This window comes from Bos indicus, chromosome X, assembly GCF_029378745.1.
Source record: "Bos indicus isolate NIAB-ARS_2022 breed Sahiwal x Tharparkar chromosome X, NIAB-ARS_B.indTharparkar_mat_pri_1.0, whole genome shotgun sequence".
NCBI lineage: Eukaryota > Metazoa > Chordata > Mammalia > Artiodactyla > Bovidae > Bos > Bos indicus.
Window position 1 is genome coordinate 20,658,417 of NC_091789.1, and position 72,089 is coordinate 20,730,505.

Genomic DNA, 72,089 nt, shown 5'->3' on the forward strand with positions numbered 1-72,089 from the left:
CTTTTGCTCACTTGAGGAACTGAACTAGCTCTTAGGTGGATTGTGTAGAACTATCAGCTTAAAAGATGCCTGTTGAGCTTCGCTTGTGGCTCAGTGGTAAAGAATCTGCCTGCCAATGCAGGAGACATGAGTTCAATCTCTGACCCGGGAAGATCCCACATACTTCAGAGCAACTAAGCCCATGCATCACAACTATTGAGCCTGTGCTCTAGAATCTCTGAGCTGCAACTGCTGAGACCAGGTGCCACAACTACGGAAGCCTATGTGCCCTATAGCCGGTGCTCCACAACAAGAGAATCCCATGCAGCACAACTGGAGAGTAGCCCCCACTTGCCGCAAGCCCGCACAGCAACGAAGACCCAGCACAGCCAAAAATAAATAAACGAATTAATTTTTTCCAAAAAGTTCCTATTGAGCAGCAGTGAAGATCAGGCACAGCAGGGGTGAGCAGCCGTCCTGATCAACTCTGGCACATTTGTGAACACACCCTAGGGACTCCCAGAAATATTTGGGGGGAATGGGGGCAGACCTGGAAAGGATTTGAGAGTCCCGCAAATGTGGGTGGCCAAGGGAGCTAGTGTCATTTGGGCAGTGATGTCAGTGTGACTTCATTTGTACCCAGAGATTGATGAGGTTCTGGTCAAGTACCCCTAGGTCAGTGCTTCTTAAACTTTAATATGCAAAACCTGAAAAACTAGTCAAAACACTGGACCCCACCCCCAGAGAGTGTGATTCCCGAAGTCTGGAGTAGAGCCTGAGATTCTGCATTTCTAACAAGCTCCCGGTGCTGCTGCTGCAGCCAGTCTTAATACAAGGCTGGCCTGGAAGCAGTGGGGCCACAAAGAAACACTGATCCTGTCTCCATGGTCGGGGAGGGGGCAGGAGTCAGGAGAAGCTTCGTAAGGAAAGCATGTGAGCTGCAAAGATGCGTTAAGTCAGGCACACCAAGAATAGAAGGAGAGGGAGGGCACTTCTGGTGATGGTGTCGGGAGAAACTAAATAGGTCACGTGGCGATCGACATTGATTGTTAACACACCTGTAATGAACATATCCACTGTGCTGCCAAGCATTACAATGAAACACTGATTTTAGATAATGCAGTCTTCATGAGGTGTTAGCTTTACTAAATAAATATGGTAGGAAACTACTTGAATAACACTTGACCATTTCTAAACTGTGTATTTAGATTATGGGAAGCAATTCACTTATAAAAGAGGAAAAGAGGGGCGACACAAATGTGTTTCATTTCCTACCATAAACTATAATAAATTTTTAAGAAATACTTTAGGTAAATATCCACTGTCTCCCCTCCCCCACACCCGCAGAATACCGTTGCTTATCTAATAGCTGCAGGCTCTACCCATCTGATAAAAAGGGAATTTTTACTGTACCTCTCTGTAGATTGACATTCTTTAGTTCGCTTTAGTTTTGTTTTGTTTTTAAATTAAGCAAAGACCAACGGTTATTATCAGTCTCTCCCGAGGTTTACACAGATGAACAGTGTTCGCGTTCAAACGATCACAGTTGACCTGTAGTTATCTTGTTATAAATCAGAACACTGTGTGAAATTCCAGTTGAGTTTTAAATGCCTTTTAGTATTTCTTTAAAATATATTTCGTAAAGGAGGGATGCTGCATCATAAATCATGTACATATTTAAAATTTTGCCAAATTGCTCTCCAAAAATGTTGAGCTCACACTACCACTCAGTACAATGGTGTGTGAAAGTGTGCGGTTTCCCCATATTTTTGTTAATTACTAAGTGTTGTTAATCTTTAAAATGTTTGCCAATCTGATAGTTGAAAGTGGGATCTCATTTTAATCTCTATTTCCCTAATTACTAGGGAACTGAAACATCTGTTCTCTTTTGTTGGCTCTTGATGTTTCTTCCTCTTGTATTTGCTTCTTCATATCCTTTGTCAAGTTTTCTATTGACTTACTTGGCTTTTCTCAAAGATTTGTAGTTCTTTTTCTATTCTAAATTGTAGCCATTTGTGATAAGTGCTGCAAGAAGTTTCTCTCTGTCCTTGGTCTTGTAACTCTATGTTGGTTTTAGGTATGCAGGAGTTTTCTGTGTGTCAATGGAAAAATCTTTCCCTTTATACCTCCTGAGCTTTGTGGCATGCTTGAAAGACCTCCCCCATCTCAAATGATACTTACTGTAATATATTTCCCCTATATACGTTTCTACATATTCTTTTTGTAGTTTAATAGTTTAATTTTTATGTATCTATCTTTAACTCTTCTAGTATTTACTTTTCATAAAACATAAGAAACATTTGGAGCACAAGGAAGCTCAGTTTTCAACATAATGATGTTTGAAGTGCATATTAGAGGAGAGGTCTGGGCTAGGGATGTAAATTTGTGTCAGTTCAGTTCAGTTCAGCCGCTCAGTCATGTCCGACTCTGCGACCCCATGGACTGCAGCATGCCAGGCTTCCCTGTCCATCACCAACTCCTGGAATTTACTCAAACTCATGTCCATTGAGTCAGTGATGCCGTCCAACCATCTCATCCTCTGTTGTCCCCTCTCCTCCCGCCTTCAATCTTTCCCAGCATCAGGGTCTTTTCCAATGAGTCAGCTCTTCGCATCAGGTGGCCAAAGTATTGGAGTTTCAGCTTCAGCATCAGTCCTTCCAATGAATATTCAGGACTGATTTCCTTTAGGATGGACTGATTTGATCTCCTTACAGTCCAAGGGACTCTCAAGAGTCTTTTCCAACACCACACTTAAAAAGCATCAATTCTTCTGTGCTTAGCTTTCTTTGTAGTCCAATTCTCACATCCATACATGATCACTGGAAAAACCATAGCCTTAACTAGACAGACCTTTGTTGGCAAAGCAATGTAATGTCATTGTTACATAGAAGATATTTATGACTCTGGAGGTGGGATTATCAAACAAGAGATTATAGAATCAAAGGAGAGAGCCCCAAACTAAGCAATCCCGTTGAACAAAGGAGATTGGGAAAAAAGAGGCAGTGAAGTCAGAGGAAAACAAGAAAGAGTGGTGCCATGGAAACCCAGAGGAGGATGTTTGAAGAACGCAAGTGATCAACCCTGCTAAACCCCTGTAAGAGATCAAGTAGGACAAGGACAGAGAGATGTCTCTGAATTTAGTAATGTTGAGATGATTGGTGACCTCAAGAAGAGCAGATATGTTGGAGCAGTAAGAATGGACACCCCCCTGGACTGAGTTTAGGAGGGAAAGGAAAGGTAAGAAGTAGAGATAGTGACTAATCATGGACCACAAGTCTAAGAAATGTTGCTTCGAAGGAGAACAAAAGAATGGAAATGGAGATGGGTGCGGTGTTAAAAATGGGAGATACATGGGCATATCTGAATAATGATGGAAATGATCCAATAGAGATTGAGAAACTCAATGGGAGAGAAAGGGGATAACTGAACTTTAAGATAGGCCTCTAAGTTAATTTGTTTCCAAATGAGTAACCCGTTGTCTTGATACCATCAACTGATTCATCCATTTGTTCCCTGCTGATTTGGAACCTTAAAAAATATGAAGTACTCCTTTGTATTCCATAGTCTGTCCTACTGTTCTTCCATGATTTGGCTTCCATACTAAGACCATTTTCAAGTTACGCCCATTGTGATTGACCTGTTTTACCTCAGCAGTTGTTCTTAGCAGACTAATTTTGTTCTAGCAATGCAGTATTCTCTTGGACATCTCTCAGGATGCAAGGTAGAATTTTTAAAACATTTTCCACATGAACTTTCCCCTCAGAAGTCAATTATTTTCTTGTTCATTCTAGTGTTTCTCCATTGTGCTGTTGGTTTTCCTGAAACGTCTACTTACAGGCATTCGTATGAAGGACTGAGATGGCTGCATTTTGGTAAGCTGATTTGTAGTCTTCAGCAGTTGTGAATCACTCTTCACCGGACAGGTTTTCTCTGGAAATGTGACGGATCTGTGCAGGTGAACAGTTAGGATGTGCCGACAGGAGGATTCCTGTTTATGAGGCATGCGTGGGGAACAGGTGGCAGTCAGAGGTGGGGAAAGTGTCTCAGTGGATGTATCATGGTTTAGAGGATTTAACTGCTATTCCAACATGTCCTTTGTTCTCTATAGCCTTATGGTGGTCTACAAATTAGCTGGACAATCCCCACTTATCTCTCCAACCACAGAGTCAATGCTGGGCTCCCTTTCTGTGCACAAGAAGGGCTTTATTTAGAAAGCTGCTCTCACTGGACATGGCCAGGGCTAAACACTACAGCAAGACACTGTGCAGAGTTGGAGAATGGCCCAGCCACTTTGGCAGACCTTTACCTATCTTCTCTACTTTCTGTTTCATGACTCACTCTAGCTCCTAAGCCCTGCGAATTCGGAGCTTTTCAGGGGCTCTATTTGGAAGCTTCATAATCATTTCTCCAATATCCTTCTTCCATTCCTGTGTGAGCAGGATGTGGGTTCCAGAGTATAATTTCCAGAAATTTCCTATTGTTTCTGAAAGGTCAGATAACAGTGGTTTAGTGTACAGTCCTATAGAATCGGAAGGCCTGGCTCCAACAAGCTCTTAACCTCTCTGTGGCTCTGTTTACTCGTTTTTAAGTTGGATAATAATAGTGCCAACCTTGCAGAATTATTTAAGTGGTTTAATACACATGAATTGTTTAGTGCGGTAGCTGGCCCACTGGAAGTGCTGAATGTATGTGTGTGTGCTGTGCTCAGTCCTGTCTCTTTGTGACCCCATGGACTGTCACCTGCCAGGTTCCTCTGTCTATCGGATTTCCTAGGGAAGAATACTGGAGTGGGTTGCCATTTCCTTCCCCAAGGGATCTTCCTGACCCCCATCTCTTGTGTCTCCTGCCTTAGCAGGTGGATTCTTTACCACTGTGCTATTTGAATTTCACATTCCCTTGATTTACTTAGAGTAAGTATAGTTGTAAGAAATCCTAGAGATCATCTAATAGAGCACTCTCCTTTTAAAAATGGGCAAAGAAATGAGAAAGAACTTCTCCAAGGCTATAAGTCTATTTAGGGGAAGAACTTGTACAAAAGTCAAGATCTCTCGCATCTTAGTCCAATTCTTCTCTTACTGAAAATAAGTAGATAAATACTTACCATAGGTACCAAAGTTATAAACTATGTATGTCTGGGACCATGCTATGTCCCTTTTCTCCTCTGAAAACAGAACAGTCCTTCCTTGTATTTAAAGCCCATCTTTCCACCTGGATTTTGATCCCATTCTCTCCTCCTGCTTTCTCTAATATTTTCTTATTATTAACAATACCTTCTTTTGTGGTAGATTCAATCTCTTGCTCTGAACTGGATCCTTTCCACTGGTCTTTAATCATGTTGAAATCTATCCCAAGTTATCCAAGCCCTGATGCTCCCACTCCTGGATTCTGCTCTATCTTTCCACTCTCTTTCACCTCCAAACTCCTGCAAACTCCTCTTCACATTGTGGGTACTTTCTTCTTCTCCCATCCCACTGGAGCCTGCCTCTGGCCTTATCACTCCAGCAAGCATCTCTCACTAAAATCACTTGTGACTTCCATGCTACTAAATCCAATTTTCAGGCATCAGATTCTCCCACATCTCAGCAGATGGGACCCAGGTGATGGGTTCCACCATCTTGAAACATGGTCCTCTTTGGGCTGTAGGGTCCCGACACTCATGATGTTTATCCTCTCTCCTTTGCCATTCTTTCTCTGTAATGTCTGTTGGCTCGTCACTTCCACCTGACTGGTAAAGGTTGCGGTTACATGAACATGTCTTGCTTCTTTTATTTTCCCTTATTTTTTTTAGAGTGCTTTAGTTCTTTTCTGTGTTTGAGTCTCTACTCTCCCTGGGTAAGTTAGAGTCTAAGGCTTTAATGACGGTTTATATAACATTAGCTTCCATGTTTCTGTCCCCAACTCAGACCTATCTGCCTATGGACTACTGTCATCCTTTCTTAGACAGCTCAAAAATTCCTCAAAATCAACATGTTCAAATAGAAATCTTTGATTTCCTCTCCTAAAGAAGACACATTAGCGATATTTCATAGCTCTGAAAGGCACACTAATCAATGAAGTTATGCACCCTCCAAACCTAGGAGTTATCATCGTTGAGACCCTGTATCCAATCCAGTATCAAATTTGTTTTCTAAATACATCTTGAATCCATCCACTTCTCTCTGCTTTCACCTCAACTCCCACATGCAGCTACCATCCTCTCTACCCTAGACTACAAAGTGATCTCTTCACGGCCACGTGCTCCCTCCATTCTTTCTTGATATTGCAGTCAGACCAAGGTTTTCAAAATGCGTGTCTGGGGACGTCCCTGGCAGTCTAGTGGTTAGGACTCTGTGCTTTCACTATCAGGGGCATGGGTTTGATTCACTTCTGACTCCCTCCCCTTCCCGATTTTCAACACACATCTCCATAAAACCATTTAATAGCTTCTTCTTCTTCTTGGGAAAGAGATAGAGTTATTCCATAGGGCTCAAAAAGCCCTGCTGGCTCTGGCCTCTGCTTTTCCAGCTCACCTTGCAAGGCACTCCCTGCCACTGTCTCCCTACCTTTTTCCCTGTGACTCATATTTGCCAGGCCCCTCCCACCACAGGGCTGCTGAACATACTGTTTCCTCTGCATGGACCAGTCATCTCTCCCTCTTCACGTAGTTAACTCCTTCTCAGCCTCTGGGATCTCAGCTCGAGCCTTATTTGCACAGGGAAGACGACTTGGCCTTCGCTGATGAATTCAGGCATCCTTATCACAGCCTCACCTGGCACCAGATACTGATTCATTACCTTTGCGGTCATCTATTTATTTGTGTGAATACCTGAATAATTTCTCTCCCCCCTCACTACTCACTCATTCACTTAGCAAATATTTACTGAAATCCTAGTAATACATATACCAGGCATGATTTTAGAAGGGGCGACCAACTATAAACAAAGAGCTCTGCAATATGACATCCAGAGGTGAAAAGTACCCTGAAGAAATAGGAAGTAGGAGAAGAGGACAGAGAGTATGAGAGGCTGCTGGCTTGGATAGGATGGTGAGGGAGGGCTTCTCGGAGGCAGTGACGGAGCCCAGGTTTCATTGAAGAGGAGGGCAAGTCAGGAGGTGGTCTGGAGGATAAGCATCCCGGGTCAAGGACCGGTCAGCAGTGAGTGGGGCTGGAGTGAAGCAAGGTTGGGGCAAGGTCAGGAAAAAACCACCAATAGAAGCTTTTCAACAAGGAATGACAGTGTTTAATGCACATCCTCAAATGATCACTGTGGCTGTCTTGGGGTGAAGAATTAGAAAGGTGAAAGCTGGAAGTACTGAGTTCTGAAGCTGTGGTCCTGCAGAGAAATGATGGGGGTTTGCAGGAGAGTGAGCAGGGCCGAGGTGGTGACAAAGGACGGAGGTGACCGAGAAAAGGACGGGATTGGAATGTGTTTTGATGCTCTGTGTGTCAAGATTTGTTGATGGTTTCCTCCAACCTCTTCAGCGGTTTCCTTCTCACTTACAGGAAGAGTCCGCAGCCTAAGTATGGCCAAGGAGGCTTTCTGTGCTATGGCCCCATCTCTCCTCTCCCCTCCTCTCCAGCCATGCTGGCCTCCTCACCCTTCTGTGAACAGGTTGGGTGTGATCCCATCTTTTGTATTAGATGTTCCCCCAGATATCAGGCAAGCAGGTATTGACATGCTTCCACCCACTACCTGGGGTTCTGATCAAATGTCACCTCATCAGAAAATTTTTTCGTGAACATTCTAGATAAATGAGACACTTCTATTCCCTGGCTGATTAATTTCTCTTTATAGTACTTACTGACACCTGACAAATCCATATACTATAGGCAAACATAAAACATGTTACGTATTTATTATTCCCCAAAGGCAGGGATTTGGTCTGTTTTGTTCACTATGGAACAAAACTCCCAGAATGGTGCCTGGCATATAGTAAGTGTATAATAAATATGTGTTAAATTAATATGGTTGAAACAGAGAATGGGAGAAGCAAAGAATGGCTCCAGGCTTTGGGGTCTGAATGATGGTGCTATTGAAGATTTTTCAGAATGTGGACTGGGACTCCTTTGCTATGAGCCTGAAGCTGGAGTCCTGAACGGCTTCATCTATTGCAGGTTTGGAGAAGTCCTCGATCCCTCTGGGCCCATGGAAGCCTGAGAAAGTCCAGAATCCTAGAGGGCTGGGCTCCCTTTCTCTTCCCATGGGAAAAGAGGAAGAAACTAGTGACCAGCCAAGCTTTCTCTCGGTTCCGGAGACTGAAAGTCCCATCTGTTGGATCCCAGCCCCAGCACTGATGCTGGAGACGCTACTACTCTGTGTGTGGTTTCCGGGCAAACAATTGGCTGCCCACTTTAAGAGACAATATCGCTAAGCACTTTTTTTTTAATGCAAAAAGAAAGAAATAAAAAAAGAACTACCTATTTTCCTCATTCCTGCAGGTGCCCAACCCGATTGACTTGTTGGAGTACATTTTCTGCATTCTTAATAGATAGCTAGCAGGAAATGCTTCGTATAGGCTCAGCTAGAGGGGTAGAAAGTTAGCGAGGGGAGGGCACAAGATCGCCAGGCCCTGCTCGGACCAGTACTGAGCTGCTCTAAAGCAGGCCAGGCAGCTCCGGCCAGCAAAACACACCTTCGCCCGGCCATAGCATCTTGCTGTGTCTCTGCGGCCGATGGTTGAGAAATAAGGTGAGAGAAGGTAGGAACTCTGGGGGAGGCAGGAGGGATGGGAATTCAACTGAGAAGGAACTGGGGCTGGGGGGGAGGTGGTGGTGGTAGGGGGCATCACATGCTTTGCTTAAGGAGATGCCTTCCGGTGCCTCTGAGGCTTTGTTCCAAGTGATCACTGTGACAACCTCTTAGACTCCCCATCCCAAGCCCAGGGGTGCTGGGTACCATTTCTCAGAAGGGTGGTAAGCATGTGCAGGTAGGCATCCTGGTAGAATGGAGACCAAACTGTTGCTCTTGCATTCCTCTTGGCCCAAAATATTTGGGCCGAAAACCAGGCAGTATTTCGGTATGCCTACTTGGTGTCTTAAATTTCTGAGCACTGGAGAATATTGTAATTACACTATTTGAACTACACAGCTGGCAAAGCTTGGCCAAGGCCAAGGGTTTTGTCTGCAAGAGGCTTTCACTACAAAGCCAGGCGCCAATACAGCAGCATCTTGGCCAGGAAAGTCCCATCCATGGTTCCAGGTTTGCGGCACCTAAGCCAGACCCACCCCACCAATTCACTTCCCGAAGAAAGAGACCCTTCAAGGAGGGTTCGTGTGGGGATGAAACCGCTCAAGTCACTGCAGAGGTCCAGTGGGATGCGATTCTATAAAGAGTTAAACCAGGTAACAGCTCACAGATTTGAATAGCCCTTGAATACAGACCCTCATCCCCTGAGGTCTGACTACAGCCGGGGAACTGCTCGTGAGATGTGATCCAGAGACGTACTCCAGGGCTTTCCTTTAGAGTATGTGTCTATGTGTTTGGCAAGGAAAAGAGGGGCATGCGTAGGACTTTAAGATTTATTGAGGATCCGCAGTTGTGTGAGGTCTGAGCTCCCCAGGTGAGGGGGACCGAGACGGTGTTTGCAGATCTGCTCAATTTCTATGGAACTAGCCTGTGGTCTTTGCCCAGGGAGGCTAGGAGCATGCTTCACAGCATTGATGTCTCCGGGGTCCGGCCAGCTGCTTCTCATGGCTTCAGGGAGACTTAGCAAGGAGAGGTGGCAGGCTGGGTCATACCTGAGCTAGAGCACAGGCCACTGGCAAGAGGGTAAGAGGGCAAGACCCACAAAGGTGCTAAGCTGCCCTTGTAGGTGAAGGCTTCCAGGAGACGCCATGAGAATGCACGCACAGACCGTCTGCCGGCCTGACTGGGAGCCAGAGGACTGGATCAGGATGAGGGTCCCATGGAGGGGAAGGGACTGTTTGCCCGACAGGTAGAAAGGGATGGTGCGAAAAGGCCAGACACCGAAGCCAGGGAGATTTTGGGTTCAAACCTCAGCTCAGCCACCACCTAGCTGCATGGCCTGGGCCCTTGATTTCCTCTTTCTCTAAGCCCAGATTTGCTCATCTTTAAAATGGGGATAATAGCACCTAATTTGAGGGTTGTAAAGATTGGAGAAAGTATATTTGGAGCCTCTGGGACAGAATAGGTCTTCCGTGAACTGCAGCTTTAGCAAAAAGGCTGCGTCCATGCTTATCATTACTTGGTCATTCATAATACCATCGCTTTATTATTCATTTGGTTTGCTATTTTTTGGAAATATATTTGATAGATAACACTGTAGATTTAACATGTACAACATGTTAATGTGATACATTTATATATTGTCGTACAATTACCACCGTGGCCATAATTAACACCTCTATCATGATGCATCATTACCCTTTCTTTTTATTGGTTCAAATAATTAAATTCTAGTCTTTTAGCAAGTTTGATGATTAGAATGCAGTATTGTCTAGATTCACTGCACTGTGTGGTAGATTTCTAGGGCTTGTTCACTGCTTGTTGCACATTTATTCCCTTAAACAACATTGGTTCTGTCCCCCCAGCCCTGGAAATGACCATTTTATTCTGTAGTTTGGCTCTTGAAAATTCCACAGATAGGTGAGATTATACTTTGACTTATGCCATAACACTCTCAAGGATTACACCTTTGTTTTATTGCTCAAAGTCCCAAATATCTGAAGATATCATGTGCTTTTTCACTGAGGAATAATTTGCCTTCAGTGAAACTTGCAGATCTGAACTGCACAGTCTGATGAGTTTTGACACATCTGCATCCATATGTAACCCTCACCCACTTCAGGATGTAAGACATTTCCAGCACCCCCTGTGAGTCCACGCTCACCCTTTTCCAAGCTCTACCTCAAGGCAACTGCTGTCCTGATTTTTATCACCATAGATTATTTGTGCCTGTTTCACGTAAGTGAAGTCATACATATGCAGTCTTTCGCGTCTGGCTTTTGTCACTCAGGTTAATGTTTTTGTGATTCATCTATGCTGTTGGGTGGATGTAGTTTGTGCCTTTTTATGGCTGAAGAACATTCCATTGTATGAAAATGTCACAGTTCGTTTATTTGTTCTCCTGGTGATGGACATTTGGGCTGTTTTCACTTTTATAAACAAAGCCACTACGAACACTCATGTAGAAGTCTTTGTGCACACATCTGTTTTCGTTTCTCTTGGTTATATGTGCCTAGAAGCGGGATTGCTGGGTCTTATGGTAAGCGTACAGTAAACTTTAGAAGACACCGCTGGATGGTTTTTCAGCATGGTGGTTCCCATGTTTTTTGAAATAAGGATACAGTGGATTCATTTTTTTTAGGATAGTGCCTGGTGATGCTTAACGTGTCTATCACCCAGGGGGAAACAGATTGACGTGCTCAGTCAAAGGCTTCTAGAGACAACAGAATCCAGCTGTGACTGGGGCTAAGATTCTGAAAGGAGAACTTTTAAATAAGGGTCCTCTGCTTACTCCCAGATTCCCTCCTAATGTTCCCATGATAATCGACTGACACTTCTGGCAGAAAAATAAAATAGGCTGCAGAATTCACGTACCCCAACCTCTTCATTTTACCCTAGAGGAATCTGAAGGCCAGAGAGGCCCTGTGCTTTCCCCAAAGGCACACACCCAGTCAAGGGCAAGCCCAGGTCCTCTGAGCCCTAATTGGTGTGATTTCCTTGCATTGTGCTTTCTCTGCACGAAATGGCATTTCATCACTCAGCCTTTGTTTACTTAGTGTTAGGTGCTAGAGATAGAGAAAGGAATAAGAAATGGCCCCCATCCTCCTCGATCTCAGAGACTAGACCCGGAGAAGGGCTATTCAACTCTAGTCATTTGCATTATATGCATCAGAATGACTAGATTCAAAATGTCTTTAGCCAGAACTCTGGGCAAGTTGCATTGGATGGCCAGAGGTGACGAAGCACCCAAAACTATTATTTCCCTGGTAAAGGAAGGCCGCGGCTTCTCTCTGCAGTGCCGTCTGCGTGCCTGGTCCCTGCCTGGGTGCAAAAAAGGACAGCCTCTGCCCTCAAGGAGTTCACAGGTAGGACCCATTGAGGCCAAGTTGAAGGCAATTCAGCAAATGACTGTTGGGGCATTTGCTCAACATTGAGCTAGGTGGCAGGCACTGCTCTAGGGGCACAGGAAGCCTGGTGAACAGAGTGCTCTTTCCCAACAGAGTATCAGTGTGAAAAATGTTAGCTGCATTGGGTGCCCAGTATATCTGTCTGGGGATTCCCTGGTGGCCTGGTAATTAGGATTCCAGGCTTTCACTGCCGTGGTCCGGGTTCAGTCCCTCACTGGGGAACTGAGGTCCGGCAAGCCACACTGTGCAGCCAAAAAAAAAAAAAAAAAACAGAATATGGACCTGGATTTAAAGCTCTGACATTTTCTAAGTGATTCTGGGCAGAGTATGTCTGTCTGGAGGCCTTGATTGTAATTGCTAATTCTAAGATGGGGTGGGGGTGGGTGCAGGACCCCATCCCACAGGAATCACCATGTCAGGGAGAGCAGGAGAATTTGGTGTGTTTGGTGCTCCTGCACAGAAGTGGGCAAGGTAGAAATCAAGGCTTGCTAGGGAAACAAATTGTCAGTATCCACTGACTGCTTGTGCCCTTGTTCAGAGGAATCTAGTGGGAGGCAGGCACTTCCCCAGCTGGCAAATTACTGCAGTCTTTGGCTTCAGTGTCCTTTTTCTTTCCCTTTTTTTCTTCCATTTCCTGATGCTCTTCTAATCATGTTCCCAGGCACTCTTTCGCATTTATAAGAGACGACCCCTTCAGCACTCTATCTTATTTCCTGATGACTGCTCAGCAGCTGCGCAGCTCCTGGGAGCCCCAGTGAGAGAACCTGAACCTTAGGCACAAACTGCTTGTCCTCAAGGAAGCCACTTCTGCCAACTTAGCCAAACCGCTTGGGAAAAGGGTGCCAGTAACATTTTGCATTTTGCTCTGCAGCCCTCCCCTGAGTCACCATGGAAGACGTGACGAAGACCACCGTCCACACACAGAGCCCTATTAAAACTGAATGGAATTCCCGCTGTGTCCTTTTCACCTATTTCCAAGGGGACATTAGCAGTGTGGTGGATGAACACTTCTCCAGAGCTCTGGGCAATGTCAAGAGCCCCCAGGGACAGAACCCTTCCAGCCCGAGTGGAGATGTGCTGCTGAGGAATGGTGAGCATGTCGGGAGGGAGGGGCTGGAATTCCCTATCGGGCTATCATCAAAGGACAGTTCTGATGTTCTGACATGTGTGTATATTTGCTAAAGGCACATCATTCTGTTTAGTGAGAAGCCACACCCATTTCTCAGAAGTTTCGCTTGAAAATGGACACTGTTTATGGAATTCCCTAGTGGGCTAGTGGTTAAGACTCCATGCTTCCACAGCAGGGGGCACGGGTTCCATTCCTGGTTGGGGAACTAAGATTCCACAAGCCACATGGCGTGGGCAAAAAAAGGAAAAAAAAGGACACTTTAATCAAATTAATATATGGATTTCATTGTGTCCTCAATTATGTTAAATTCTGGGTTCACACTCAGTATGCGATGAGAGCACCATTATTATTATTATTGCTACCTTGGCCTGACAGGGAAAGAACACCAAAGGACTTGGACATATGTGTTCCCTGTAGAAACATCCAGCCTTCTCTCAGGTTATAGTGGGTAGGGTGGGGCCAGAGGGAGGCGGATAAAATGATTGTTTCTCCATATCCCTCTTCCCACCCTTAACAGTACTGGGGGTGTCTATTGCACACACTATTGGGTGATTTTTTTTTTAAAGCATTGTCTCATCCCAAAACACTTAGCTATGCCAAAAGGTGCCGAGCTTATGCGTTGAATGCCCTGCTCCCGTTGGAGGATGGACATGCCTCCCAGGACGGGGCCTCTGCCTTGTGGGTGAAGCGCTCACCAGTTTTCTGAAGCCATCACTCTGACTGGCCAGACTCTGGGTCTGGATAGGGAATTGGTGTATTAGCCTCTTTAGCCTTTGAGAATTTTCTTCTCTCTTAGAAATAACTTTTCCAGTCAGGTGAGATGGTTTTCTCCGAGACTCTTTGGAGTTCAGGAAACATGTGGAAGGGGGGGAGCATAGTAGGAGCAGGTACTAAAGCTAACACTGGGGATCAGGGGCTGGGTGGAGAGCACGGAGGTGCTGTCTAAGGGTATGCTGAGTACTTCAGAGCAGCTGCAGGAATGGCTGCTCTTGAGTCGTTTGGGGAATTGATGTGTGGGTAAAAGCCCATCCATGTGGGCAATGGGATTCAGAGGCTCTATCTGGCTCCTAGGAAAGGTCAAAACCCTAGGCTCTTCATGCATAGCTAAGTCTGTCCACTTTGGCTATTTGACTCTGAGTTAATTCTAAACACATTGTGTTGAATATATGACAGTCTTTTCCTTGTCAGCACCAGCAATTCGTCATCCCTCATTTTCTCTCTCCTGCTTGCCTGGTAAATCCAACCTGCTGCTGCTGCTGCTGCTAAATCGCTTCAGTCGTGTCCAACTCTGTGCGACCCCACAGACGGGATATAACCAATTCTTGGTTGCTTATTGTCCCATTTCTTGGTTTCATTTCGCAGCCAGGCTCCTAAGAGGTGTCCATGCATGCTCTTTCCTCTTCCTCTCCTGCTCTCGGATCTGCTCCACTCAGGATGTCATCCTCATCACTCTTTGAAACCAGTCTTAGCCAGGCTCGTGGGAGACTTCCACTTTCCAAAGCAAGTGATCTTTCTCTGTCCTCATCTTAGCTGACTCATCAGCAGCATTTGCTGCAGATGATTGCTCCCTCCTCTTGGAAGTAACCTCCTTCACTTGGATTCCATAATATCACGCTCTCATGGTTTTCCACCTGTCTCCCTGGTTACCCCTCCTTCTCAGTCTCCTTTGCTGAATGTCCTCTTCTCTTCAAGGCTTCATCTCTTAAACATTTGAGGGCCCTAGGACTTTGATCTCAATTTCTCTCTCTACATTCACGCCCTGGGGGATCAATTCTAGTCTCTTTGTCTTAAATACCATCTACATAAACACCACCTATGTGCTGATGAAATATCATATCTTTACCCAGACTGGATTTCAGACTTATCTACGCAGCTGCCTAGTTGATATCTTCACTTCACATAGCTACTAGGAATCTAAACCAAACAGGTCCCAAGCTGAATTTTTTTTTTAAGATTTTTTTTGATGTGGACCAAAAATCTATTGAATGTGTTACAGTATTGCTTCTGTTTATGTTTTGGTTTTTTGACTGAGAAGCATGTGGGATCTGAGCTCCCCTTCCAGGGATCAAACCTGCACTCCCTGCACTGGAAGGCTAAGTGTTAACCACCGGACCACCAGGGATGTCCCCCAAGCTGAACTCTTGATCTTCCCCTCACCCTGCTCCGTCCACAGTCTCAATAAATGGCAGCTGCATCCTTCCAATTAATTGCAGTCATCTTTAACTCCTCTCTTTATCTCATACCCCGCATCCAACCCTTTGAACAATTCTGTAAGTTCTACCTTCAAAGTTTGTCGGAGCTCTGAACATATCTCTCCACCTCCACTCCTGTCCCCTTAGTCTGAAAAGCCACCCTCTCCCCACTGGATTTTTGCCTCCTCATCAGTCTCTCTGCTTCTTCCATTGCTCCCCTTCAGTCTGTTCTCAAAGTAGCAGTCAGAAAGTTGTACCATGTTACTTTTCTGTTCGAAATCCTCCAGTAACTTCTCATCTTACTTGGAATCAAATCCAAGGTCTTCCGGGAGCCCTCACTTGCCTGAGCCCCTGTCATCTTTCTGATCTCATTATCCTCTCAGTCCAGCATAGCCTCCTTGCTCTTTGTAGCTGTGACAGGTACAGTACTGCCTCAGGCCTTTTGCACTTCCTCTCTCCCCTCTTCCTGAAACGCTCTTTCCCAGGTAACTGCAAGACTTCCCCTTCATTGAAATCTCTGTTAGAATGTCGTCTTTCAGACAGGCCTTCCTGAACAATCTATTTAAAACATAGACGTCCCCACCCTGTCACTGTCTTACCCTGTTTTATTTCTCTTAGCATGCGTCACCATGGGGCATATTGTGTATTTTATGGGTTTCTTATCTCTTCCTACCCTCTAGACGCTGTCGGTCTGTTAAGTGCTGTTTTCCAAGTACCCACCCTAATGTCCAACGCATGGAACGTACTCAATAAATATTTAGTGAATGAATGAAATTGTGATTTGGATCACAGGGTGCTGATGTCTGTCGTTGATGGGGGTTGATGGGGTTGCTGGAGAGACAGTATCGTTTGGTATATGGCTTTAGACCCAGGCACCCTGGGGCCGGGTCAGCTTTACTGTTGTTTAACCATGGGACCTCGGGCATATCACTTCATCTCTCTGGGCCCGTTTCCTCATCTGTAAAACTGAGTATCATTGAACTAAAGGAGGAATCAGTGAGATTACTCATGTCAAGTGGCACGTAGTAAGTGCCATGTAGGTGGTAGTTAATATTTGTGGTGTGTAAAGGCTCGAGGCAGGTTTTTTGAATGTCTACAGTGGATGTGAGGGCCCACCTTCAAACCATCAGGATTGCAAGACAGCAGGACCCTCCCCTCAGCCTCCAAGTTGTCCACTGGCTTCTGGGTGGCCGCTGCCCTGTTTCTTAACTCTCCTGACTTCACTTTGTATTCTATGAAGCCCCTGCCCACCAAGGGAGCTTGGACGTGGTCTTTTATCTGGCCCAAGACAGCCTTCTCTGGCCAAACAGAGGCGGCTTTCTTCTCTACCTACCTTCTGTGTTGTCACATTTCCGTGTGATAGTCTCACAGATCCCCTGACTGTGACGAGATCTCCCTTGCAGCACGTGTTGTGGGTTAGGCTTCTGTTTGTCCAGTTGACTGAACAAATGAAGGAGAAAGCCTCTTTTCTTCAAGGCTTCTCTTATCACAGTTAGGAGTCAAATTTCTCATAAGCTCTGTTGCCTCCAGGGAGGGTCCCCTGAAAGAAGACGTGTCCCCAGTGGTTCTCACTGGAGGTGTTCTATGAGCTGCACGCAGCTTAGCTCTTCATCACCGACACTTAGCATCCTCTAAGCCCCTGCAGGCCTGCCCCAGGCTGCCTGGCCTCAGCGAGGCCCCGGCTAAGCTGAGAACAGGCTCCCATTCATGGGCTCCCATGGCGGGCTCACCCAGGGTGCTCTGACAGGCCCATATGCCTAGGAAATGCCATTGAATTTCCTGGCTGCTTTTTTCAAATCCAAGTTGTTTTTTTTTTTACTTGGGTATAATTTATACTGGCCCTATTGGTAGGAAAGAAAACACATGCTGAAAGTAGCTGAATTATTTCCCTTTTAAAAGGACATGGGTGATTTCAGAGTAGGTAACTTGGAGAAGCTTCATAAATGTCCATTTCTGGGGGCTTGTCTTGGTGCACAACCCACCCTGTATTCTTCCTGTCCCAGCCACGAGCCCAGCCGCAGGGCTGGCTCCCTTCACTCAAGGGCTGCTGAGAGAAGGTATTCGTACAGCCTGAGCCCTCTGAGGTCTTTTATAGCCAGTCTCTCCTCTCCTCTCCTCCAGAATCCAGTGGGATTGGGGAAGAAATGCTGGGTTTCTTTCTTTAGTATTTATTTTTTCAATTTTAAAAATTGAAGTATAGTTGATTTACAGTGTTGAGTTAGTTTCAGGTGTACAGCAAAATGATTCAGTTATACGTAAATATATAATATGTATCTATTCTTTTTAGATTCTTTTCCCTTCCAGATTCTTCCAAGATACTGAATATAGTTCCCTGTGAGAGTGTATCTGTTAATCCCAAACTCATAATTTATATTCCCTCTTCCCCCTTTGGTAACTATAACTTTGTTTTCTGTGTCTGTGAGTCTGTGTTTTATAAATAAGTTCTTTTTAGTTTCCACATATAAGCAATATCATAATGATATTTGTCTTTCTCTGGCTTACTTCACTCAGTAAGACAATCTCTAGGTCATCCACACTGTTGCCCATTAGCACTCTCACTAATAATGTTTCTAATGGCCAACATTTATTGAGTGCTTCCTATGTTCCAGGCCCTTTCCCAGGGGCTGGCACATGAATTATCTTAGTGAATCTTCACAGTAACCTTTTGGTTAACTCTCACCTTGCCCATTTCCTGATAAGAAAACTGAAGCTCAGAGAATCAAGTGACTTGTTCAAGATCCCACAGCTCATAAGGGGCAGCTGTTCATAACCAGATCATTCGATTCTAGATACTGAGCTCTTACTGGGCTTTCCAGGTGGCTCAGTGGGAAAGAATCCACCTGCCAAGGCAGGAGATCTGGGTTCGGTCCCTGGGTCAGAAAGATCCCTTGGAGGGGGAAATGTCAACCCACTCCAGTATTCTTACCTGGAAAATCCCACGAACAGGGGAGCCTGACGAGCTACATACAACCCAAAGAACTCTTAGCCATTTTCAAAATACAAGCACATGTTCTGTATTTCATCTCCATTTTTAGTTGGGAAAGGGAACCTGGCTAATCAGCAAAGGACCTAGACAGGTGGTTGTGAAGGAGGGAGTGAGACTGAATAGGAAACTCTCCCCCCCAACACACACACACGGGATGCCCTGAAACAGAGCTGTCCCCCACAAGCTGTCTCTCTGTCTCTAGTGTTATTTCAACCCCAGCTAATACAAATAATATTTTCTTTGTTTCTGGAGTACATCGGAGACAAGTGCCACCAGCCAAAATGGCAGAGAGGGGAATGTCAGTGTGTGCACATTGGTCAGGCCAAAGTTGGGAACTTCATGGGGCAAGATGTGTGTGTGTGTGTTAAGAGGGTTCTCGGCTTCCACTTCATCGTAAAGCAGCATTTATATTAAAGGTGGAGGCAGGGGACAAAGAAGGAAGGAAGGAAAGATAGATGGAAGGCAACCAGGCAGTTATGCACTGGCCTTTCACAGCTGTGACTCAGGTTCACTGAGTCAAGTGGGTTCTTAAGTTTTTACTTTAAAACTAATTTTTTCGGGGGGGAAAAAAGGAAAACTAACTTTTTCTAATCACAAAGATACTGTGTTAAGTTTTGAAACTTTACAAAACACAGGAGAAGCATTCAGGACACAAAACCACATGCACATCTAGGCGCCCATACTAAGTTTTACAACCTAATGTCACTTGGCTTTTTAACGGGTAATAAACCATATATATCTTTACTGCCATTTCATATCCTACTAAGACATCATTTCATGCCTCAAGAGTATCCTTTTTTATAGCTGTTTCAAATCTGTTGAAATTTTTGGACATTTAGATTGTTGCCAATCTTTCACTATATGTAAGTATCACATTGAATATCCTTGCAGCTCAACTTTTGCATGCATCATTGATTATATTCTTAAAATATATTGTTGTGGGTAGAATGACTACATCAAAAAGTCCGGTCAGATTTTAGGGTTTTGATATCTGCTGATAAATTGCTGCCAGAAATGTTATGCCCGTTATGCTCATCTGCCAACTTTCCAGCTGCGGGAGTAGGTGCATTCTGAAGATAATAGGAGGCAGAGCTGGCCAAGCATGAAGCTGAGACTCAGCCAGCTCTCCACCTGCCAGTTCTGTGGCCTTAGGCGAGTTACATTAACCACTTTGAGTCTCTATTTTCTCATCTGGACCCTTGTGAAGCTCACCTGAGATGCATCCAGAATGCTATAGTAAGTGCATAGTAAATGAAAGCTCCTCTAGATTTACAATCTTTCTTGCCCACCTTTGATGGATTATTTCTGGGAATTGACACACGGAGCAAAGGCTTCTGAAATCTCCCTTAATTTTTATTTTATTTGTTTGGCTCCACCAGGTCTTAGTTGACACACAGATCTTTGATCTTTGTTGCAGCAGGCAAGATCTTTAGTTGTGGCATGTGGGATCTAGTTCCCTGACCAGGGATGGAACCCTGGACCCCTGCATTGGGAACGCGGGTCTTAGCCACTGGACCACCAGGGAAATCCCGGAAATCTCTCTTTTATAGCCAGTATCTACTTCATCCTCCATATCAGCCCTGCAGCACCGCTGCTTCCCAGGCTCCTTGGCTCTGGCCTTTCCTCCTCTCCCTTCTGTGATGAGTGAGGGCAGAGAGACTTCCTCAGGCCCCCTGCGTTACCATTTGGCTTTTTCCTGGTTGGTCCTGTAGAGTGTTGCAAGCCAGGAGAGAAACCCGTGAATGTGAGCCTACGCTGCATTTCTAAACTAAAATAATAATTAATAATATTAACCACAGCAGCAGCTCTCACTTCTTGAGTGCCTGCCTATAAGGTCCTGGGCACCATGCTAAACCTTTCACATGGATTGTCCCCTTCCATCCATGGGAAGGGACATGCTCGGTGTCATTGGCTGTTAAGGGGAAGCTTCTCTGAGGGGTTGACGTTGAAGTTGGTGTGTCCAGAAGCCAGCCTGGAACAGGGTGTCAGGGCCACCATGCAAAGACAGAGTGTAGGGAGGGTCCTCTGGGGTAGAAGCAAACTCCTTGATGCCTAGAAGTGCTTTCTAGAAGGTTCTGGGGCTCTCAAGCATCTATGGGTGGGCATGGGTGATGTCTCTGGGTTTGCTTAACAGGTGGGAGAGTAGCTTGACATTTTCATCCTAAAGGGATAGGGAGGAAATGGGGACTTGTGCTCTCTGAACAGGACCTGGTCTTACAACCAGGGGTTTCGTGAATGCTAGAGGCATGGATGGAACAAAGAGGCAGGGGCTAGATGCTCAGAGTAGGAGTCCAGGGGTTGGAAGCCTTTTGTATTCCTACTGAAAGAAAGATCCAGCCTGGGGCGGGGAAGGGAGGAGCAAAATAGGGGAAGGGGATTAAGAAGTACAAGCTACTATGGACAGAAGTTACAAGGATGTAATGTGTAGTTCAGGGACTATAGTTAATATTTTAGAATAACTATAAATGGAGTATAATCTCTAAAAATACTGAGTTACTCTGTTGTATACCTGAAACTAAAATAATATTGTAAGCCAACTATATTTCAATTTTAAAAAAGACTAAAGCTGCATCCACTGTAAGACATCATAAGATACGGGGTGGTTAATATTTCATAAACACTGCCTAGTATGGACTCACATCTGAAGGAAAAAAATAGAATATGAAAAACCTAGCCTTCCCTAAATGTCCCCAAAGTGTTCCTTGCTTGCTCTCCATTCATTAATGTAGGCTGGGGTTTGAGAAGGCAGTGGAGTCTTGCCTGGGGCTCTAAGAGGGGGAACTCGGTTAAGGAAGTGTCACCAGGGCCACTTATTTTCACCGGTCACCATGAGCCAGTCCAGTGGTTCTCCGACTAGATGGGTGTGGTTACTGGAGCAGTTTGTCCAAGAAGCCTGAGAAAGAGACCACCAAAGTTCAGGGTGTCCATTCCATGGGACACCACACCCAAGCCTGCCCTGGAAAGGTGACTTTTCTGGGCCCCCGAAGGCCTACAGTTGGGTTACTGTGAATTCAGGATTGGAACTCTATGTCTTCCCACATACTCCCATCCAAACTGTGCTCTGGTGCACTCAGTGACCGACCAAGTGGGCCCTTGGACAGGCACATCCATCCACTCCCCTTAACCTTTCAGTCAGACAATTCTGGAAGGGAAGCAGTTAAAGAAAATATTCAAAACACGCTGGGGCCCTGCCTTCCACATTTCAAGCCTTCCAAACCTTGGTCCTATGTATGAGATCTGGAAGGCCAGTTCAGATGGAAACTGCCCAGTTGTCAGAGGCTAAACATTGTTTCTCATTTGTGCTTAGGACATGCAGTACCCTCATTCAATATGAAGCAGGAACAGTGATTAGCCTAAGTCAGCTTAATCATTCTATTTGTGCTACACAGTGGCCCTGAATTGCTACTACCCCACATAGATAACTGCCTCCAATTGCTACTACCCAGCAGATATCAGTTTTCAAAAGTAGCAGTCATCCTCAGGAACAAATCTTGCTAATTGTTTCATTGCCCTTGACCTCATTAAAAGAAGCCAACCGTTGCCCATCGCTCATGAACAATATGAGAAGTTGAGCAGAATATCTGTGCTATGTAGGTTAGGGCTTGTTTTGCCCTTACCATCTATATTACGTGAAAAGCTGTGCTGGTGGGTGAGACACTCCAGCATCACTGGGCAGACCTATCAGAAAAGATCTAGGCAAACTGAACATTCAGGAGTGCTGGGTGAGGTGCACGAGGAAGGGAAGGGGGCCAGACAGCCTCTCCAGCCCTCCAGTCTCCCTTTATCTCCACATCCAGGCCCCCTTCATTATCTTGGATAGATGAGAACCTCCAGGCTTTAAGCACCATCTGCCAGGGCTCTCTCCCGCCTCCCTTCTTGTCTGAGTGGGTGTTGAGAATGGGGAAAACATCCGTCCATGTCAAGCTGCCCAAGACTCTTTGAGAACTCCAATTCAGCTGCTGTTCGAGGCACAGTTTGAATAGTGTCTCTGAGACCACAGGAGACTCCATTCCCATTAGCTAGTCCACAAGAATTTTACAAGAAGAACCTGAGTCACCACTTGACCTTGAACATTTTGCTTTTATAGGAAGAATTCCAAGAAACTGGGCTTCCCTGGTGGCTCAGATGGTAAAGAATCAGCCTGCAATGTGGGAAACCTGGGTTCGATTCCTGGGTTGGGAAGATCCCCTGGAGGAGGGCATGGCAAACCACTCCAGTATTCTTGCCTGGAGAATCCCCATGGATAGAGGAGCCTGGTGGGCCACAGTCCACAGGGTCACAAAGAGTCAGACATGACTGAGCACATGAAGCAACCACTTTCCTACCCATCACTGACCCCCTCCAGCTCCGATCTCTACTTGGCTAATCTGCTTTGCTAACTTGGTCCAGTCTCTTAACATCCCCATGGCACAGACCTTTCTTGAAAATGAGATTTCAACCCCATACTTGTATGATACCGGCAAACCAGTGTTTGGAATACATTGAAGAGGAAAGGCTTCACAAAACTTTATGGAGGGTTCTTCTCTTCAGTGTATTCAAAACACCAGCTATAAAATAAAAGTCAAACAATGGCAACAAACAACATAAATCACCTTTAATCAAGTAATTCTACTTCTAAAAAAGTTTCCTTGAGGGGCTAGTTGGACAAGTATATAGAGAGGTATATATGAAGATGCTTATCCCAATGTTGTTAATTGAAAAAATGGAATAACTGAGCTGCCCAACTATTGTGTTTGGTAGTCATGTTACTACCTTCTGATGGCATGCCATGCAGTGATTTGAAAAGCTGCTGTTGGTTCTGTGTGTTGCTATAGCAGGAAGTTTGTGATATTTTAATAACATGAGAGCAAACAATGTGTACATATATAGAAACATCCTGGAAAGAAGTACACCTAAAGATAGACACTGATAGTCTCTGATATTATGCTTAGAGTGATTTTTTTAACCTTCTGTACATTTTTCACAGTAAAAAATACATTCAATTAACCATACATAGTAGGTATGTGCATGCTCAGTGGCTCAGTCATGTCTGACTCTTTGCAACCCTTTGGACTGTAAGTCCATGGGATTTTTCAGGCAAGAATACTGGAGTGGGTTGCCATTTCCTCCTTCAGGGGACTTCCCAACCCAGAGATCTATCAAACTGGCATCTCCTGAATCTCCTGCATTGGCAGATGGATTCTTTACAACTGAGCCACCTGGGAAGCCCCTGTGTTAACCATAAAAAAAGCTAATTCCATTTTGAAAACAATAAACAAATCTGTCTTCTAAATCTTTCCTTCCCAGATAGTGACATGCCTCCAAATCAGTGGCGTTTCTCTGCTCCGTGGACAAAGCCACAGCCGGAAGTATCTTTTGCAAATGGCGCCGCCAGCTGCAGCTTGAATGGATCTGGTGTCATGCCTATGGATCAATACCCACTGTCCCTGACTGGGGGCCCCTCCGTTCAGCCTGGCGAGCTGTGGCATTTCTCCTCCCTTGCCAGTCCCAGCTTCCCAGAGCCTGGCTACCCTCATGCTTTTTCCACTGGGCACTTGGTTCCAGAGCCCCAGCCTGAGGGGAAGTATGAGCCCCTCCTAAGTCTCCTCCAGCCAGAGAGATGCCTAACCCATCCTCAGGAATCTGCCTCGTGGGAGGATGGCAACTCTGCCGGAAGCACAGGATTGCTCTTCAACCTGCCTCCCAGCTCAGCCCACTGTAAGGAAATGCCTCCAAGTACGGTTGGAGGGGTTGCTTCTGATTGGTTGTGGTTGAGAGTGCGTTGGCATGAGATGGGATGGGAAGACTAATTGCTGCCTCTCCAGCTGTGGGGCTTCTGAGGGACAAAACATCTACCTTCACTAGGCTGTATCGATAGTCACTATTTAATGACTAAAGGGTTGCATAGATAGCCAGCCAGATGCAGTTGGCCCAGAATATTCACCCTGGTCTGCTGACTCGGACTTGGCCTAGAAAAATGATGGGCTGCTGCCTAAAATCTTAGGGTCTTGCATTCACCTCACTGTGAACTGCCAGATAACCCATGTGTAAAACAGAACTCAGTGATACACCTACAGGCTCAAAACTATCCTCCAAAATGCAATAATGCCAGACTCCTGGGTAGAAACAAGGGCCGTCTATACCAACCATCTGCTCCACACATTAAAATTCAAAGCGACAGTGGAGGCCGCCCCCTTGCTGCCTGGAGACCGTCATGGTGCCTGGCTGTCTGGGGCTTTTGCTCCCTGACCCCTACTCCTCCCTGAAGCAAAAACCTCCTTAACGCTCATTCACTGTTTTATTCCATTTACTCACTCATCTGACATTTAATCAGCACCTACTAGATGCAAAATCTTGCCTGGAGAATCCCAGGGACGGGGGAGCCTGGTGGGCTGCTGTCTCTGGGGTCACACAGAGTCGAACACGACTGAAGCGACTTAGCAGCAGCAGCAGCAGCAGATGCAAAATACTCATCGAGAAACAAGACTCCCTTCTTTGTAAAAGGATGGGAAAGGATTGGCCTAAAGTGTACTTTGACCAAAAAAAACAAGTGACTCTCCTGCAAGATTTGCCCTTCACATGAAATATTGGTAATAGTAGATGCTTCATAGTTTCTTGGGGCTGAGTCTCCATCTTTGGCTTTCTGCACCTTGGATGAGTTTTCTTTTACAGCTCCCTGGTCTGTGCCTGAAAGAAATTGCCAGAAGCTGCTTTTACTTCTGAACTAAGTATATTTATGTTACACCGAGGCCTAAAGTCAGATGCTGTGTTCCATGCTAAAGTCAAAAACAAATTTTCTGTTAAAATACCATTCCATCATTTGCAGAGTTTGATTAGCAATATACTTAAAGAGTAAATCATAAAAATGTCAAGCTTGGGAAACCTATGAGAATTCCCATCCTTGTACTCCTTTTCAAAAATCTGTTCCTGCTGGATTCAGAGGGGAAAATGAGGCCAACTGTGTGTATATGCTTGTGCACACACACAGTGGAACCCTGTCTCGATGGATGGTTAGAACACAGCTCAAATCATCGCGTCCCAAACAAAACAAGCCATGCAGTTCAAATCAAATTTAGCAAAGATTTAGCAAGCATCTAGTATATGCCAGGCACATCATAGCAAAGCCACAATGCAGGTGTTATCATAGTCCCGAAAGTTCTAGATGCATTTTCAAACAAATATTCATCACCAAAGTCTCAACTGTTGCCAACTGTTTACACTCCTATTAATGCTGATATCTACTGGATAAATCAGTGGCTGACAGTCCAGGATCTGTTGAGGAAGTTAGCAACCCTTGATCAGAAACAACTGCCCATAAATGGGAACAAAACCCCAAGGGCATACAAAACAGAAGTGTGTCTGTTTTTGTAGCATCTGATAAAAGAAAACATGTCAAATGTCAAAATTGAGGAGCACATGATTTGGGGTTCCTTGAGGGGGTACTGTGTGCACTTTCTAACCCAGTCCCTGATTTCATTCCCAATCATATTTTTTTCTTTCCTAGTTAAGAAAATCTATTTCCCCCCTGATGGTGGACCTGCCGGTGCCAGCTTTGCAGTTGAAAGTGAGTGTCTGCTTCTGTCTTTGATATCTTATCTCTGCATCCTGAGAACAAACTTATAGCAGAAAAATCAGGATTTCCAGCAATTGAAATGACCCTCATTTCTGTTATTTAGTGTTTTTACCCTTAGAATTGGTTACCTTTAAGTCTCAAAGAGCCCATGCACTTAGTATCTTGTAAAATGTTTTGCCCGTTTTCTAATTTGGCTGTAAAAGCAATTCTATTAAGTTCTTTTATCTGAGCTGGATTTAGCAAGGTAACCAAGGTGATGCAGGAAAATGAACAAATTCATGAAGGTTAGCCTGCTCTTTCCCGGATGTTCAGTTTTCAGCCTAGAACATAGGGCCACCCCAGGACTCTGCAGTCAGAAAATGCCACCTGATACCAAAGCCTAGGACTCTGGGCTCCACATTCAATTTGAAAGTGGTGTCAGTAAGAACCGCCCAATGAGGACAATCTCTGGTTTGACATGAGGACCTTCATGGCTCAGGTTTGAATCCACCTTCATTAGCTACTAGCTTCAGGAACTTTAACCACATTTGTTCACCTCTCCATACCTCAGTAGCTTTATTTATAAAAGGAGGATTAAAATAATGCCCACCTCATCAGATTTCTGATAAGGATTAATTTACATATATGTATTGACATGTAAATTCTAATGGAAATGAGACTCTAGTAAGTCAGCACCCAGTAAGGGAGCAAAAAGTGCCTTTAGGGAGGGCATCCGTGTGCCTGCAGCTGTTCTCACTCTGTGTGTCTGAGAGGCATCAAGGGAAGAGTTGCCACCGCAGCCTCCGATCTCTGGCACTGTACAGTTTGGTGTGGAATGGGGGTGAACAAAATATATAGACCTCCCTAAAATGTCCACTCCTTGAGGGCCAAGTCTTTGAGAGGTGTACTAACCCATCCTGGCACCTGTGGCAGTGCCTGGCATGGAGGTCAGAACATACATGTCTAATGAAAGAGTGAGCAAATGCTGGAAACAATAAGAGAACGTCAGAAAAGGAAATGGTAAAAATCTATCTTCCGATAGAGTATAAATTAAATTTTTTTGATACTGTTGTGTGAAACAAGCAAGTCACAAATCACCCTCCGTGAGGAATTGGTTGTGCCCAAGTGATAAGATAGATTTAGGGCTGATCCAAGAGCCTTAGCAATTTCATCAGGCTTCATGGAAGTCTTCCTGAAGGGATGAGCTCTGCTCACTTTCTAATATATGAAATCAGGATTATCAAGTCTCCTAAGTACTTGTTAGCTTATACATTTAAAAAATTGTAAGCCTCAGAATTACCAAAAGCCTGATGCTTTCAATTGCTCATAGGCCCAAATTAACAGCAACACCATGTATCGGTGGTGGCTATGAGCTCAGTCTCCACAATGACCTTATGATTCATGTATGAAGACATCTTAGGTGCCTTACATGAGGCATGCAGTAAATAGAGGTTGAATGAGTGAAGAAATGAATATACCCATTTAATAGATGAGTAAACTGAGTCTCAAACAGGTGAAAGGACTTGGCTTAAGATCAAATAGCAAGTGGCAGGGGTACAATTATTTCTCTGCTCTCACAGTGTCATAATCATCAATATCATAAATTACATTAAACATAAATCATCAAAAACAATTCCAACTTAAATCAAGTGTACAGCAGTGAAGACTAGCAACCGGTATGATTGCTTCACTGTATATGGGCTCACTGTCCATCTGTGGACCAGGACAGTATCCTGAGTAAGATGAGGGGGTGCAGAAACTTGGAAAGCATGCAAAGGAGCAGTATTATCCTGAGAAAGGGCCATGTGGAGAATAGCTGACAGGAAGTGTGGAATGGGTACCTGGCTATGCCAACAGCCCCCTGTTGGCTATTCTGCCACTGTGGCTCTGGGCAGAGGGAGGCAGCAGGACACGGAGAGTGGGAAGAGGGTGACTTCCTATGTGAAAAAAGGACCAGGAACACCCCTCAAAGCCCACATTCTTAAGAGAGCACAGCACCCATTTCCCCATCTTGCCTGATGCTGAAACCAGAGGGGAGCTTGTGAAACGCCCAGATTCTGCGCCATCACTTCCTGGTTGAGTGGTTCTGGCGTGGAACTCAGTAGCCTCTTTTTATGTTTGATATATTTTATATTAACCTGATTTGGGATTTTTGTTTTGTTTTGGCCATGCCAAATGGCTTGCAGGATCTTAGTTCCCCAACCAGGGATTGAACCTGGGCCCTTGCAGGGAAAACGCTGAATCCTAACCATGGGGCCACCAGGGAGTTACCATATGTTGACCTGATTTTGAAGTGAGCTAGATGAAACTGTCAGGAAGATTTTGGTAGTCTGAAAGATTTCCTCTGTTAGGCCCCAGATAAATATTTGTTGAAGGAAGACAGACCCCCTCCTGCGCCTCCAATATGGTCTAGTCCTCTCTAGTGGGTACCACACACCCACATGAGCCAGAGATCATGTTGAGAGAAGAGCAATCTGCTGGAAGCATAGTTGGAGGGACTCCCCAAACTGGTGCCAAAATATTTAGTGAATTTGATTTTTTTAATCTGTAGAAATAGACAGTGGTTCATTGTACATTCCTTCAATGTCTACAGAAAATATTGCCAGACATGGTGCGCTTTTATATATATATATATAATAGTGTATAAAACTCTTGGTCCCTGCTCTCACAGTTATTAGTCTAGTGGGGAAGGTAGATTCCACCAAAAAAAAAAAAGGACAAAATAAAATGTTTGCAAGTTATGGTAAGTCTGAAGGAAGCATACCAAGTGTTGAAACAGAGCAAAACAGAGGTCAGCTTTGGATAAAGGGGGTCAAGGGTGGCTTCTATGCTGAAGTGATGTGTGAGCAGGGGCCCACATGGACTGAGGGATGCTGGGAGCTTTAGGAAGAGCTGGGATGGAGATGGGGGAGGCTGCCCTGCCCAGACCAGAAGTGAGTGAGGACCGGGAGAAACCTGAGTGTGGGCAGAGGGAGCCCTGGAAAGGTCAACTGGCCGGCTGACACAGCACCTTCTGGATCATGGTGGGGGTTGATTTTCTCTTCTAAGTGACTCAGTGAGGCATGGCAGGGTTTGAAGTGTGATCCGATTTGCATTTAATAAGGCCACAGAACCATTGTGCAGAGGATGCATTGGAGAAAGAACTGGTTAGCAGGCCAGAAGCACAAGATGGTGGCCCGAATCAGATGGCAGTCGTGGATGCTGGATGAAGTGAATGTGTTTGAGATCTATTAATATGTGGGGTGTTTAGGTTTTCATTTGCGTGCATGAGCAACTCTGTGGATACTGGTACATGTGTGGAAATGAGGCAGATTGTAGGAGAACACAACTTTGCCTTGGCCACATTCACTGTAGGTGATGATAAGACATGCAAGCGGATGGCCTTCTCCAACAGTTGTATGTAAGTGTGGAGTTCAGAAGCGAGGGGAGAGCCTGAGTAAAGTTTTGAGATTGTTCGGTATGAAAATGACACTGCAAGCCACTGAATGATCACCCAGGCAGAGAAAAGGGCAGAGGACAAAGTCCTGGAGTGCGCCAATATTTAGAAGTTGGGGGATGTGAGAACTGAGCAGACGATACAGAGAAGGAGCAGGCCCTGGGTGGGAGAAGCGCCAGAGAATGTGGTGTTACAGGAACTTAGAAGACAAAGTTTCCAAACACAGAGAGTGATCACCTGTGTCAAAGGCTTCCGAGGGATCAGATAAGAGAAGGCCAGAGAAATTGGATGTGGCATCAGAGATTTTGATAACGTAGTTAACAGCAGTTTTCGTTAATAGCATGCGGACGAAAGCTGGATGGGGTGGGTTGAGGAGGGAATGGCAGCTGAGAAAGTGGAGATAGTAAATGGCAGCAGCTTCTTGGAGAAGTTTAGCCTTGAGGGAGGTGAATAAAAGTAAGCTAGTAGCTATAGAGATTAGTGGGGTGGAGAGGGTCTTTTATTTATTTTTTAAAGAAGGCAAATATTAGAGCCTATACAGAAAAGTAATTAGCCTCCCCCCCCAAAAAAAAAAAATAAACAAACAAACTCAGGTGACCAGAAAGAAAAAAAAAATAGAGCCTATACAGAGATGAAGAGATGGATGACAAGATGATGACAATAACTTCATGGCTGGAGACAGTTGCAAGGTTGTGGGGAAGCATTGGCATTTTTTAGGAGGAGGGGACATTCTACCATTGAAAGCAGACAAAAGATGGGGAATAAGGACACAGATGCCACTAGATTTGCAGGCTTGTTTGTGGGGAGTTGGAAACATAGTAATCAAATGATTTTGAATCAGCTATAAAGGCGGACATCATGAGTTTAAGTGGAAACAGTTGGCTGACTTGTGTGATTTTTTTTTTTTTTTTCACCAGGGCTGTTGGGTTAATGTAATGCACAGAGAAGCCAAACTCTGGCTCATCCAGGGTTGAGGTTTTGACAAGTGATCATGATGAATGAGGGACCATAACACAGGATCATGGTATCTAAGCTGCTCACAGAAGGAAATGGAGGCAGATGGAAGGTGCCGGGTAGTAGAGGTTGATGGATTGGAGGATGAGATTATGTAAAAATGTGGTGATAAGACTGCTTAAGCTGATGACATCGGGAGATGGTGGTTTGAAACTGAGATGGTGGGGTGACAGCTGTGTACGTGATGACAAGGTCTAGTGTGTGACCATGGTGAATGGCTGACTGAGGCGCCGTGAGCCAAAGGTGCAGGGAATGGCAAGAATCACAGAAATGAGGTAAAAGAAGAACCCATAGCTCGCTACCCCACGGGTGTGGTTTTATCCTCATTCACAGATGGGAACATGGAGTTTTAGGGAGGTTAAGTAACTTACCCAGAGTCAAGGTAAGTGCCAGGGTCAGTTTCCTGTCCTTAGTCTTACCCAGTAAGCTAGCTGCAGCGTGACCACACGATAATTCTACTCTACTCCATATAAGGACACTACCTCTTGAACAAATATTCCTGAGCCTATCTGTGCCAGGCACTGTTCTAAGGGCTTTACATGTGTTTAACTCATGTAGGCAATAGATATCATTAGTCTTCCCATTTACCAGATGAGGAAAGGGGAACTCAGATAGGCTAGGTAACTTGCCTGAGGTCACACAGCTAAGAGTGGTGAGGTCAAGACTCAAACCTGGGTTCCTTGGGCACCAAGCCAGCTGCTACCTCATCAAGCTTATTCTATTTTTCAGGAAGCCAGTCTCCAGAGAGAAGAAGAGATCTGTTCTTTTACTGAACGTGGGTTTAAAGAAGAGAATTCCTTTTTCCGAACCTGCTTCTGGTTTTCTGCTGTGAATCCAGAGGGTCTGGAGACATCACCGTCCTTTTTTCTTGTTGCCACCAAAGAGCACTGGGTTCAAAGCAAGTTTCTGCTCTCCCTGAAATTCTATACTTTTTCTTGGCACCTATGCCCCGCAGCAGGTTTTTGTTTTTTTTTTTTTTAACTTGTTAAGTGAATCTCGAGCATATAAGATGGTTAAAAGAGCTGTTTAGTGGTGGGGAGCAACCCTGTAGATTGTCCCCAATAAAATGACAAATTTCACCCTCTGTGTTCACTGCCCGCCTTCTTAGCAATTGGCCAACTTGCCCTCCATCAGCACGGTTGCCCGCATCAACACTGACCACATGGTACCCAATGGGGTTGTCCCACTCTGCCAACTGAATAGAGAGATTCCAGAAACAGCCTGACACTTTCTAGCCTTAACCAGATGATGCCCAGCTTCCCTGTTAATGGCATTGGCAAGACCCACAGAGAGTGGCTGGGAGGCAGGACGGTTCCTGCATTCCTGAAGTTTGAAGGGAAGCTGAAGAGGTCTCAGGCTGGCCTTGATGAATGAGATATTGTCACTTGGAAAATATGATCACTTAATTCCAAAAAAGTGATTCTAATCACTGAGCAATCTGACAAATAACTCGCAAATTAGTAAGCAAACTGTCCCATCCCAAGCCAGGCCTAGAGTAAGTTCTGTATCCAGAGCATTCTTAGATGAGCTCCATGACTTCTTGGCTGCCCTCCCTCCGAGGAGGACCTTGGGTCTCCACACCCCACGTGTGCTTGTCTGCACCTTACAACCTTGCACAGGGGCCCGCCTGACTGCCATCACCACAGGATCTTTCCTGTAGCTCTTCCCCTGTCAGTGACATTGAGAAAACAGTAACTTTCTTTTCAGCAGAGAACCACTGGAGCTACGTGGGTGGATACCCACATGGGTCCAAGACCAGTCAGTGGGACCTCCTTGCTGATTGTTCTGGATGAAATGACCAATTTCTCCAAATTCTTCCATCTCTCCAATCTGGTAGACAGCTCACAGTCCAGCATGAGCTTGGTACTTAGCTCTGACAATCCCGGTATCCCTGCCCTCAGCATTCCCCACACATACACCCCCTGTTCCCATAGCTCAAAGGGTTAACAATAAAGGGACAATTCTGGATTAAGCTATTCTTAATTCTAAATTCTTTCACATCCATGATCTCATGCAAACTTGACAGCAACTCTGCTATTGACATGATTACCTTTACGTAATACATGTGGGTACCAAGGCTCAGAGTTGGCCAATGACCTGCCCAAGGTCACGTAGCCCAGGCTGGATCCCAGGTCTGATCTCAGGGCTCTTTTCTCTCCATAATACTTATCAAGGGTTACCATCAAGGTGGCTCTTAGATATTTAGTTCTCTCATCTGCCATGTAAATAAAGACCACAGCTTTTACATGAGTGAATCGGTAACCTTGGTAGTAATAGAGTAATTCTCTTGTCTCAATCAGTTTTTCCAACGTGTTACATGTGTTTCTGAGATTTACTAAGAGAAAAAAAAAAAAGCCAGTACATTTTCCTTCAAAGTTATTTTCCTTCGAAAGTGCTGTTCTTTTTTAGGTGATGGTTGGGAAAATTCTGGGTGGAGGCTGACTCTAGTACTTGTGATGCATCATTATACAAGGGTGTTTATCTTGGCTCACTGTAGAAAGATTCGTCTGTGTTAGAAGGTAACATGTACCATCAGAATTGAACTCTTAATTATGCTATTTAGGGAAAAAAATGATTCCAAGAGGGCTGGCATTTGGTGTAAGCTGGGTAATCTGATGTTTTTTCCCCAAAAATCCCTCAGCTTGGAAGTTCTCTCGTATAAAGCTGAACGCAGTAGTCAATTTTCCCATATTGACAAAGAGGAAAGAAAAGGCCTCCTGTCTCTGAAAGACCCCAGCTCTTCTGATACAAGTAAATCCCTGCCCAGATCATCTGTCTAGAACCATCCTTTCTTAGTTTCCCCCTCACTTCCAAAAAGCTAACTTGAAAAGCATTTCTTTGACTACCTTTGGCATTTCACTCTTGCTGACTGCACACACATAGAGAAGCCGGCCCCATGTATTATCTGTGGGGCTTAATCTACACTCCCAATTGATAATCTTATGAGATGCTAGCTAGCTGGGGAAGGGGTGGAATCAGGTGGATCAAGGTTTGAAACTGGAAAGTTGGGCCCAATAGGGCTAGAGCCCATAAACACATTTTTCTCTCCAGTTTTGAGAAACTGACAAGTGGCTTGATCCACTCTGACTCACTGGCTGTGACCCCTCCCCCACAAACACACCCATTCCTGAACTTTATGATCTGAAAGAATGGGAATTGTTTCCAATGGGCTGGAAACTCACTTGAATGATACCTGGGTTAAAAAGGCAACAAAAGGTAACAATTTCCTTTTTTCAGGAAGCAAAAACTCTTTCAAGAATTCCAAATAAGGATGTTTGCCAAGCCAGTTGAGACTTGTGTAGAAGCAGTTTACCATTATAAAAACAAAGTGTAACACAGAAAACAAAGTAACCCCTCCAGAGATAAAACTAAGTAACTATCTTTGGGTCACATCTTTCTCCCATATAAACAATAATCTCTGCCATTTCCATAACTGTTTCTCTGCTGCTACTGCTGCTAAGTCACCTCAGTCGTGTCCGACTCTGTGCGACCCCATAGACGGCAGCCCACCAGGCTCCCCCGTCCCTGGGATTCTCCAGGCAAAAACACTGGAGTGGGTTGCCATTTCCTTCTCTAATGGATGAAAGTGAAAAGTGAAAGTGAAGTCCCTTAGTCGTGTCCGACTCAGCGACCCCATGGACTGCAGCCTACCAGGCTCCTCTGCCCATGGGATTTTCCAGGCAAGAGTACTGGAGTGGGGTGCCACTGTTTCTCTAGCTTGACATAATTGAAAATAATTTTGTAACCCATTTGTTTTTTCAAAATGTGAAGATCCCCTGGAGTAGGAAATGGCAACCCACTCCAGTATTCTTGCCTGGAGAATCCCATGGACAGAGGAGCCTGGCGGGCTACAGTCCATGGGGTCGCAAGGAGTCGGACACAACTGAGCACTCACGTACAGGTCGCTTAACAGAAACTTATTTCTCACAGCTGGGAAGTCCAAGATCAAGGTATAGGTAGATTTGGTGTCTGGTGGGAACCTGCTTCCTGGTTCAGTTCAGTTCAGTTGCTCAGTCGTGTCCAACTCTTTGCGACCCCATGAATCGCAGCACGCCAGGCCTCCCTGTCCATCACCAACTTCCGGAGTTCACTCAAACTCATGTCCATCGAGTCAGTGATGCCATCTAGCATCTCAACTGTCGTCCCCTTCTCCTCCTGCCCCCAATCCCTCCCAGCATCAGGGTCTTTTCCAATGAGTCAACTCTTTGCATGAGGTGGCCAAAGTACTGGAGTTACAGCTTTAGCATCAGTCCTTGCAAAGAAATCCCAGGGCTGATCTCCTTCAGAATGGACTGGTTGGATCTCCTTGCAGTCCAAGGGACTCTCAAGAGTCTTCTCCAACACCACAGTTCAAAAGCATCAATTCTTCGGCGCTCAGCCTTCTTCACAGTCCAACTCTCACATCCATGCATGACCACTGGAAAAACCATAGCCTTGACTAGACGGACCTTTGTTGGCAAAGTAATGTCTCTGCTTTTCAATATGCTATCTAGGTTGGTCATAACTTTCCTTCCAAGGAGTAAGCGTCTTTTAATTTCATGGCTGCAGTCACAATCTGCAGTGATTTTGGAGCCCCCCAAAATAAAGTCTGACACTGTTTCCACTATTTCCTCATCTATTTCCCATGAAGTCATGGGACAAGATGCCATGATCTTAGTTTTCTGAATGTTGAGCTTTAAAGCCAACTTTTTCACTCTCCTCTTTCACTTTCATCAAGAGGCTTTTTAGTTCCTCTTCACTTTCTGCCATAAGGGTGGTGTCATCTGCATATCTGAGGTTATTGATATTTCTCCCGGCAATCTTGATTCCAGCTTGTGCTTCTTCCAGCCCAGCGTTTCTCATGATGTACTCTGCATTGAACAGTCATCTTTTTGGTGTGTTGTCAGGTAAGGGAAGGGGTGAGGGTGTTTTCTGGGGTCTCTTACATAAGGGCACTGATCTCATTCATGGGTGGACCTCATGACCTCCTAATCTCTCAAAGGCTTCACCTCCTAATACCACATTGGGGGTTAGGTCAAAACATATAAATTTGGGGCTACACATTCAGTCTGTAGTAGTCACACGGCCTGAAATTCTTCAGAGCTGGAATTCCAAACCAGCTCTCCCCTTTCTAAACAAAATACTCTATTAGCCCAGGGGGATCTCTGCAACTTTTCCCTTGGTTATTGCTTAGTGGCTAAGTTATGTCCAACTCTTTTGTGACCCCATGGACTGTAACTCACCAGGCTCCTCTGTCTATGGGATTTCCCAGGCAAGAATACTGGGGTGGGTTGCCATTTCAATTTTTTAAAAAAGAATTAATTTTAACTTTTTATTTTTACAAAACCCCTGCATTTCAAGGTCTCAAAACTTCTGCTCCTAGCCCTTGTGGGCAATGATGGTGGGAAACAGAACTCAGCTCTGAGATCTGAGTTAACAAAAGATAAAACATCACTACTTCAGAATCTTTCTTTTGTTCCCAAGTAGTGGGCAGGGAGAGGGAGAGAACAGTTTCTGCAACAATTATTCCCTTTAGTGAGAACACTGACCCATAAAGGATTGGTGATGGTCCCTTGATAAAACCTGTTAGAGATGGGAGAAGAAATGGGGAGTTGTTTAATGGATACAATTTCAGTTTTGCAAGATAGAAAGTTCTGGAGATATGCATTACAACATTGTGACTATACTTAACACTACTGAACTGTACACTTAGAACAGTTAAGATGATAAATTACATGTGATGTGCTTTCTATCACATTTTAAAGTCTAAAAAATATTTTTCTTAGTCGTGGGAACTTTTAAACGATGTCCCAGAAAGAAGAAAGAGAGAACTGATGCTCTAACAGGGCACACTTGTTGCTGTCTCCCCAACCCCAAAGTCAATGCAGATCTGGAATCTTCAGATTGCAGATCCGAATCTGTACTTCTCCAGGTAAGATGAAAATCAAGCCACAGAGCTCATCATAATATCAGAATGCAGGAGCTGACCATTTCCTTGCACCTAAAATCTCTCTATGAAACAATCTACAATGACCTGCACCCACAAAGATTTTCTTAAAGAATCATTCACTTAGAATATATTTATAGGGCATTCCCTGGTGGTCCAGTGGTTAGAACTCAAGCTTTCATTGCTGGGGCCCTGTGTTTGATCCCTGGTCAGGGAAGTAAGATCCTGCAAGATGGTACAAAAACCTAGTTTTTTGGTTATGATTTGGTCATGTTGTGAAGGCAACAGCAGAGGATTTCATTGGAAATACTCTGAATATATTCTTTGTGAAGTTGGAAAGTGAAATACATCGAAATAACATAGGCCAAAATAGCATGACACTCTCATTTTCTGTTAGTTTGCATCCAACTTACTAATGATAGAAAAGGGACTTTGAAGAAGATAATTGAGATACATTTGTCAGAATTTCCCAACCCTTTTGCTAAGATTTTGTATCCCCAAACCTGACTGCAATGGTAATCTGTCCACTCTAACTGACTTAATGTCAGTAACTTCTAGAATTATTGAAATTAGAAGCATTTCCAATTCTAGGTCAGATGAGTTTGGTACCCTGAGAGTATATTGCCTTGTTTACCAAAAAGAGAAATACTTTGGAATTCCAAAAGAAGTAGCAAGATTCCATTTATATACAGTTAAAAAATGTATATACTCAGGTAGAACAAACCTATGGTGCAAAATGTCATGGTTCTAAATGGAATAAAACTAGAATTTAAAAAATGGAAGCCAAAACCAAAACACAAACCTCAGTGCTAACATATCTGCTTTAATATCACTGACGCTGAGTTTGATTTCAACCTCAAAGGCAAAGGTCAGTGTTCAAGACTCCAATAGTTAATATCACAACCTATAACTGTGCAGGAAGTTCCAGAAATTCAGGTGCACTTTCCTGCTCACAAAATAACACATTTTGTGATGCAAAAAGAACAAATAATCAACAGATGTTTTGACCAGGCAGAAATCCAACCAATGAATTTTTCAGACTTATTGTTACCTGTTTCTTGAAGGTGAGGGAGTTGATAATTCTGAATAAACTGAAAAGCACCATGCCACCTACTTCCTAATGGAAAGTGCCAATTTTCAGAAGGGCAATACCCAGGCCTGAGTAATCTCTGTATTTTATCGTGCCTAGCACAGTGCCTGGCACAGGGACCTCATTCAGTAAATGTTTGGTCAAAAAATGAATGCAAATAGCACTGTGTCACTGGCCAGTTGGTGTTGCCCTTGGCCGCACCCTCACCTCCACCTAAGTCTGGATTAGCTGTCCTCCTCTGAGCTCCCATGGCTCCCTAGGAGCCATCACAGCACTGGCCACCCCATGTTTATCCCTGTCTTTCTTCCCCACTAGACAGTGAACTGGGTCTGTCCTGATCATCACTGTATCCCCGGTGCCATATTTATGAATGACTGGATGCCTTGAATATTAATTATACTCTATGTTCCAGAACTACAGGGCCAAGGCTAAGGAACAAGGGATTTCCCACTCTTTCTCCAGGTCTCCTTGCTCAGCCAACTGTGTGACTTTAGGCAAATAACTTGGCTTCCTGGGAGTCAGCCTCAATTAGAGCCATGGGCTCCAGGATGGATGTCCAAGGGGACTCAGGGCAGCCCCTTACACCAGGGCTCTGAGACATCTCAGGCTGGAGGGAAGAGTTGATTGCCATTCCAGAAGAAAGTTGACATGGAAAACTTAGTTCTAGCCTCAGACAGACAGGCCTTAAGGTCCATCTCTAGCAGTTTCTGACCAACTTTGGGGGCATTACCTCATTCCTCTGAACCTCATTACTTTATGAGGGTTTGATTTGAGCATTTTATCATGGCCACTGACTATCCTCAATGTGAATTCATAATTGTGTATGGATGTGTTTTAGCATTCTTACAATATTTGAGTAATATCAAGGGCTATGATTTACTGAGCACTCATCGGTCCCTGCTCCGGGCTAAGTGCTTTAGCTGCATCATCTCATTGAATCTTTACAATAACCCTTCCAGGCAGGAATTAGTGTTGCCATTTTACAGATAAGGAAATTAAAGCTCATAGCGGTAGCCTAAGTGGCCCAGCCCAGGCAGCTGTTAGAGCCAGGATTCAAGCCCGGTTTTGTCTGACTCCAAAGCCCATTACTCTTAACCCCTTCACTCAACTGCTATAGAGTAATTAAGGGGTATTAAAATGGGACCCTGTAAAAGCTAGAGAATAAGGTAAATAAATAGAAAGCTTTTGCCTTCTCTTGAAAGGCCATTAGTCCCAGCAGCCTTTTGGTGTCAAATGGAAAAAATAATAAGGCTGGCCCATCAATTGGTAGAAGCAGGCCACTTTACCAGTATGCTGGGCTCTTCTTTCCATTGCTAGCTAAAATAATTACCATCCATTCAACCACTTTAAGTGACTCCCAATGAGGACTTATGAGCCTTTCTATTAACTATAGAACATCAAAATAATATGTAGATGGCAGCTCTCTCTAAGGGACTTTGAATACACTATTAAAAAGCCAAACCAAAACAGAAGTTTCCAGTTCTCAGTCTTCAAAAGCCAGGAACTCTTTCCAAATTTGATAATACCTTTTGTCAAACGCATGGAGCTCTGTGGCAAGGAAGCAGGCAGCACCGCTGTCTCTCCGCGGAGAGTTTCAGAGCTCATGGATGCGGTGGCTCAGTGAACGTTGGGGATGGCCGTGGTGACTAAAACGACTCCTGTTGCCCTAGTTTCAGGCCGAAATTCGCAAACTGCTAAAGGGTCGGAAAACATTTTAGTCAAACGGAGCGCAATTTCCACCCCTTGGTTCAGTTCAGTCCAGTCGCTCAGTCGCGTCCGACTCTCTGCGACCCCATGGACTGCAGCACACCAGGCCTCCCTAGAGAGAGGCTAAATTTCAAGCAAGGTCCGAGATGCACGGATTCCTGGCGGCTTACCAGGGCTTGAGACGGTCTGGGCTTCGGAAGGGTCTCTGCTGCCCTCTGCTGGCCACAGGTTGGTGCTGTAGCCGCCCAGAAAGTGACTCCTTCAAAGTGCTGCTGTTAGGGCCTCTCCTCCTCTTGCCGCTCCCACTGTTACCCCCACAAACTAATACCATGTCCTAGGCTTCTCTCAGGGCCAGGGACTGAGCCAGGTGCTGTGGAGACAGAGTTGAAAAGTCCCGAACAAGTCTCGGACAGATTCCCAAGCAGAGTTACAATAAAATGCAGATCGTGTCGCCAGAGCATGGACCGGGATCTCTGCGATCCCCTCATCAGCGGTGCTGGGCTCCTACTCTGCGTCCACTGCCGAGTGAGGTTCTGCGAAAATAATAGAATCACCTGCTCGCGTTTGCACAGAGCTTTGTCGTTTTAAGCCTTCGTTTAGAATACATCTCATTTGATCATCCCAACAAACGGGTGAGGTTCGCAGAGCGAGTATTCATATCCTCCTGGTATAGATTAGAAAACCGAGGCTCAGAGAGGGTGCGTAAGTTGCCAAATGTAGCACAGCCAGCTGTTAGGATACAGAGCTTGGACTTAACCAGCTGACTTCAAATTCACTCACTTTACTCCTGCACGCCGCTGCTTCGTGCTCCTGCTTCCTGAGAGACAGATGTGTGTGTGTGTGTGCACACACGCACACTCAGTTGTGTCACACTTTGTGACCCTATGGGCTGTAACCCGCCAGAGTCCTCTGCCCATGGGATTTTCCAGGCAAGAATACTGGAGTGGGTTGCCATTTCCTACTCCCGGGGTCTTCCCAACCCAGGGATCGAACCTGCATCTCCTGCACTGATACAGATTCTTTACCACTGAGCCACCAGGGAAGCCCCTCCTGAGAGGCGGTAGATCACAGTTAAGGCCAAGTGCTGCCAGTCTTACTAGGCTCTAGCTAGACAGCCGCAGGCAAGTCACTTTACTTCTCTTTGCCTTGTTTCCCCTATCTTTGAAATGGGAAGGATAACCCTATTTATAAGGTTATTTTTCAACACTAAATGATGGAGCGATAAGAAAGCCTTCCTCAGCGATCAATGCAAAGAAATAGAGGAAAACAACAGAATGGGAAAGACTAGAGATCTCTTCAAGAAAATTAGAGATACCAAGGGAACATTTCATGCAAAGATGGGCTCGATAAAGGACAGAACTGGTATGGACCTAACAGAAGCAGAAGATATTAAGAAGAGATGACAAGAATACACAGAAGAACTGTACAAAAAAGAGCTTCACGACCCAGATAATCACGATGGTGTGATCACTGACCTAGAGCCAGACATCCTGGAATGTGAAGTCAAGTGAACCTTAGAAAGCATCACTACGAACAAAGCTAGTGGAGGTGATGGAATTCCAGCTGAGCTATTTCAAATCCTGAAAGATGATGCTGTGAAAGTGCTGCACTCAATATGCCAGCAAATTTGGAAAACTCAGCAGTGGCCACAGGACTGGAAGAGGTCAGTTTTCATTCCAGTTCCAAAGAAAGGCAATGCCAAAGAATGCTCAAACTACTGCACAATTGCACTCATCTCACATGCTAGTAAAGTAATGCTCAAAATTCTCCAAGCCAGGCTTCAGCAATATGTGAACTCTGAACTTCCAGATGTCCAAGCTGGTTTTAGAAAAGGCAGAGGAACCAGAGATCAAATTTCCAAAATCCGCTGGATCATCGAAAAAGCAAGAGAGTTCCAGAAAAACATCTATTTCTGCTTTATTGACTATGCCAAAGCCTTTGACTGTGTGGATCACAGTAAACTGTGGAAAATTCTGAAAGAGATGGGAATACCAGACCACCTGACCTGCCTCTTGAGAAACCTGTATGCAGGTCAGGAAGCAACAGTTAGAACTGGACATGGAACGACAGACTGGTTCCAAATAGGAAAAGGAGTACGTCAAGGCTGTATATTGTCACCCTGTTTATTTAACTTATATGCAGAGTACATCATGAGATACGCTGGGCTGGAAGAAGCACAAGCTGGAATCAAGATTGCCGGGAGAAATATCAATAACCTCAGATATGTAGATGACACCACCCTTATGGCAGAAAGTGAAGAGGAACTAAAAAGCCTCTTGATGAAAGTGAAAGAGGAGAGTGAAAAAGTTGGCTTAAAGCTCAACATTCAGAAAACTAAGATCATGGCATCTGGTCCCATCACTTCATGGGAAATAGATGGGGAAACAGTGGAAACAGTGTCAGACTTTATTTTTGGGGGCTCCAAAATCACTGCAGATGGTGACTGCGGCCATGAAATTAAAAGACGCTTACTCCTTGGAAGGAAAGTTATGACCAACCTAGATAGCATATTCAAAAGCAGAGACATACTTTGCCAACAAAGGTCTGTCTAGTCAAGGCTATGGTTTTTCCAGTGGTCATGTATGGATGTGAGAGTTGGACTGTGAAGAAAGCTGAGCGCCGAAGAATTGATGCTTTTGAACTGTGGTGTTGGAGAAGACTCTTGAGAGTCCCTTGGACTGCAAGAAGGTCCAACCAGTCCATCCTAAAGGAGATCAGTCCTGGGTGTTCTTTGGAAGGACTGATGCTGAAGCTGAAACTCCAATACTTTGGCCACCTCATGCGAAGAGTTGACTCATTGGAAAAGACCCTGATGCTGGGAGGGATTGGGGGCAGGAGGAGAAGGGGTCGACAGAGGATGAGATGTCTGGATGGCATTGCCGACTCGATGTATATGAGTTTGGGTGAACTCCAGGAGTTGGTGATGGACAGGGAGGCCTGGTGTGCTGCAATTCATGGGGTCACAAAGAGTCGGACATGACTGAGCGACTGAACTGTGATGATTAAAGGCTTATGCCAGCCATAGAGTTAGCACTTAATAAATGTCTACGTTCAATATCACTGTCAAAACGTGTCAGGCAACTTAGGGCATGTGTGCCGAGTCCACAGTGACAGCTCACTTTTCAGTTTTCTGGGGACCACGCCTCTTCCTCTTATTTCCAAGATGATCTACAGGAATAACAGGGCTGCTGAGTGTGGAGGAACTAATTCTGCCCTCGAGAGGTGATCTCTGCCTTTCTAGGGGCAGGGGCAGCAGTGAAACTGTCCCAGAGACCGGGACTTGTAAAAGAGAAACTTATAATGTTCTTGTTAAAAACAATCTCATGTGCAAGTGATGTGTTGATAAGCCTCTGGAGTCACACCACTCATATCAGTGACCAGACATTTGGCTTATACATTAGCAGTTTAATTAAATCACGTTTTGAGAGACTAAGATGCTTATTTGTTGTGTATTTTTTAAAAATTGTTACTGAGGTTTAGTTAAGTTACAATACAATGTTAGTTTCAGGTGTAGAACATAGTGATTCAAAATTTTTATACATTTTACTCCACTTAAAGTTATTATATTCTAGACCACCAAAACTACCATTTAACAGAAAAATCTGTAATCACTTTTTCAAATCCAGATGTGTATCAGAATTATCTTGTAATATAAGATAAAATATAAATGCCCAAGTATGTCTTTTTTTCTTCAAAGCTCCACATATGTTTCTAATCAGCAGCCATGTTTAAAAACAACTGGACTATATGAGGATCTTTTACTTTTATCTAGTTTATCTCACTGTTTCTATTTCATATTCAGTGCTTCCATTTCATTTACTTATGTTTTCCAGTTTCGCTTTTTTTGATGTTCTTTCTAAGTGTAGTAGAAAAGCCTTTGTATACACATATATAAAAAGTACGTATAATATGCATTTTAGAAAACTTATGAATTTTTACCTAGCTAAAACATTTATGATGTTTTGATTCCAGTTGTTTGACTTGGTATGAAAAGAAGGTTAGATTTCTAATTAAAAAAATTGATATGCAACAAACAACAAAGATTACTCTATAGCACAGGGAACTATAGTCAATATCTTATTAATAACCTATGAAAGTGAAAGTGAAAGTGAAGTCCCTCAGTCGCGTCCGACTCTTTGCGACCCCATGGACTGTAGCCTATCAGGGTCCTCTGTCTATGGGATTCTCCAGGCAAGAATACTGGAGTGGGGTGCCATTTCCTTCTCCAGGGAATCTTCCCAACACAGGGATCAAACCCAGGTCTCTCACATTGTGGGTGGACGCTTTACCATCTGAGCCACCAGGGAAGATCTCCTTAATAATAATAACCTATAATGGAAAATAATCTGAAAAATAATGTATGTGTATATGTATAACTGAATCACCTTGCTGTGCACCTGAAACATTGTAAGTAAACTATACTTCAATAAAATATATATATTAAGAAAAATAAAGTTATTATAAATATTGGCTGTATTTCCTGTGGTGTACAATATATCTTTGTGGCTTATTTATTGGTATACATTTTAATAATTAGAAATGTCTCTTATTAGCAGGACAGTTATCCAAAAAGGACGTTATAATATGTACCATATATGTAATAGGAGAACACAGGCAGAACTCTATTCGTTGGGCTTCACTTTATTGTGCTTTGAAGATACCGGGTTTTTTACAAATTGAAAGTTTGTGACCAGCCTGCATCGAATAAGTCTATCGGCACCATTTTCCCAACAGCATTTGCTCACATCATGTCTCAGTGTCACATTTCATTAATTCTTGAACTATTTCAAACTTTTTAATTGTTATTCTATTTGTTATGGTGAACTGTGATCAGTGGTCTCTGATCAGTTAATTCTCTGACTCACTGAAGGCTCAGATGATGGTTAGCAATTTTTAGCAACAAGGTACTTTAAAATTAAGGCATATACATTGTTTTTTCAGACATAGAGTTATTGAACACTTAATAGACTATGGTAGAGTGTAAATATAAATTTTATATCTTCCAGGAAACCAAGAAATTCACGTGACCCATTTTATTGTGAGATTTGATTTATTATCATGGTCTGCAGTCAAACCCACAATATATCCAAGGTCTGCCTGTAAATGCATTTTGTAGCAAAGGGTTGGGGGGGGATTAAAAAATGTTCCTGTTGGAAAAAATTCTCTTGTTAAAGGGAACTTTTTAATTACAGAGAATTGATCATTGCACGAAATTCATCTTACCCATACATGCAAAGCAGGGTTGGTATAGAATGGTACTAAGAATGTGGGCAAAGACTTAATTATATAATAGTATTTAAATTGGATCTTTTACCTTAATGCCCTGGGATCTCATGACAATCCCTCCTCCCACTTGGCTGCTTCTCCTCAAATCTTCCTTAGGCTCTTCTTTTGGCTCCTGCATGAACTCTTCTTTCTCTACTATCCCTTAAATGTCAGTATTCTCTAGGGATTTTTCCTTGGTCCAGAGCCCTCACACACTACACTTTCTTCCTAAGTGATGGCATCCTTTCCCATAACATCAATGACCATTGATGACCAAGTTGATGACTCCAAAGTCACCATCTCCTACCAAGACTTCTCCTAGGAGCCTGAGGCACACCACCTTCCTGGCTACTGGACATAAGTACCTGGAGGTCCCATAGGCACCAGTCCCTCTTAAATGTGTTCTGCCACCTGTTTTCTCTGCATCATTCAATGACGCTGGTATTCATTAGTAGTCACTCTCCATGCCCTCTGCCATTTTACTACCCCACCAGCAATGTGTGATGTATTTATTTGGCACACATGATCTTTGATCTTTGGTGTGGCACACGGGATCTTTTTTTAGTTGGGGCATGTGGGATCTAGACCACCAGGGAAGTCCCTCTTTGGGAATCATTCTTGGTCCCTCCCTCTCCTTCAGTTCACACATCTAAACACTTAACACCCCAGCCATACTAATCTGTGCATGGTCTCCAGTAGAAACATGCTTTTCCTTCTCTGTCTCCTCTGCCTAGAATGTATTTCCCAGCTCTTTTCATCTAGGGAGCACTTAGTCATTCTTTAAGATTCAGTACCTCTAAGAACTCTTTCTGTATCATGCCCCTCCTGTTCTGTGAGCTTTCTGAGCCCTGTTGGAATTGTTTTCCCCCTAAAAGGCTGGGACACACCCCATCCCCATCCCCAACCCCCGATTAGCTCACTAAGTCCTCTCTCACCAGCGCTTGAAATTTATCAGGCACTCTATCAAGAGTTGTTACGTGAGAGAAAGTGAAAGTTGCTCAGTTGTGTCCGACTCTTTGTGACCCCATGGGCTATACAGTTCATGGAGTTCTCCAGGCCAGAATACTGGAGTGGGTAGCCTTTCCCTTCTCCAGGGGATCTTCCCAACCCAGGGATCGAACCCAGGTCTCTCGCATTGCAGGTGGATTCTTTTATCAGGTGAGCCACAAGGGAAGCCCGACAATACTGGAGTGGGTAGCCTATCCCTTCTCCAGTGGATCTTCCTGACCCAGGAATCGAACCCGGGTCTCCTGCATTGCAGGCGGATTCTTTACCAACTGAGCTATCAGGGAAGCCCTTGCTGCTGCTGCTGCGAACTCGCTTCAGTAGTGTCAAATTCTGTGCGACCCCAGAGACGGCAGCCCACCAGGCTCCGCCGTCCCTTGGATTCTCCAGGCAAGAACACTGGAGTGGGTTGCCATTTCCTTCTCCAATGCATGAAAGTGAAAAGTCAAAGGGAAGTCACTCAGTCGTGTCCGACTCTTAGCAACCCCATGGACTGCAGCCCACCAGACTTCTCCATCCATGGGATTTTCAAGGCAAGAGTACTGGAGTGGGGTGCCATTGCCTTCTCCAGGGAAGCCCTTAAATGTCCTCAAATGAGCTGCAGTACAATGTTTATTGGGTGCCATCTTCACAAGCAGACCCTGAAGGCTACAAGGACTTCAGCCATGGAGGAATGGCCTGGTGTACCAGTCCCATTACTGCAGCACACAGCTGTCCTAGCCAGGAAAGTCTTAGGCACCTCAAAAGTTTGTCCTCCATCTGACAGGTGGCTCTTGACTCAAACACGTTGAACATGAAACTAACTCAGACCTACCAGGAAGCAGATGCCTTAGCAGATCCCCTCAAACTCTAAAACCCCCACCAAAGAGGAGGGTGGTTACTGCCTGCGCCTAAATCAAGAACTCTATAGCGTGGGGCAGAATGAAGCTCCTTTCCTCTCTGATGCTGTTCCAGTGCACCACCCCATCTCAGGGGGCCTCCATAGGTTTTTGTTTCTCTTTTGTTTTTGGCCATACCACACAGCATGTGGAATCTTAGTTCCCCGACCAGGGATGGAACCTGCACCCCCTGCATTGGAAGTGCAGAGTCTTAACCACTGGACCCCCAGGGAAGTCCGGGGGCTTCCATATTTAATGCCTCTCCATGCTGTTTCCTCGGAATCCCAGATCCGCCTGCATGTCTGGTTCTCGGATCTCTGCTCCACCTTAATCACTTGGTAGCAACTGATTGGCCAACTACACCGAGTGCCAAGCCCATGAGTTCACAGGGGCCCATCTCTCTGAGGAGGGCATCAGCTTTGCCAGCCTACTGTCTGCTCAAAGTCAGTCCCCATACTTGGCCCCTTGATTAGGTATTCAGTTTACATGTATCTCAATGCTAATAATGAGGCAACAACGCTAATCGCACATGTTGCATGCCAACCATAAGAGAAAATACAGACTCTGAACATATTAGAATACTTGATTATTTTAGCTATGCTTTATTGCTATTTAATTCTTGATTTTCAATCTTGACCGCACCTTGAAATCACCTGTCTCCTGCATTGGCAGGTGGATTCTTTATCACTGAGCCACCAGGGAAGCCAACCTAGGGAGGTTTTTGTTGTTAAAAATACTAATACCTATAAATAAGTGAAACAATCAATCAACAGTAACTTAATATTAATTAATTAATTAACTTAAAAAAACTGATTCCTGAATCTTCCTCCCAGAAAATCTGATTTAATTCATTCACAGTGCAGCCTGGACACCAAGAGTTTTTAAAGCCCTCCAAGCAATTCTAACACAAAAGCAGCGTTGAGATCGCTTTCCTTCCATTTACTTCCTAGACTACAAATCCCCTCCCTTTGACTTGGTTCTGGGCAGTGGACATCAGCAATGTGATAATTTGGTCTTACAATGACTTTAGTTCCCCCACCCCGTGGTATCCAAACTGAAAACCCAAAGTGAGAGAAACCCACGCTACAGAGTGACTCGCTGGGGTTTGGTGCCAAATCTTACAACACCCACTCTCCAGTCCAGGGTGACTAAATTATGAAGTAGCGCCGCCCCAGCCCCCGCCTTTTCAGTCCCTCACAGCGCCTGCTCTCGCCTATTTTATAATTAGTAGTTGATTAACATGAAAAAGATCTTCCTTCCTGAATGAGGCCTAACAATTGTGTTTTTCAACTTCTGACCCAAATTGCTGCACCGCTTGGGGTTTTTGTTTGTTTGCTTGCTTGCTTGCCTCTTCTAGCCACTCACTGAACTCTTTTTTTTTTTGTATTTCACAATGATTTATTGTGCGCATAAGAAACACTTGAGAACTGGGACACTCACTGAACTCTTGAAACTCCTTTTTTTTGTTTTTTTCTTTAATTTTTATTGGAATATAGTTGATTTACAAAGTTGTGTTAGGTTCAGGTGTACAGCAAAGTGAATCAGTTAGATGTACACATGTACTTACTTAAGTCTATTCCCATATAGGACATTACAGAGTATTGAGTAGAGTTCCCTGTGCTATACAGTGGGTCTTTATTAGTTATTTATTTTTATATACAGTCATGTGTGTATGTTAATCTCAGTCTCCCAATTTATCCCCCTCCCCTTACACCCTGGAAGGATAAGTTAGTTTTCTACATCTGCAACTCTATTTCTGTTTTGTAAATAAGTCTGTTTGTATCATTTTTTTTAGATTCCACATATAAGCGATATCCTGGGATATGTGTCTTTCTCTGAGTTACTTCACTCAGTGTGATAATCTTTAGGTCCATCCATATGGCTGCAAATGACATTTATCTTGTTCTTTTTTGTGGCTGAGTAATATTCCATTGTATAGATGTACCCCATCTCCTTCATCCTTCCTCTGTCTCTGGACATTTAGGTTACTTCTACTGAAAATCCTTTTGAACAAAGCAGCTTGGAAGCTGATTTAGGCCGTTTCTGCACACCAACAGTAAGGAAAAAAAAAAACCTACTTTTTATTTTTGCAGGAAAGGATAAAGATCAACAGCCATAGGGGACCAAGACTCAAGTTTCATTTAGAGGAAACCAGATTCAATTTTCCACGTGACACAGAGAGTTTGTATTCCGAGATCAGGATTTACCTAATCAAGACTCTCGTTTCCAGGGAAAATGTGAATTCTACATGTTGAGTTTTAGGGTGCACATAATGGGTGGTTTTGAGACATTTCCCCAGCAGTTTATTACTGGGGTACAAGACAGAGGTACCACTGAGCTCTCTCCCTGAGAAGGTTCCTCCCACAAAGCTTCTCATTTCCTTTTCAAAATTTACTTATTTCACTCATCAGTAAGAACATGAAATGTCTTTTTCTCTTCTCTATGATCATCTCCCTAACTCAGCAACTTCATGCACCTCCGTCACTTTGATTTATGCAAATGCTGCGAAATGTCAACCTATTGAAGATATGTAAGGACCGTGGGTAGTGTCACCCACTGCCCTGAAAAGCCAACGGATTTCAACTCTCTGAACGGATGTCAGAGAGGGGCAAAGCTGAGCCCGCGGGATGTCTTCCTGCCTTGCTTCTCAAAGGAGTGAGCCAAGGTGACTTGGGCACCTGGTTGGGGAAGCCACATCTCCTACAACTCTGAATGGCACCATTTTGGCAAAAAAAGAATAGTTCCTGAGAGACTTTTTCCCCCAACTGTGAATTCTTAGAGAGCCATGACATCATTCTGACACATAATGAAGCAGAAACTTTTGATCCAAACCACAGTCTGATGTCACTGGATTGGCAATAGCCCCAGTATGCTGACAATTTAGATGAGGGTGCCCCCAGTTGAGGTCTTTACATGAGGCCTTATGAATTAGTCTGTGAGGATGGCCTTATACTGTGCTTGGCACATAGGTAGAAAGCATCCATTGTGTGTGAGGTATTGCTTTGATTATTTAAAGTTCTTTTCCAGAACATTCCACCAGCGCCTGAAAAGTAGGCCTACCATGACTGGGATTTGGTCTCAAACACATTGTGACTATTCTGTAGTTCTATCTTGTTGGTGGGGCTTGCCAGGTAGTGCTAGAGGTAAAGAACCTGCCTGCCAATGCAGGGGACATGGGTTCGATCCCTGGATTGGGAAGATCCTCTGGAGAAGGAGATGGCAATCCACTCCAGTATTCTTGCCTAGGAGATCCCACAGACAGAGGAGCCTGGAAGGCTACAGTCCATGGAGTCGAAAGAGTTGGCCATGACTGAGCACGAACACACACATACACACACACACACACACACACACCCTGTTGGTAGCTGGTCTGGTGCTCTAGGATAGTCAAAACCATTCCAGGAAACCTCACAGGAAGGCCTGAATTCTTCCGTTGGGTTGGGATTCAACGAATTCTAATGGGTCTTGAAATAATTGGATCAGTGTCTGAGGCTTGGAAAGGCAAGAATTTTCTTCTGCTGTAAGGGATTTGGTGTGAAGTTGGCATTAATATCAAACCTGCACTATTTTGCTTGCTTCCCTAGGAAGAAAGTGGGTGCTTGCCCCTCAAGTCCAGGGTAAGGTGCTTAGCAGAGCTTTTTTCAGTTTCTCAGCAGGGAGTGACGCATGAGCTTGGTGGCTAGGAAGTTGGCTGTGAGGTGTTATACAGCTGTGAGGTGTCAGGGGTTTGAGCTGAAAATAATCAAGGCCCCAAATATTCAAAACCTCCTCTCTAAGTGCCTAAAAGAATTTACTCAGAGACCTGGTTCCAGAATAGAGCTATTAGCAGAGACATCTGCAGAGAACATGGGCCAGGGGTGGAAGGCAGAACAGGGCCTAGAGATCAGAGTCCACGCTGTGTCCCCTTGGACAGGGCCCAGCTAACATTTCTTTACCAAACATTTGCTTGACCATCTCTAGTTCGGTTGCCTTCCCACCCCTTTTGAAATCCCAAACCACTACCCCCAACATCCTCTTTTGTTTTTAACTGAAGATGGTATTTAAGGTGAGGGTTTTATACGTTTGGGGCATTACTGATTTTGCCTAGGTCTCTCCCATGTATATGTCTTATTCAACTTTTGTGTGATTTTCTGATATTCATCAGTTTCATGTCAGTTGAATTCTTAGGCCAGCCAGAAGAACCAAGCAGGGTAGAGGAAAATCTCTTCCTCTCCAACACCTTTGTGGTAAAACAGCACAACTGAGCTCAGAGGAGACACTCACCCATGTTCACTGGAGACAGCCCGGCAAATCCATACTTTTCTCCCTCCTAGAAAAGAAGTAAGAGGGAGCTTGGTTGTGCTGGTATGAGCTCCTGCTGGCTCAGGAGAGTGGATAAATGTTCAGAAATTTAGAAACCTGATTACTCAACACACTGCTATTAAAAATTAAATTATATAGGGACTTCCCTGGTGATCCAGTGGCTAAGACTCTGAGGGGGGTCAGGGTTCAATCCCTGGTCAGGGAACTAGATCCCACATGCCACAACTGAGAATTCAGATGCCACAACTAAAGACCCCGCATGCAGCAACTAAGACCCAGCACAGCCAAATAAACAAATAAAAGTTAAAAATAAAAATTAGTTTATATAAACTAATAATTAAATCAAATATACTTAGTTAAGACAGGCAATAAGTACTCAAAGTATATTACTTCTTCATCATTTTTTTTTGATTGTGCTTTTTACCAAGTCAATGTTGAGTGACCTCACACTGATGGCTTGAAATTGACCATGGTAGAAGTATTTACACTATGGAAATCAGCGATCACTATAACTAGGAAATTTTTTTTTTTCAGAAAACCAGTTATTAAACATTGACCAGCATAACCACTGGAGCTAGACTAGCAAATCCATGGTTTCAGTAACTCTAGGAAGCCACATGGCTACAGGATTTCAGTCTAGGGTGGGGAGTATGAGGAGAAGAGCTTAAACAAAAGCCGTGAAGGAAAATTAGGAGTGAAGACTCAGAAGCAAGAAAGGGCAGATTTTTTTTTTCCTTTGGCCATGCTGCAAGGCTTGTGGGATCTTAGTTCCCTGACCAGGAATTGAACCCGGGCCCTCAGCAGTAAGAGTACGCCATTGGACAGCCAGGGAATTCCCAGGGCAGAATTGATTGACCAGAAAAGATGTGTTCTTTGCCTTCAGGGGATCTCAGTCTAGTGGGAGACATGAGGAAACAGGCAGAAGGGAGTATATGCTTAAGTGCTCAGCTCAGACCCACCAGGACAGCTTTCGAAGCACAGACGAAGACACCTTCTTGGTGAAGGTGAAGGAAGGCTTCCTGGAGGAGGTGATGTGGCATCTTGAGCTGAGATCAAAAGATCATTAGGAGCAGCCATGTCTCTTGGAAACTGAGGCAGAAAAGTAATGTCTTCTTATATTTTAAAATATGTTGCCAAGATATTCTGCAAAAGAGTGAAGAATAATAATTATTTTTAAAAGGAGTTCTCAAGAAGTGTCAAACTTTTTTGAACTTATGTAATTCTTAAAAAGTTGCCTTGTGGGTGTAAGGTGGCCTCATTTTCTAGGATGGACTTCCACCCAGTACAGAGCTTTGCTTGACCATAGGCCAGCCTTAGGTCTTCCAATTTTTGCCTGAATGTTATAGGGGTTTATCCAGGTGGAGAAGGAAATTGGGTGCGTTTATTAAATTCTGAACTAAATGGGAGCAAATGTCTCATTTGGGGGAGTAATTCCTAAGTCGTATATTTAGAAGTCTGGCATTTGCTAAGTCCTTGGGTTTCCTGAGCAAAGCTTAAACCACACCATTCTTTCCTCAATGATCTACATTCATATAAACATCACAACCTAACTTTTCCAAGAAAAAATGGCTTTGGGATAAGGATGGATCACATTCTGGCATATGTGGGGAGCAGGAACCTTGAACAGCAAATGGGTCTCTAACGACAGAGACTCTAAGAAATAGATGTGGTCTCACTTTGTTAATAACACCGGGGGAAAATACCTACTCTTTGTGTTCGGTGCTTTAAAAAAAAAAAAAAAAATCTAAAGGTCAGATTAGCAAGCTAAAAACGAAACTAGAATGGAGGTGAGGAAAGAAGGAGTAGTTTAACACTTTACTCCACCCCTGAGAAGAGGAAGTAGATCTAGTTCATCCAAGCCCCTGGGAAAGAAATGTGCGCCCTTCATGTTACAAATGGAAGGAATCCCTTTGCAAAAAACCTGGGCTAAGTTTTGAGTTTTCATTGATTCCTTTGTATTCTATTCAAGTTTCTTGTTGGCAAGGCACAGAAGTTCATCAAGCTAGTTCAGATCAAGGATGGAGGGGAAACTGGATTAACTCAGAAATGTTTACTGAACATCCACTATGTGCCAGGTGGTGAGCTAGGAGTCCCAGAAGCAGTGGCCAAATTGGACACAGGCTCTGTCCTCACAGAGTGTACAGTCTAGCAGGAAAAAAACCACACTACACTCACAAGTACGTGATTTGTTACTTAATTCTAAGTGTGATGAGCACTCTGAAAGAAAGGAACAAGACACTGTGAGATCTACTGGGGAGGAAAAAATTTTCCTCTATCCTTCTAGGTTCTTCTGGCTGGTCTAAGAATTAAACTGACATTAGGCACATTAACAGGAGAAAATCAAGCCAAGTTTAAGAACATATATACATGGTAGAGACCCAGGAAAACTAACTCCCCAAATGATTGAAACTCTCACCTTAAATACTAACTTCAGCTATAGACAAAAGAGGATATTCAGGGTAGTGGTTTGGGGCTTCAAAGGGGAGAAAGGCAACTGATACGGAGCTGGAAAAGCAAATATTTGGTAAACAAATGTTTGCTGCTTTATGTGGAGATAATAGGATACAAAGAGGAATTATAAGAGACTTTGCTGTGTTCTGCCCTGTGGGCACGCTTAGTTCTCACTATAGTTACCAATGATGGCAGCTCCCAGGCTGCAACTGGTCCTCAAGCTACACTCTTTAGGCAGTTATGGGGAGCTTCTTCCTGAGTCATTTTGGGCCTTGATTGTTTTCATCTTGAAATAATCCCCATTACAAAGAGATATCTTGGGGTGGCAAATTTTGCTCTCCTACAGATTCCATAGGGCCCCAACCTAATGGAGCTGGAGAAAAGGTCAGAGAAAACTTCCTAAAGAAATGGTATCGAAAACACTCAGGAGTATGCCATTAGCTGGGATGAGCGAGGCATATCTGGTAACTTTGCTTTTCTTCCTAATTCTCTTATCAAGCAATGCATCCCCAAATCTGCAAGGAAATTGAAAAAGTGAAACTCATAAACAAGGCAGAAGAATAATCCTCCAAATTTATTTTATGTTGGCAGGATCCTTCAACTAGATGTTCCTGGATCTTCCATTCACCCAGGGGTTTATTTCTTGACTGCACCAGACAAAATGCTCTCTAGTGTGACATGTCAAATGTGTGTCTCTATAGTGCTATACCCAGAAGGCACCCCAGAAAGGAATTTCCATTGGTAAAAGCATTGCCTTAGTCACGGGAATGGTGTGACTAAAAGGTGGTGGGAGTGCTGAGTGAATTAAAGCTTTAATTGTTGTCTGGCCTGAGAAAGTAACTGACCTCAGATTTGTGCAACACTCAGCACTTTCCATTTTGTAGAAACTTTTTTTTCAGTTATAATTGCATAAAAGAGCCTTTCCTCTTTAGATTTCACTTTGAACTCTACCTCTGGCTGAACCTAAATATCAGAATGAAACTCAGTCAAAACCACAGTGTAGACCCCAAATAAGTACAGGTTTGCTTGGAGCCTGAAGATATTCTCAAAAGTTTTTGAGAGGGTGCAGAATGAAAGAACCAGCCTCACTCGGAATTACAATAACGAGTGACACCTAAAACCATGGGTTCTGGGCCTTGGCCTCCACAAGAGGTGGGTGGTGAAGTGATAATCATGATGATGATAGTACTTACTACAACTACTCCTGTGTATTGGGCTTCCCTGTGGTTCAGATGGTAAAGAATCTGCCTGCAATGCCTGGGTTCAATCCCTGGGTCGGGAACATCCCCTGGAGAAGGGAACGGCTACCTACTCCAGTATTCTCTTCTGGAGAATTCCATGGACAGAGGAGCCTGGTGAGCTACAGTCCATAGGGTCACAAAGAGTTGGACACGACTGAGTGACTAACGCTTTCACTTTATGTGTCAGGAGGTGTCATGATGACCAAGTTTTCAAAATCTCATTGGCTCACGCCAGCGACCGTCTGGGTTAGTTGTGATTAAGACCTCATTGTATAGATGAGGAAACCAGGCTGATAGGGTTCAACACAAATTGTTCACATTCTCACAACCTGTAAGTGTCAGAGCTGGGACAGAAACATACATTATTTACCTCATGTCAGTGCCCATGTTCTTAACCTAGGCCAGTAAAGTGGGAAATATTTGAATTAATAATAAGCTGGTTTCCAAAGCAAGGGAACAGAGTGTCTTTATTATGTCTAAATTACTATAAATTAATGACAAACCACACTTGTTATATTTAATACATATATAATTATATAAAGCTGAAGATGCTGGTGCTCTTGTTAACTCTTATTCTTACTAGACATGAAGCTCACCCTTATTGAAGTGCTTCTTATTGTGTTAATAAAAATAAGTTTCATTGTCCAATAAGAAATCTTGCTGTCTTGAATCAAGGAAGGACTAGAAGGAGGCAGAGTGGTAGAGGACTGTATGCCTTAGCTAGGTTAACAAAAAGATTTTGATTTTCCCTGGAGCGACCATGATGGGCAAAGCTGCTTACCTCGGCGATACTCTTTGGGGCTGTTGTGCATGTGTGCAAAGTCGCTTCGCTTGTGTCTGACTCTTGGCGACCCCGTGGACCGTAGTTCACCAGGCTCCTCCATCCATGGAATTCTCCAGGCAAGAATACTGGAGTGGGTTGTCATGCCCTCCTGGAGATCTTCCCGGCCCAGGGATTGAACCCGTGTCTCCTATGTCTCCTGCATTGGCAGGTGGGTTCTTTACCACTAGCACCATCTAGGAAACCCTCTTTGAGGCGGTTATACATGGAGAAAAGTTGGGACCAGGAAGGTAGATGAGTAATAACAGCACTAATAATAGGCATGCATGCTCAAAAGGGAAAGAATCTGCCTGCGATGCAGGAGACCTGGATTCAATCCCTGGGTTGGGAAGATCCCCTGGAGGAGGGCATGGCAACCCGCTCCAGTACTCTTGCCTGGAGAATCCCATGGACACAGGAGTCTGGCGGGCTATAGTCCATGGGGTCTCAAAGAGTCGGACACGACTGAGCCACTAAGGAAGCACAGTGCAGCACATGCAGCCTTTCTCAGTTGAATGAGGATTTCATATATGGAGATTTTCGCTTGGTCTGCAAATGTTTTTTTAAATAATGCTTTATGTTGAAATAATTAAAATGGGTCAAGGGATGCAGTGGTAAAGAATCCGCTTGCCAATGCAGGAGACGTAAGAGAGTCGGGTTCTGTCTCTGGGTCAGGAAGATCTCCGAGAATAGGAAATGGCACCTCACTCCAGTATTCTTATCTGGAAAATTCCATGGACAGAGGAGCCTGGTGGGCTACAGTGCAGGGAGTCACAGAGAATCTACACGACTGAGTACAGTCAATTATAAATTCATAGGAAGTTGCAAAGAAATACACAGGGAAGATATGAGCAGCCTATCCCGCAGTTCAGTTCAGTTCAGTCGTTCAATCGTGTCCAACTTTTTGTGACCCCATGAACCACAGCATGCTAGGCCTCCCTGTCCATCACCAACTGCTGGAGTCTACCCAAACCCATGTCCACTGAGTCTGTGACGCCATCCAACCATCTCATCTTCTGTCGTCCCCTTCTCCTCCTGTCCTCAATCGTTCCCAGCCTCAGGGTCTTTTCAAATGAGTCAGCTCTTCGCATCAGGTGGCCAAAGTGTTGGAGTTTCAGCTTCAACATCAGTCCTTCCTATGAACACCCAGGACTGATCTCCTTTAGGATGGACTGGTTGGATCTCCTTGCAATCCAAGAGCCTCTCAAGAGTCTTCTCCAATACCACAGGTCAAAAGCATCGATTCTTTGGTGCTCAGTTTTCCTTATAGTCAAACTCTCACATCCAGACATGACTACTGGAAAAACCATAACCTTGACTAGACGGACCTTTGTTGGCAAAGTATGTCTCTGCTTTTTAATATGCTGTCTAGGTTGGTCATAACTTTCCTTCCAAGGAGTAAGCGTCTTTTAATTTCATGGCTGCAGTCACCATCTGCAGTGATTTTGGAGCCCAAAAAAATAAAGTCTGACACTGTTTCCACTCTTTCTCCATCTATTTGCCATGAAGTGATGGGACCAGATGCCATGATCTTCGTTTTCTGAATGTTGAGCTTTAAGCCAACTTTTTCACTCTCCTCTTTCACTTTCATCAAGAGGCTTTTGAGTTCCTCTTCACTTTCTGCCATAAGGGTGGTGTCATCTGCATATCTGAGGTTATTGATATTTCTCCCAGCAATCTTGATTCCAGCTTGTGCTTCTTCCAGCCCAGCATTTCTCATGATGTACTCTGCATATAAGTTAAATAAGCAGGGTGACAATATACAGCCTTGATGTACTCCTTTTCCTATTTGGAACCAGTCTGTTGTTCCATGTCCAGTTCTAACTGTTGCTTCCTGACCTGCATACAGGTTTCTCAAGAGGCAGGTCAAGTGGTCTGGTATTCCCATCTCCTTCAGAATTTTCCACAGTTTATTGTGATCCACACAGTCAAAGGCTTTGGCATAGTCAATAAAGCAGAAATGGATGTTTTTCTGGAACTCTCTTGTTTTTTCAATGATCCAGTGGATGTTGGCAATTTGATCTCTGGTTCCTCTGCCTTTTCTAAAACCAGCTTGAACATCTGGAAGTTCATAGTTCACATATTGCTGAAGCCTGGCTTGGAGAGTTTTGAGCATTACTTTACTAGCGTGTGAGATGAGTGCAATTGTGTGGTAATATTTTACAACTATAGCACAATAGGGAAGTCAAGAAATTGGTACAGCTAAAATCTAGGAATCATATTCAAATTCTATCAGTTATATACATATACTTGTGTATGCGTGTGTGTATAACTCCATGAAATTTTATCACATGTGGAGATTTATATAACCACCACCACAATCAAAATGCTTGACCATGAAGCCACCACAAAACTCTTGTGTTATGCCTTTATAGCCACACCCAGCCTCTCCCCTCTAGTCTCCTCATCCCTGGGAACCACAAGTCTGCTCTCTTACCATTACAGTTTTGCCATTCTGAGAATGTTATATAATACTTATACAGCATTTATTCTTTTAGGATCAGCTTTCGCCTCCTCAGCACAATTCCCTTAAGACTCGTCCAAGTTGTTGCCATGTGTCAGTGGTACACTCCTCTGTTTTGCTGAGCTGTATTCCACAGTATCAGCAGCAGCAGCATGCCACAGTAAGGATGTACTACAATTTGTTTAACCAGTCACCTACTGAAAGACATTTGGGTAGTTTCCAGTTTGGGGCTATTATAAATAGCCACTATGAGTATTTGTGTACAAGTTCCTGCAAATTTAGGACTGTAGAGAGGTTTGTAGTATTCCCTTATTATCCTTTATGGGCTTTCCAGGTGGCTCAGTGGTAAAGAATGCCCCTGCCAATGCAGGACACACTGGTTAGATTCCTAGGTCAGGAAGGTCCCCTGGAGGAGGAAATGGCAACCCACTCCAGTACTCTTGCCTGGGAAATCCCACGGAGAGAGGAACCTGGAGCGCTGCAGTCCATGGGGTCGCAAAGAGTCAGACACGACTGAGCAACTGAACTGAACTGGTAGTTGCTTCACAATGTTGTTAGTTTCTTGCTGTACAGCAAAGTGAATCAGTCATACGTATACACATATCCTCTTTTTTTGGATTTCCTTCTCATTTAGGTTACCACAGAACACCGAGTAGAGTTCCCTGTGCCATACACTAAGTTCTCATTAGTTATCTGTTTTATACATAATAGTGTATATATGTCAGTCCCAGACTCCTGATTCATCCCACCCCTCTTCCTCCTTTTGGTAACCATAAGTTTTTTCTCTACATCTGTGTCTCTATTTCTGCCTTGCATCATCTCCACCATTTTTCTGGATTCCACATGTAAGCGATATTATATGATATAATTTTTTCTCTTTCTGACTTCTTTCACTCTGTATGACAATCTCTAGGACCACCCACATCTCTCTGAATCAACCTGGCCTCTTAAACCTCAAATATCACTTCTCCAATCACAGCAAACTACCTGTGGTTCTCTCCATTAGTCATTCTTTTGTTCACCTCTGAGCCTTTGCGTGCACCAGTCTCACCTCCGCCTCATCCAGAATCCATCCTTGCTCATCTGGCAGATTCCTATCATCTTTTCAAAAATCAACCATGGGGCTAGCTCTTCCAGGAGGGCTTCCTCTCTAGACAGAGGTCAGCATGTGTGATTCTGGGTTCCCATGTTCACACCTTCACTAAACCATAGACAGCTATCCTGCACTAGACACCAAGATCCTGGAGGACAGGGACCAATGCTTACTCACTCCGTAGCCCTACACTTAGCTGGGTGTCAGTCACAGAACATGCCTTCAAGAGTGGATTAAAAAAAATCACTGCCCTGGGAAAGATGGATTCCAATGTAAAGAATAAACTTCCCATTTCAGGAATAAAATGAATAGGGTTCAACCTCTAGATGGCTGATGATCTAGAAAAAAGATATGTAGGGATGGGAAATTAGCTGACCTCCAAGTACTCTTCCATATCTGAGAATCTCAGGTTCCATGAAAGCATGACCTTTGTCTTTTCTTTATTTTGACTGGAATAGTGCTTCTGAACTGGGGGGCATCTCCCCTCTGAATTGGCTGAGTAGGCCAGGGTTAGAAAAGGTACTTTCCAGAAGTTTACCATCCCAGGCAGACTCACAGCGCCTGGCTTCGCCTTCTCAGCACCTCTGACTTCCCATCTGAAAACTGACTAATACTTGCTAATTGTACGTTCTGAGATCCTTTGATGAAAATGCCATAGTGTGTAAGTATCAAGTATTGTTATGAATAATAAAAATGGATGAAGTTTCTGTTGCTTACTCCTTGAGAGACATTATAGAAAATGGATGTCTTTTACCAAATTGCAAGTCTGCATTGTAGAAAAGAAACTGGTAAAACACATTCAGACCCTCAGCCCTTTGCATTCAACGTAGCAATGTATTTATTTTTCCACGACTCTCCTTAATCTGTTCTGGATGCTATAAAAAAATTAGCATAGACTGGGTGGCTTATAAACAACAGAAATTTATTTCTTACACTTCTGGAGGCTGGAAGCCCAAGATCAAGGCACCAGCAAATTTGATGTCTGGTGAGAGCCCACTTCCTGATTTATAGATGGCATCTTCTTGCTGTGTCCTCACGTGGTTGAAGGGGGCAAGGGATCTCTCTGAGATCTCTTTATAAGGGCACTAATCCCATTCATGAGGCCTTCACATTCTTGACCTCATCACCTTCCAAAGGCCCTACCTCCTAATGCCATCACATTGAGCATCAGGATTTCAACATATGAATTTTGATGGGGACACATTCAGTCTATAGCATCCCCTGAGTACAAAAATGTCATAGAGTCTTTTGGTGTTATTGTGGACTGTACTCATCAGTCTCCCATCAAAGACACTGAAGCTTCACTCAGTGGCTGTCTAGTGTTTTGTCTAGAGCAGCACTCCCCTTCTGGAAAAATGCTCTTTTCTCCACTCCCACCATGTGATGAAGGAATACTGCTATGTTCTTGCCAAACTCTGTTGCCTGGATACAGTGATTGGTAGAGATGTGGGCACCTGATCCAAGCTAGGCCAATCAAAATCTCTCCTGAGACTTCTAATACATTCAGGAAAAACTGGTAGAAATTCCTCTCTGACAGCAACTCTGGGAGATATGAGTACAGATCTGGCCAGCTTCTATGTATCTAGCTGTGTGTCAAGAAATTATTCTGAGAGTGTGAGGCTGACACTTAGACAGGCAGAGATGGGAGTCTGAAAAAGAAAGGGAGAAGAAAGGAAGAAAGAAAGAGAATCCTGTCAGTTATCACAGGCTTTTGTTTCAGTTGGCCTCGACTTTCCCATGGCTTGGTTACATTAACCAAGAAGTCTCCCATTTTGGCATAAGTAAAATTCCAGTTAGGTTTAAGTCTCTGGCAGCCATAAGAATCCTAATACACACAGGAAACATGCTATTTGCTCTAAAAATGAAGAACCTTATAGTCCATGTACTTTCAACTCAAGACAGAGTATTTTCTTTTTTTTCCCCAAACCACTTTGTTGAGGTCTGTTTGACAAAAAGCTGTGCATTAAACATCAGCATACACAACTTGATGAGTTTGGGGTAAGTATACACCTGTGAAACCATCATCACAACTTTTTCCATAACCATATCCATCACCTCCAAACTTTCTTCCCACTTCTTTTACTATTATTACTATTTTGTGATAAGAACACTTAAACATAAGATTTACTCTCTTAGCAAACTTTCCAGTATGTAATAGAGTATTGTTAACTACAGGCACTATTCCACACAATAGATTTCTAGGACTTATTCATCTTTTGGATCGCAGTATAGTTGATTTACAATGTTGTGTTAATTCCTGCTGTACAGCAAAGTGATTCAGTTATTTTTGTTGTTCTTCAGTTGCTAAGTCATGTCCGACTCTTTGTGACCCCATGGATGTAGCACACCAGGCTTCCTTGTCCTTCACTATCTCCCAGAGTTTGCTCAAATTCATGTCCCTTGAGCTGCTGATACTACCTAACCATCTCAACCTCTGCCACCCTTTTCTCCTGTTGCTTTCAATCTTTCCCAGCATCAGGTCTTTTCCAGTGAGTCAGTTCTTCACATCAGGTGGCCAAAATATTGCAGCTTCAGCTTCAGCATTGGTCCAGTTATATATCAGATTCAGTTATACATATATACATTCTATTTTATATTCCTTTCCATTATGGTTTATATCAGGGTATTGAATACAGTTCCCTATTAGGACTCATTCATCTTATAACTGAAATTTTGTACCCTTTGACTAATATTTCCTCCTTTCCCCACTCCTCTAGCCCCTGGCAGATACCCTTTCATTCTCTGCCTCTATGAGTTTGTCTGTTTTCGATTCCTCACGAAAAGTGAAAAGTGAGAGTGAAGTCGCTCAGTTGTGTCCGACTCTTTGCGACCCCATGGACTGTAGCCTACCAGGCTCCATCCATGGGATTTTCCAGGCAAGAATACTGGAGTGGGTTGCCATTTCCTTCTCCAGGAGATCTTCCCAACCCAGGGATTGAACCCAGGTCTCCCGCATTATAGGCAGGCACTTTACCATCTGAGCCACCAGGGAAGTCTATTCCTCGTAGACGTCCTATTAAGCGGTGTTTGTCCTTTTGTGACTGCCTAAGTTCACTGTGTAATGTCCTCCAGGTTCATTAGGTGGGATATTTTCTCTCAAAGGGATTTTTCCCAAGAAAGTCCACTCTTCCTCCTGAGGTAATGACCTGGGGAGTAGAAGGAAAGAAAATGGGCTGACTTGGACATGAAAAGGACTTTATAGGTCACAAGGTCAAACCTTCATTGTACAGAAGGGGAAATGGAATTCCAGAGAGTGGAAGGAAAATCAGACACTAAGTTAGCAACTAGACAAGAACTAGACTATTTTTCTCCTCTCTAGTTTTCCACAGGCCACCAATCTGAAATTACACAAATAAAATTGCAATACATTCTTTTAAACACCAAACTTAATTTTCTTCACGAAATACACGCCAACTCCTACCCCCATTCATTCTATTCCTTCAGGTTCATGAATATATAAAATGTCAAGAATTTCAGCTTATATATCTAAGTGTCTGCCTACAATGTGGGAGACCTGGGTTCAATCCCTGGGTTGGGAAGATCTCCTGGAGAAGGAAATGGCAACCCACTCCAGTATTCTTGCCTGGAAAATCCCATGGATGGAGAAGCCTGGTAGGCTACAGTCCATTGGGGCGCAAAGAGTTGGACATGACTGAGCGACTTCACTTTACTATCTACTGGAGAGTTACGGCCATGACACTTAAGATTTTAGTTCTACAAACTACTTTGATTCATATCCATTTCTCAACTTCGGCATGAAGGACTAATGAAGAATCAGATCTCCAGGCTTTTCATTTTCCCTCGTGTAAAGAAGGTACTGCTATATGTAACCTTAAAAAAAATGATGTGATCAGCTTTCCTTTTGTCAATTGTATCTTCAAGACTTTCACAAACTGATGACATTGTCATTGCTGTGAGGTCATCCTGCAGCCATTGTGGACGTCCTGCAGCCAAATATAACACATATCTTGGAAAGCATGATAAGATTCACATCACTTCAGGCCCAGAAACATTTCTTCAGAAGGAAATGGGTGTAAGAGATCATTGCTGTTTATCAACCAGTCTGTTATCAATCAAGCAGCCAATCACTGAATGCTCAGTGAGTATCTAGCACTATTTTAATTGTTTGGGGAACCAAAGAATTATAAGGCCCCTGAGACACTTAAAATATATTACTGTAGATATATTTTCCATTTTAAACCTGGAGCAGCTTCCTTAAGGCAGTTACTCTAGTTATGACAGGAAGCTATGTGGCACAATGGAAAGAACACAGGCTATGGAACTGGGCTGTGTTGTAAATGAATGCCCACTATCAATTGTGCAAACCTGGAGAACTTACAGCCCACTACTGCCCCCCACTTCTCATCTGTAAAGTTATTATAACAAACAATATATTTATTCATAATATTATGAATGAATAGTATCTATCTTAACTCATAGCACACAGTGCATATCAATTCATAATCAATATTAATGTTAATCAATGTTAATATTATTAATCAACATTGTTAACAATGAATGTTAACACTAACAAATATTACCATTAATGTTGATATTAATTACTGTTGATGCTACTGATATTGATATTAATACTGATTACAATAAGTAGTTATTATTTTATTATAGCAATAATACCATCTTTCAGGGGTCTGATAATGAAATGATATTTACCTGGCATACAGTAGGTGCTCAATAAATGTTAACTAGTATGATGAATGGAGAAGGCGATGGCCTGCCAGTACTCTTGCCTGGAAAATCCCATGGTCGGAGGAGCCTGGTGGGCTGCAATCCATGGGGTCGCGAAGAGTCGGACACGACTGAGCGACTTCACTTTCACTTTTCACTTTCATGCATTGGAGAAGGAAATGGCAACCCACTCCAGTGTTCTTGCCTGGAGAATCCCAGGGATGGGGGAGCCTGGTGGGCTGCCATCTATGGGGTCACACAGAGTCGGACACGACTAAAGTGACGCAGCAGCAGCAGCAGCACTATGATGAATGGAGAAGGCAATGGCACCCCACTCCAGTACTCTTGTCTGGAGAATCCCAGGGACAGGGGAGCCTGGTGGGCTGCTGTCTATGGGGTTGCACAGAGTCAGACATGACTGAAACGACTTAGCAGCAGCAGCAGCAGCAGTATGATAAATGATACATATATGTTTCAGTTCAGTTGTTTAAGAAAATGTGGTTACTTAGGAAGTTTAGCAGGTATTTTAGGCAACAATAAAGTGTAGGAAATAGACCCTCAGAGGGCACAACAGAACCCTGTGCACCAGGATCCAGGAGAAAGGAACAATGACCCCACAGGAGACTTGCCTGTGGATGTCCAGGAGTCTCTGGCAAAGACATGGGTCGATGGTGGCCTGCTGCAGGGTTGGGGGCACGGGCTGTAGCAGTACATGCATGGGATCTTTTGAGGGAGGTCACCATTATCTTCATTACCTCCACCATAGTTTGGCCCCAGGTAAATAGCAGGGGGTGAACACAGCTGCACTCATCAACAGAAAATTGGATTAAAGATGCATGGCCCTGCCCATCAGAACAAGACCCACTTTCCCCCATAGTCAGTCTCTCCCATCAGGAAGCTTTCATCAGCCTCTTATCCTTCTCCATCAGACGGTAGACAGACTGAAAACCACAATCACAGAAAACCAACCAATCTAATCACATGGACCACAGCCTTGTCTAACTCAGTGAAACTATGAGCCATGCCGTGTAGGGCCACCCAAAATAGATAGGTCATGGTGGAGAGTTCTGACAAAACATGGTCCACTGGAGAAGGGAATGGCAAACCACTTCAGTATTCCTGCCTTGAGAACCCCATGAACAGTATGAAAAGGCAAAAAGATAGGACACTGAAAGAGGAACTCCCCAGGTTGGTAGGTGCCCAATATGCTACTGGAGATCAGTGGAGAAATAACTCCAGAAAGAATGAAGAGACAGAGCCAAAGCAAAAACAACGCCCAGTTGTGGATGTGACTGGTGATGGAAGCAAGGTCCGATGCTGTAAAGAGCAATATTGCATAGGAACCTGGAATGTCAGGTCCATGAATCAAGGCAAATTGGAAGTGATCAAACAGGAGATGGCAAGCGTGAACGTCGACATTTTAGGAATAAGTGAACTAAAATGGACTGGAATGGGTGAATTTAACTCAGATGACCATTGTATCTACTACTGTGGGCAAGAATCCCTTAGAAGAAATGGAGTGGCCATCATGGTCAGCAAAAGAGTCTGAAATGCAGTACTTGGATGCAGTCTCAAAAATGACAGAATGATCTCTGTTAGTTTCCAAAGCAAACCATTCAATATCACAGTAATCCAAGTCTATGTCCTGACCAGTAATGCTGAAGAAACTGAAGGTGAACTGTTCTATGAAGACCTACAAGACCTTCTAGAATAACACCCAAAAAAGATGCCCCTTTCATTATAGGGGACTGGAATCCAAGGTAGGAAGTCAAGAAACACCTGGAGTAACAGGCAAATTTGGCCTTGGAATACAAAATGAAGCAGGGAAAAGGCTAATACTTTTGCCAAGAGAATGCACTAGTCATACCAAACACCCTCTTCCGACAACACAAGAGAAGACTCTACACATGGACATCACCAAAATGGTCAACATCGAAATCAGATTGATTATATTCTTTGCAACCAAAAATGGAGGAGCTTTACACAGTCAGCAAAAACAAGACTGGGAGCTGACTGTGCCTCAGATCATGAACTCCTTATTGCCAAGTTCAGACTTAAATTGAAGAAAGTAGGGAAAACCACTAGACCATTCAGGTAAGACATAAATCAAATCCCTAATGATTATACAATGGAACTGAGAAATAGATTTAAGGGACTAGATCTGATAGAGTGCCTGATGAACTATGGATGGAGGTTCATGATATTGTACAGGAGACAGGGAGCAAGACCATCCCCAAGAAAAAGAAATGCAAAAAAGCAAAATGGCTGTCTGAGGAGGTCTTACAAATAGCTGTGAAAAGAAGAGAAGCAAAAAGCAAAGGAGAAAAGGAAAGATATACCCATCTGAATGCAGAGTTCCAAAGAATAGCAAGGAGAGGTAAGAAAGCCTTCCTCAGTGATCAGTGCAAAGAAATAGAGGAAAACAACAGAATGGGAAAGACTAGAGATTTCTTCAAGAAAAGAAAAGAGCTTCCAAGGGAACATTTCATGCAAAGATAGGCTCAATAAAGGACAGAAATGGTATGGACCTAACAGAAGCAGAAGATATTAAGAAGAGATGGCAAGAATATACAGAATATATGGCAAGACTATACAGAAGAACTATACAAAAAAGATCTTCACGACCCAGATAATCACGATGTGTGATCACTCACCTAGAGCCAGACATCCTGGAATGTGAAGTCAAGTGGGCCTTAGGAAGCATCACTATGAACAAAGCTAGTGGAGGTGATGGAATTCCAGTTGAGCTATTTCAAATCCTGAAAGATGATGCTGTGAAAGTGCTGCACTCAATATGCCAGCAAAGTTGGAAAACTCAGCAGTGGCCACAGGACTGGAAAAGGTCAGTTTTCATTCCAATCCCAAAGAAAGGCAATGCCAAAGAATGCTCAAACTACTGCACAATTGCACTCATCTCACATGCTAGTAAAGTAATGCTCAAAAGTCTCCAAGCCAGGCTTCAGCAATACGTGAACCGTGAACTTCCAGATTTGAAGCTGGATTTAGAAAAGGCAGAGGAACCAGAGATCAAATTTCCAAAATCCGCTGGATCATCGAAAAAGCAAGAGAGTTTCAGAAAAACATCCATTTCTGATTTATTGACTATGTCAAAGCCTTTGACTGTGTGGATCACAATAAACTGTGGAAAATTCTGAAGGAGATGGGAATACCAGACCACCTGACCTGCCTCTTGAGAAACCTGTATGCAGGTCAGGAAGCAACAGTTAGAACTGGACATGGAACAACAGACTGGTTCCAAACAGGAAAAGAAGTGTGTTAAGGCTGTATATTGTCACCCTGCTTATTTAACTTATATGCAGAGTACATCATGAGAAACGCTGGGCTGGAAGAAGTACAAGCTGAAATCAAGATTGCTGGGAGAAATATCAATAACCTCAGATATGCAGATGACACCACCCTTAGGGCAGAAAGTGAAGAAGAACTGAAGAGTATCTTGATGAAAGTGAAAGAGGAGAGTGAAAAAGTTGGCTTAAAGCTCAACATTCAGAAAGTAAAGTTCATGGCATCTGGTTCCATCACTTCATGGCAAATAGATGGAGAAACAGTGGAAACAGTGTCAGACTTTATTTTTGGGGGCTCCAAAATCACTGCAGATGTTGATTGCAGCCATGAAATAAAAAGACACTTACTCCTTGGAAGAAAAGTTATGACCAACCTAGACAGCATATTAAAAAGTAGAGACGTTACTTTGCCAACAAAGGTCCATCTAGTCAAGGCTATGGTTTTTCCAGTAGTCATGTCTGGATGTGAGAGTTGGACTATAAAGAAAGCTGAGTGCCGAAGAATTGATGCTTTTGAACTGTGGTGTTGGAGAAGACTCTTGAGAGTCTCTTGGACTGCAAGGAGATCCAACCAGTCCATCCTCAAGGAAATCAGTCCTGAATGTTCATTGGAAGGACTGATGCTGAAGCTGAAACTCCAATACTTTGGCCACCTGATGCGAAGAGCTGACTCATTTGAAAAGACCCTGATGCTGGGAAAGATTGAAGGCAGGAGGAGAAAAGAATGGCAGAGGATGAGATGGCTAGATGGCATCACTGACTCAGTGGACGTGAGTTTGAGTAAACTCGGGGAGTTGGTGGTGGACAGGGAGGCCTGGTGTGCTGCAGTCCATCGTGTCGCAAAGAGTCGGACATGACTTAGCAACTGAACTGAAAGTGTAGGAATTAAGAACCTGGGCTCCCAAGTATGACAGAACTTGGGTCCAGTCTCAGCTGTAGCACTTTAACTAGCTGTGTGACCTGGGACAGATCACTGACCGTCTCAAGTTTCAGTGTACCCATCCCTCAAATGGGGATAACAGAACCCACCATTTAGGGTTGTTGGCACTACTTGCTGAGATAATGACTGGGAGGAATTTATGATAGTGCATTTGCTCACATGTGATGTTATTAGGACCTGTGCTGTAGAAACACTATGGCCATGTCATAAATTACTGTTAAAGTGAAAAGTGAAGTCGCTCAGTCATGTCCGACTCTTTGGGACCCCATGGACTGTAGCCTACCAGGCTCCTCCGTCCATAGGATTTTCCAGGCAAGAACACTCGAGTGGGTTGCCATTTCCTTCTCTGGGAGATCCTCCTGACCCAGGGATTGAACCGGGGTCTCCCACATTGTGGGCAGACGCTTTACCCTCTGAGCCACCAGGAAGTAAATTACTGTTACTTAGGCATAATTTTTCTTTCCAATATTCACAGGTAGAAACAATTGAGTCACTCCTTATATTCATCTGCTTTTGTCATAGGTGTCTGAAAATAGCATTAAGAAAAAAAACAGAGATTTAAGGACTACCTAGAAAAACTTAAAGATTTCAAGATGATGCACTGAATTTCAAGTCTCTAATATTTTTTGGAGCCAGAGATATAGGCATTCAGTGGTAACTTTTCTGGATACTAATGTACTAAGCAATCTACTGTTTGGAGGACTTATCAAGAGGAGGCACATTGTAAATATTATTAAAATGTCTATAATGAAATAAAATTAATCCTGTAAGTACTATGAGGTTGTATACAGCTAATATTTTATCATGAGAACACAACTGCTAATATAGTTCTAAAGGAAAGAAAGCAAAAGTGTTAGTCGCTCAGTGGTGTCTGATCTTTGTGACCCCATGGATGGTAGCCACCAGGCCCCTCTGTCCATGGGATTCTCCAGGCAAGAATACTGGAGTGGGTTGAAAAGACAAGGTCAAAAGATTGCATTGTTTCAAACACATTTTGTAAAAAATAAAATGGTCAATTTACAAATTATTACTCTGTTAAAATTATATTTGTTACAATAAATACATTTGTTAAATCAAGAAAAAAAAAAGATTACACTGGACAAAGTGTCAAGGAGGAAGCAGAACGAGCTGACATTCACTGACTTTCAGCCACATTATGTAATCTCATTTAAACATCACAACAACTCCATGAGGTGGATGCTCGTGTTAACCCCATGTAACAGAGGAGAAGACAGGCCCAGAGAGATCAGGTAACTTGTCCAAGAGCACACAGGAAATTAGTGATTCAAACATGGGTCTAACAGGGAATAGACTTGCGGTTGTCACAAGGGAGGGGAGGTAGGGGAGGGAAGGATTTCGAATTAGGGATTAGCAGATGCAAAGTGGTGTATATAGAGGATGGATAAACAACAAGGTCCTACTGTATGGAACAGGGAGCTATATTCAGTATCTTGGGGTAAACCATAATGGCAAAGAATACTAAAAATATGTATATATAACTGAACTACTTTTCCGTACAGCAGAAACTAACATAACATTGCAAATCAACTATACTTCAATAAAAAATATTTAATAAAAGAACCAAAAAATATGGGTTTATTTAATTCCAAACTCCATATTCATTCCAGATCTAGTCTTTCCACTGATGCCAATGACCTGAGCGCTCTTGGTCATGTCACTTTGTTTATTTGTGTCTTGTATCAATTTCCTAGAGGAAATCAACCCTGAATATTCTTTCGAAGAACTGATGCTGAAGCTGAAGTTCAAATACTTGGGCCACCTGATGAGAAAAGCTGACTTATTTTAAAAGACACTGATGTTGGAAAAGATTGAAGGCGAAAGGAGAAGGGGACAACAGAGGAGGAGATGGTTGGATGGTCTCACTGATTTAATTGACATGAATCTGAGCAAACTCTGGGAGATGATGAAGGACAGGGAAACCCGGAGTGCTATAGTCCATGGGGTCAAAAAAAGTCAGACACGACTGAACTACTGAACAACAAAAACAATCAGTTAGGTTGCTTTGGGCTTCAAGTATTAGAGTAACTAACACTGGTTTAAATGACAAATACATTTCATTTTCTCACATATTAAAAAGTTTGGAAACAGTTCCAGTGAAAAGACCACAGCTTTAGTCCCTCCCTACCTCTCTTTCTCTATATCCTTGCACACTGCTACCTTCAGTGGGTAAAGACAGTTTAGTGGTGTATTCAGTAACTACGCAATCAATGGCCTGACAACTTCCCAAAGCAGGAAGTGGGTGTAGGGCAGATACTTTCTCTCTCTCTACCTCTCTCCTTGATCAATGAGGAAAAAATTTCCCAGAGACCTCCCAGTGAACTTCTCCTTTGTCTTACTGACCCAAAGTAGGCAACCCAAAGATGTCACCTATCACATGATAAGAGAAATGGGTTTGCTGTGCTTGGCTTGAACCACTAATGACAGTGGCTGGGGACATCTTCCCTGAGATCAAGGGCTCTTGGCTTGAAGGTCGGACACGATCAGAGTCCCGCTATCAAGACACACATGCAGGTGGGAAGGCCATTGAGCAGGCATCCAACAGTATCTGACTTGGGCCTGTTTCCTTGTCAACAAATGAGCAGGTGGCTCAGGGCCAACTCTTGGTGAGATGGAAGAGGAGGCTCTAACTGCAGTCAAAAGACAAAACAAAATAAAATCCCATTCAATCACAAAAATACACAAAAAAAACAACCAGCATATGCACAGTCAACTCAAGCTCCTTCCTCATCCCTGACACTACACTGACCTTGACATTCCTTTTAAACTAAGTTGTATGGATGATGGTTCTAGGGGTGGGAGAGGATATGTAGGGCCTGTCCTTCCCTGGGCTCCCTCTTGCCCACTGCTCCGTTGGAACATCTAATCTCAATCAATCTGGGTTTGGGAAGTAGTCCTATCTATCCCATGTTACTCATAGAAGGAAATAAGATAACAGTGGAAATAGTCCACGGCAGTAGCATAACAGATCCAGAACAGATTTGTTTCTGTTAGATTTCTAAGTGAATTATATTTGACCTCAAGTCCATCTCAAGCGGAAATTTTTTTAACCACATTTTGTATTGCTCCAGAAAAAAATCAACAGTTGTCATATTTTCTTTAAAAGCAGCTGTCAGATGACTCTTTTAACAGTTTAATAATATAAAACACTTGCCGCTCCAAACTGAATTAGGGATCTGTGCTGTGGCAGGACTTCTCATCTATTATTTTGCATTCAATATTTTACCATTAGCCTCTTACCCCAGGAAATGTAGAGACTGAATGCTTGTCAAAATATTTTATAACATTTCTAAAATTGAAGTACTGTGAAAATTGTATTTAAACTGTACTCAGATACTTGATAGCATTATGCTTTTTTTCCATGTGTGGAAGATTTATTTTCCTATCTTCATAAGAAATGTGTTTCTTTTCCCCCCACAGCTTTTCCAAAAGACTTATGGCAGACCATCTTACTTTTTCCAACGCAGTGATTCAATTGCTATTTCAAACTATTCCTCCTTTTATTTATTGATTAAAATTTAATTTTTCTTTTTACTTTTTGGCCATGTGGGATCTTAGTTCCCCAACCAGGGATGGAACCTGTACCCCCTGCATTGGAAACTCAGAGTCTTAACCATTGGGTTTCCAGGGAAGTCCCACCCTCCTTTCTTTTTGAATATGTCCTGAGCCAGAAAAAATTGAGTATCTCACTCTTGTGCATGTAGGCTCTTCAGCTATCTCCTCAAGCAAAGGAAGTGCAGAGGGAATAATTATCTTGTGAATCCAATCAATGCTTACTGTTGATAGGGCTTCCAGTGGTGCTAGTAGTAAAGATCTCACCTGCCAATGCAAAAGGAGATGTAAAAGACATGGGTTTGAATCACGGGTCTGGAAGATCCCCTGGAGGAGGAAATGGCAACCCACTCCAGTATTCTTGGCTGGAGAATCTCATGGACAGAGGAGCCTGGCGAGCTACAGTCCATGGGGTCACAAAGAGCTGGACATGACTGAGTGACTACCACTCACTCAGTGCTGATAGTCAATCTAGAACACTTGACCTCACCTTGGTCTCAACAGCCTTGGGAGGAGGAAAGGCAAAAAAGTACCTGAATCATCAGGACCAGTTACTCTCATTCTACCTTGATTGTGTCTTTATTTATTCATTCACTCTCAAGGACTCATTGTGCCCCTCCTATGTGACAGACACTGATCTTCACCAAGGAAACAACAATGAACAAGAGAAAGATCTTTGTTTTCAAGAAATTTATGCAGAGGAAGGTAAACTGCCAAACTCATTCTAAGAGGCCACCATCACTCTAATACTGAAACCAGACAAAGATGCCACAAAAAAAAAAAAAAAAAGAAATTTATACACACCCTATATAGGGACTTCCCTGGTGGTCCAGTGTCCAAAACTCTGCATTTCCAATGCAGGAGTGAGATGGGGCCCAGGTTTGATCCCTGGTCAGGGAACTAGATCCCACATGTGACAACTAAGACCTTGTACTGCCAAATAAATTAATTAGTTTGGGACTTCCCAGGTGGCACTTAGTGGTAAAGAACGCACCTGGCAATGTAGGAC

The 72,089-nt window shown here is 43.7% G+C and overlaps 1 protein-coding gene across 2 annotated transcripts; it reads left to right on the plus strand.

Moving 5' to 3' along the window:
* The first annotated feature begins 8,466 nt into the window (after positions 1 to 8,466).
* Positions 8,467 to 31,419, plus strand: VGLL1 (vestigial like family member 1). Of its 2 annotated transcripts, none has more exons than XM_070783857.1 (5): positions 8,467 to 8,658; positions 12,924 to 13,142; positions 23,646 to 24,056; positions 25,843 to 25,902; positions 31,070 to 31,419. In XM_070783857.1, the coding sequence occupies exons 2-5, from the start codon at positions 12,941 to 12,943 to the stop codon at positions 31,111 to 31,113; spliced, it is 717 nt and encodes a 238-aa protein (XP_070639958.1). In that variant the 5' UTR covers positions 8,467 to 8,658; positions 12,924 to 12,940; the 3' UTR covers positions 31,114 to 31,419. The 2 variants fall into 2 exon arrangements, with proteins under 2 accessions (XP_070639958.1, XP_019811113.1); XM_019955554.2 differs by having other exon boundaries at positions 8,468 to 8,648.
* Positions 31,420 to 72,089: the final 40,670 nt, after the last annotated feature.

What these genes read in the sequence shown, in the direction of transcription:
- VGLL1 (XM_070783857.1), top strand. Translation starts at nt 12,941, where the DNA reads ATGGAAGACGTGACGAAGACCACCGTCCACACACAGAGCCCTATTAAA. An exon ending in AGATGTGCTGCTGAGGAATG is followed by an intron (nt 13,143 to 23,645) that starts GTGAGCATGTCG and finishes TTTCCTTCCCAG; the next exon opens with ATAGTGACATGCCTCCAAAT. An exon ending in TGCCAGCTTTGCAGTTGAAA is followed by an intron (nt 25,903 to 31,069) that starts GTGAGTGTCTGC and finishes TCTATTTTTCAG; the next exon opens with GAAGCCAGTCTCCAGAGAGA.